General features: G+C 37.8%; 1 long non-coding RNA gene across 2 annotated transcripts; it reads right to left on the bottom strand.

The window, feature by feature from the left end:
- Positions 1 to 22,981: 22,981 nt before the first annotated feature.
- On the bottom strand, positions 22,982 to 52,409 carry LOC107316699 (uncharacterized). Of its 2 annotated transcripts, XR_014944528.1 has the most exons (5): positions 52,230 to 52,409; positions 51,003 to 51,160; positions 25,845 to 25,955; positions 24,463 to 25,050; positions 22,982 to 23,051 (listed from the first exon to the last, which is right to left on the bottom strand). It is a non-coding gene; the product is annotated as an uncharacterized LOC107316699 (long non-coding RNA). The 2 variants fall into 2 exon arrangements; XR_014944527.1 differs by lacking the exon at positions 22,982 to 23,051 and having other exon boundaries at positions 23,126 to 25,050.
- Between the last annotated feature and the right edge of the window lie 19,680 nt (positions 52,410 to 72,089).

Raw genomic sequence — 72,089 nt, forward strand, 5'->3', positions numbered from 1 at the left:
TGTGATTTTCTACTATACAATCAAAGTAAAGGGGAAAACCAGAGTGTTCAAAATCAACCAAATCAAGAAACTCAAATGTAATTGCTGAAGATTGGTCTATACAATTCCAAAAACTTTCTACATCTCTTTTTAGTTGGCCTCCAAATAATCGTGCTTCAGATACACAGTTCTCTGCTCCTTGAACTCTGTACATCAGTACTACATGAGCAGACATGTCCTTTATGACTGTTCTTCTGACAAGTTCCACTTTATGGACGCTGATACTAAATACATGAGGAAGAGATCAGTGCCAGCAGATTCAGAAGTGAGTAAGCAACATATAGCTTCTGGGTGAGGCAACTGCAGCAAAGCATAACCAAAATGCAGAAATTAAAGTAGATTGAGGAGGAGTCAAGCAGTTCGGGAGCATCACATCCCCATGCAGGCTAAACACTAAAGCATGTCTACTCTGTTCTTTTTCAGGTTTCCTCAGGCTGCTGCATTTTTTTCTGTTCACTGTCTGCCCTGAGAACTATGCAGTTTCCCCATTCATATTCACTTGGCTGGTTTGATTGAAAGATAATAGCAGCGAGTGAAAGTAGGAATACATTTTATGCCTATATAAGAAATGAGACAATTGAGATACTAAAAGGCCAGGTCAATTATACAAGGTCATGTAAAAAAAGAAGTGACAGAAACATTAACAGAAGCTATATAGCTTGAGTCAGTGCTCGAACTACAGGAGAAAGGAGAACGTTCGTTTGTGAATGTTAAACATGTCTTGTACAAATAGGAGTAAAAGGAGAGAGATTAGAAGGGAATGAGGTATATCAAGTTGCATAAAGCATTCACATTCAAGGGACAACTCTGCAGGTCCAAATAAATCTCAATGAAGCACATAAGTTGAAGAGCTGGAGTAGTGACGCACACACTCTGGCACAAGAAAAAGTCCATTGAAAACAGCTGCTTCTGATGTTGCCTGATGAGACTGGGCAATCAGAGCTTCACTCAACACAATTAGAATAGCCACTAGACATTAATCATCACTTTCAAAATCCAGGCTCCAGGAAGGTGTGAAGAGAGTCTGCAGAAGGATATTATGTAGCTAAATAAATGTGGCCTGATTTGACATTAATCATCTACTGAATGTCATTTAAAAAATAAATAAATAAATAAAAAGGAAAAATAAAAAGAAGAAAGATAATAAAAAGAACAAAAAAAAAAAAAAGAAAAGGGCTTTGATTGGTTTGAGGATGTTCTTCCTTCTTTTCTGCTTTTATGGATTAAGTTTTATCAGAACAATAGATTTTTTACATTTTGCTTTCAAATCAGTGGAAAATAGGTTTTTCTTTTCAGTCATAATAATCTTGATCCTCCTGAGAAAAACACAGAAATGAAACAAAATTGCAGTCTGAAGAGAAGCACTATAAAAATCCTCATTCACTCTGCCATATTCACCCAAATTATATAAAACATGAGCTGGATATTATTTGTTTATGGCCAAACTAGATTGCCAGCAATAAGGCTAATGCTTGGAAAACTACTTTAAAATGAATTCTAATAGTTATTTCTTTCAGAAACAAAAGGTACTGATCCACCTACCTATAAAATCTAATATTAGGAAATGCTCAGAGACTGAAAAGCCATCTCTTTGTCCTGAAATGGCTCAGCAAGTCAGAAAATTTAAAACATTTCTTCAGAACAAAACCCAAGACTTTAAAACTTCTCACAGAAACTTAGAACAGCTCATAATGGAATAAACCCAGGTGGTTAGGACATTTGTCTAGATGGCAAGTTCTCCCACTTGAGGTTAAAGCAGGAATGTCATTAAAAAAGTGACTGTTCCACAATATTTTGGTGTGTCTCCTTTTTTCCAGAATTGGGAGAAATATATATTTGCATATATATATGCATATATATATATGCTGTGAAATAAATTATTTAAGCTTTCTAGAATCTCTAGAATGGTTTCCTTAGATTCCTCTAAAACAGAGAACTGCTTCAATCATTGGTTATCTGTTTGTTCAACAGATCAACGAAAAAGAGAGGCAGCAGGGGGGAAAAATAGTGAAAAACAGTAGAAATTTTATTATCAATTTCAAGTCATTCTATCATATACTTCACTGTTTTTTGTCAGTGAAAAAAAAAAAAGAAGGGCAGGGAAGGGAGGGGAAGGGAAGGGAAGGGAAGGGAAGGGAAGGGAAGGGAAGGGAAGGGAAGGGAAGGGAAGGGAAGGGAAGGGAAGGGAAGGGAAGGGAAGGGAAGGGAAGGGAAGGGAAGGGAAGGGAAGGGAAGGGAAGGGAAGGGAAGGGAAGGGAAGGGAAGGGAAGGGAAGGGAAGGGAAGGGAAGGGAAGGGAAGGGAAGGGAAGGGAAGGGAAGGAAGAAGGAAGAAGGAAGAAGGAAGAAGGGAAAGGAAAAAGGATAAAAGGAAAAAGGAAAAGGAAAAAGGATAAAAGGAAAAAAGGAAAAAAGGAAAAAAGGAAAAAAAAGGAAGAAAGGAAAATGAAAATGAAACATCAACCTCACTTCAGAAACCTCAGTGCAGTGACAGAAGGTAGTGGTACAGTTTCTAATGAAAGTGAGTATTATGAGTGTTGCGGTATGAGTGGTTTCACCATTACATTTCATGGAAAATTGTATGGTAAAACCTTGACTTTCACTCAAAACCTTAATTACTGCACAACACCATACCTATAATCATTTCTATTGGCCAGTTTATGCTTTGCAAAGCATTTAGCACTAATAAATTGCATGGATGTTTCTCAGGACATGAAAACAAATTTGGGATGTTGAACTACTTTTGGATTTACATGTTAGAAAATGTTCAGAGGTTTATTTTTGTTAAAATACAAATTTCTGTAAGTGTTGCAGCATTCAACCATTTTTTTCCTTCCTCAGCTACTATAAATAAGCTTAATGAAATACATGGTATATTCAGAAGTATTGCTCTGTTCAAAATTATAATCTTATATTCAACACTCTCTTTTTTTAGAGAATCTCCAACTCCTTTACAAACCTGATCCATTGCTGTGTGAGCTAAACACTGGGTCAGTTCAGTCCTGCACACTCACTAAATGCATAAGAAATTAAAAGTGACAGTCATTTAACAGCAGAAGGTAAATCCAGTAAACTGAAATTAATCTTGTTTAGACTTTGGTAATAACATCGTAGAAGATATGACCATTCTTTTGAAATGCTCTGGAGCTTTTCTCACATTCAGGTCTGGGTTTTACTGCACCTGAAGCCTAGTGAAGAGGCAGGCAAAGCACTGAACTGAATTTTGAGACCTCTCACCAGAGTAGCTCACTAATCTCAGGTCATCCCAAACTAGATATCTGGGTTCAATCATGCTGTCCAAGAACAGATGACTACCACCTCCTGAGATGCCTTAGAGCATTCTGAGACCTCCAGGTGGGGTATGCAGAGGTGTCACAGTGGCAATGTGAGATCCAGGCTCTCCTGGAGGAATAGAGAGCATTTATGATACTCCTGGGAGCTTATGTTGGCACCAGTGCCTGTGCATGAAACAAGGTGTGTGCCCCGGTGGCGCAGTGGTAGGAATGCCGCGTTGCAACACTGGGGTACGGGTTCAAATCCCCTGTGGCGCAAGTGGTAGAAGTGCCGCTCTGCAGCACAGAGGCTCGAATCCCGGGGGTTGGACTCGATGATCTCTAAGGTCCCTTCCAACCCACACGAGACTGTGATATTATGAAGGTTCTAATCAACTGGTTAGCTCTCTAGGCCTCTTGATAGCGCTACTAGACCTACTGACTAAACTTTCATATTAAGATACCCAAATTTGTTAGAATCAAACTAAACACATCCTCTCATCCATGTGAAAGATTTGGAACAGTGGTTTCCTGCCTGTCTCATTGTGCCTGTCTCAGTTGTCTCATACATACATCATTTACAGAATTACACCAGCTTTTTAGGTTTCCTGATGTCATTTGGGACAGTGCTTTTGCCAGAAAGAGAAACAAATATGGCAAAAATCAGGTCATATTTCCTAAAATTCAGTACTAGGAAAAGTGTTAGTTAGCCTTCATTGAAACTGCAAATATTTGTGAGGTTAAAAGCAAGAACAGCACGCAGAGAATGAATTCAAGAAGCCATTTACTGTGAAGAGAAGCCAAAGTGAGTGCAGGGACATTAGTGTAAATCTAAAACCCAAAGAGCCCCTTCAGATCCACTTACAGACTTCCCAGTATAAGGTCGAACAAGAGGCTCAGATTAATCTAGCAACACCATTTCCCCTTTAACAAAGTGCTTAAAATTGTATGGGTCTGAGTCAGGAAACAGGGGACCTGATATAGGCTGTGGAACACATTAAGCTCCCTAGAGACCTTCACAGAAAACACAGTTGATTAAGAAGGGCTGTCACAGGAGGCAGAGAGTTTGTCTCCTGGATCTCACAATCAGCAGGCGAGGAAATGGGAGAAAAAATTGCTGCTCCCTTTACAGACAGGATGTGCACTACACCAAGAGGCCAAGGAGGTGGTGTTTTCCTGAGCAACAGCTTTCTTAGGTGAGTTTTCTTAAGGAATGTGCCAAATTCTCACCTAATCCAGAGGTGTCAGACTGCAACTACAGGCAAACAGCGCATTGCTGAAAGATCTGAGGAAAGCAAGGAGAGCCTTTCTGAATGCCTTCTTACTTACTAATTTAAGCCAGAAGGGAATACAGAAGGGAATACTGATTATTAAATCTGTGATGTGTTGATAACACTGAATAAATATGTTGAAACCTCTTCCGTAAAACCATTTGCAGAATTAAGGGACAGAAGCCAGGTTATACTCACCTGGCTTCACATTGAAAATACAGGAACTATTGGACTGTCCATACTCCTTATATGTGCTGAAAATTTTTCCCTTTCAAAAAAAGGTGCATGCATTTTCATAGGCTGAGGAATTCTAAGGATCTGTTAGAAAAGAAAGGAACAGTAAATTCTTACGAGTTCTTATCTCTTCCTAATATCCAGGAAGGGGCTGTAGGCAAGCACTATATTGATTTAATGCAATTTTTGTGCATATTACTGAGCTTTAGTTTTCATTACAACCATCAACACTGAGCAGAATGAAGATACCATTCATCAGAAAATGTTGTTATTCTTATGATGTGCACTCACGGAACCAGAGCACAACCATTAAGTCTTCTGCTGAATGCACAGTGGATCAAGCTTTCCTAACCACAGCAGGGGATCAATTTGTGCCTTTAAAACACAAATTACCTTCCTTATCTTAGCTTGAATACCTTGCAGCATTATGAATGATCTTCATTACACAGCCCTCTTTACACAGAGGTTCATGAATATAAAACACTCTGATTAAAGTAACACTGCAGTTCTGTTTTCAGGGAATTCTATACACATTTATCTCTGGAGGTAGCTCCATTCACCCGATGGACTTGCAACAGGGATCATTTCTACCTGCTGTGCTGAAGTCCTATCTCAAATAATGCATACAATCCACAATTAGATGATGAAGTAGCATGGTAAAAAGGAGATTTAGCTTTCTGGGGTGAAACAGGGTGAGCATCATGTCACGACTACAAAAAGTCATATATGAGTTGGCTTGAGGGAAAGTACTTAGGCTGAAACAAAATAGCCCAGCTTTCAGAAAGGCTGAAACTTCAGCTATTTTATGTTTCCTCCTTAACCCACTTGGTAATTACTGTGCACATCTAGCCAAAGTCAGCCATGACATTCCCAGTCACAGAACTAAGCATGCCAAGCCCCCATCCAAAGCAGCATGAGGACTCTTCTGTGCAGTGAGTCATAGCCTGCTGCTGGCTACATCTGCTGCTTCAGTTGTCCCAGAACAACCCTTCTGGCTGCTGGGATCTGATGATCCCATGGGCCCTGGCCAGTGTTGAAGCAAGTAGGAAGGAACAGAGTGGATATCATAGAGCACAACCTTTGGTCAAAAGGTAATGCTTTCAAGAGAAAGGGGAATCATTCCTTAATAGGTGACAAGGATGAGAAGGATGTTTCCACCAGCAAGCTTCCAGGGAGCTGCTGTGGTGCAGCAGAGCAGGATTTGAAGTGAGCTAGAGAGAACTAAGGGATTCACGTGAAAAATGAACATGAAAGCCCAGGCTGCCTCTTTTGGTAGAGGCATTTTCATAGCGACCAAGGTTACTAGTCCCACCAAATCTCAGGCAGGACTTTAAAAATGTTACAGTTTAGTATGGAGAGATGCAAGCCAGCTAGCAATACAATATTCTTTTAGTGAGTAACAGTGAGAGTGAAGGCAGATGTCCGAAGATCAAGCATTAGATCTTCCAGCAAACCTGGCATGTTTGCTAAGTAGACTGTTATGACTTTTGATTTTGGCAGCCAAATTTATCTGATGGTTACAGTAAACCAGGGACCTCCCAAGTGCAAGAGCTGAGCAAGAGATCAGATATGAACTGTATTTTCTCCTAACATAAGCTTCAACACCAATCAGTTTTGTATGTTCTACTTCCAACTGCCAAAAATTGTTAACAAACCAGCAAATCAGAGCTCCAACAGCAAGCTCAGCTCTGTATACTAACACAGAGTTTCTAATGTGAAAAATAATTAAGCTATCAGAAGTAATCTCTAAAAAGCTACCTGTTGTAGGTATTCCTAAACTCAAGTGCACTCTTCTGCTGTTCCAATGACCATATCTCCCAAGCTGGTCTCCCTTCTTCTCATTCTCTTCTGGACCATCCTGCATGAGAAGCGCAAGTCCTGGCCACATTTAGGCTCCAGTAGGTGTCAGGAAGACAACTGGGCAGGCTGTGCCCAGCAACAGTTAACACTGGTCAGCTGAGGGACTAAGTGCCAGCACGGAGGTGCTTGCTTAAAATAGGCAGTCAGAAGGATGATGCTAGCACCATCTGGTTCTATAGCACAAAAGTTAGAGGAGAACAAGAAATGCTGTAAGTGGCTTATGAAACCTTGAAAACTATGGACTAGGGAGCTGTCATATTAAGACTAAAATTCCTAGATGTCGTTTCTGTTGAAGAATTATGCTATAGTAGTCTTAATTTATGTTATCGATAACACCAACTTAACACTGTCATAATAAAAAATAAGTTGACTTATGATAATATGTCTTAAAGAAGAAATAGACAAAAACCTGTCACATTTCACTTTTTTGTCATGTACCTGAGTATCAGCTGGTTTGAAATACAAGAATCTTGCATTTTGTAGTGTGTGTTTTGCTCTTAATCTCTTGATAAGCGATAAACCATGTCTGAAAAAACAAATCCACAAAAAACTGTCATTAAAGGAGAAACTGAATTCTTAGTAAGAATCAATTATTAATCTCTTTCAAAGAGAAGCAAATGGTTAATAATTATCTTTCAGCCATCCTCTAGAATACAGCATCACAGAAATTGTGTATTAAATCAACCAAAAGTTTTATCTGTTTGGAGGAAGAAGAAGAAATATAATATTATGCATGCCTAAAAAATCTGAAGCTGCCATGTGTAATAAATCACAGCATTTCTGAAATCAACTACTATTGTTTCAAACATACCACCACTCTCCTTTCTATGATGAGAAAGATACTTGTACTTTGTATTTTCATAGCTGAATGAGTGTCCTGGGGGCATGTACAACTTTCCTATTTATTTATTTATGTTTTAACAACAAAAAAAAATTCATAATCTTACAGAACAATGACCTGTCACAACATTACTGGGAAAGGCTTGGCTTTAGGTCTTTGTGGAGGGATTACATTTTTACTGGCTTCAAAATCAACTGTTTGCTTACAAAGAGAAAAAAGAAAAGGAAGACATAAAGCAAATACAACCTGCTTCCAAAAGTTAAAATACTCAAGCAAAACAAAATCAAATTAGATAGAACAGGAACATGCTTAGAGCACCCAGAATTCCCTGACATCCTTCTGGTGCTCTGAGCACTGCTGTTTTGACAGTCAGGATGGAGAAAGCTACATTTACATTTTACTACCAGCAACAGGGCTGGACACTGTGCGGCACTGATCATGTATACTGATCCAAGAAGCAGCTTCCCATTGACTCGAGAAAGTCCAGAATCTTTTTTTTCTTTGGTTAAAGCCTTAAATAGTACATCCTAGAAGAGCATACATCTGCCACCAGGGCAAGTAGGCATGTAAGAAAGACAAAGAAACTGCAAATAAAGCAAACACAGTGTTTGGATGCAAGTCCAAAATGTGTTCAGAACTGACAGTGGGATGGGATCTACAGCTTGTTCTCCTTCCCACAGAAAGTGAATAAATCAGCTCCAGTACTCAGGCAATTCATCCTTTTTCCTCCCAGGAACCCTTTCACAGTATTCACACTTCCATGGTCACTGTGCATCATTAGCTTTTCTTTCCTTCTCTCTCATTTCATCTAGTGCCAGATTCTTTCCTCCATATCTTCTGGTGTAACTGGGTAGCTTGCATCCATCTTCTGACTTATCTTTTGGCTACTGCATGTCTCATCGCTCTGTGCAGAGCCCTAGACAACCCTGGCAACTTGACGCAGAAACTTGAGCTCTGTGGAGGTCTGTTTGTTTTGGCTGTTGCTGTAGTTTTTATTAATAAATGCCTCCTGGTAGACTAGACTCTATTTATCATGACATATGTTATCTAGCTTATGTTCTTATACAGTATTTATTATAAAGTTTAGGGTGTACATAAAAGTATTTCTCCCTCTCTTCCCAGGCAGTGAGGAGGGTGGTTATGTTATTCTAATGAGTATGATGGTCTTATGTTATGATTGGGAAGTTGTTTTTTTTGTATTTTGCAAATGTGAAATCTGTGGTTGCTGTGGTCCATTCCCATTGGGGAGAGATTTCTAATCCATCTGTGCATTAATAATTCTCCAAGTTCTTTTTTGCTCAGCTCTCCCAGTTGTGTATTTTTCCCAGGCTTCTTCAGCTACTTCTCTCTCCAGTGCTGGCTATCTGGTTGGTTTAATGCTCACTTTCACACACCAAATACTGTAACCAAGAAGGATACTGGACTAACCCAGCCAAAAAAAGGAAATTTCCATTTCCACTTTTTTTTTTCTCCCATATTGTTACTGAATGCTAACTCCTGAAAATATTCTGGTTAGGTTTGCAATGAAATTGGGGGAGAAAATATGAACATAATCTGATTGGAGGTCACTAAAAATTCAAATCAGCATCAGAAAGGGGAGCCAAATACTGTGGTAGTTTTCAAATAAAGCTTCTGTTTCTAAGAACAAAGGTCCTTTGTACCTCAAGAGAGTACACCTCTTAGATGAGGTCTGGTCTCTTGGAAAAGCATGCACAGTTCTGGGACACTGAAGTCAGGCTGTGTCAAGCAGACACCTGAGCCGGTCAATGTAAAGCCTGACTTCCCGCACAACTTTGTCTCTACTGGTTAAAATGGGTGAAAAGAACAAACACATCTAATGATTGTCTAATGATAGTATCCTAACAAAAATGGAACAAGAATGAACTTATAGTCTTATAAAGATCTCCCTTTGGAGAACTACAAGGCCTAGATTTGTTTAGAATGGACAAAGTTTGTAGGCATTGCATATAGACCATATTATTTCTTTTCTTAACATGACATTGTACATCTTATTTTCCTTTCTTAAGAGAGCATTAAAGTATTGTGCAAAATATTGTCCTGAGGAAGGTCAGAGCTATTATGCTGAGCCAGCTTGATAATTTTAGTGTTTGCTGAATTGCTTCACAGGTCCTTACATTCACAGTGATTTATACGAAGTGTTCTGTTTTGTATCTCCCACAAACTGTTTTAACACTGCACTAGGTAAACAGAATGTCATCAGATTTCCAGTCCTTCCTGGGTAATTTTTCCCAGTTATGTAAATGTTTATCTTAATTCTACTTCTTCCTTTGCACTTTTGCAAAATGTTTTTGCTTCTTCTCTGAGCTGAGCCAGTGTGATAATCGCTATGCAGAACTGAGACGAAAGAATACCAGGGCTGGATGCCAAGGAGCAAGACTGCAAGCACCCAGCCAACAACCTTGTCTTTGAATACCGGTTATCCAAGAAGGCATAAAGCAGTGAGGAGAGTCTGTTTAGCATTATCACCCAAGAGCTCCAAATACACCTCATGGATCCTCTTCAGTGAAGTAATTCAGCAGTCTAGCTCCTTGTGTTTAAACAGAAAAACTAGCTGCTCCTGTAAATTTATTCGCATGTATGCCAATGCCAGACACGTACATAGGAACAGAAGTTTAGATTAACAGTTGATTCCCCCTGGTTATTTTTCCCACCATCTAACCTGTGTTGTATTTGGCATGCAAGCTTCTAAGGAAAGAGAACAGCATGCTAAGTGCTGGCAACAGCATTCTGTTTGATATGCTTAAATTAATTAATAGAAAACAGCTTGCATCAACAATGTTTACATTTCTCGTGCTTTCACTCATTAACCACTTGAATTAACTATATTAAAATGCTTTAAAATCTTCTGTGTGTATAAAAATTCAGTACCCTTCCAAATACATAAGTTGTCATTGTAAAAAGTTGTTGATAGACTGGAAATCATTTCCATATCCAAAGAGCAAATCTAACTCAGAAGAAGACATTGAAAATTCAGTGTAAGCTCCCTTCCAGACAAGTCCTGCCAGACAAACATACAAAAAATGGGACCAGATAACTACAGAAATCCACAGATTTCAGTGGGTGGAATTCTGAAGATAACCATCTTATTTCAGCAGACTTTGAAAAATCTCTAAATAAACAATTCAGCCTGTAAGAAGTTGATACATTAATCCTTCTGCTGGAGAAAAAAGAATCTGCTTGCTCCCACTATGAGCAATCCTTTTGTTTGGACATCAATCTATTACCAGTTTCAAACTTGGTTAGCTACATGCACTTAGCTAAACGGATTTGTATTTTAGAAGCACAGGTAAGTTCCTCCTCAATTGTTCAAACATTCTATGCTAGGTCTCTAAAATCTGGATATGAGAGCCAGAGTTTACTTTGATTTGATAGGATTTCGTGATCTGCTTCTTCAAACATTCATACTAAGAGTGAACTTATCTCTCGCCAATGACTATATAAGGAGCAAAAAGAAAAAGGAACCAATTACTAAGCCAAGGTGCTACAGTTAAGTTGTTTTGATTTAACTTAGTTAATGCCCAAGCCCACTTAATCATCCAAAAGGCCACAGCACTCAATACTAGCTCATCAGTCAGTAGCTATGAGAGACAATACAGTACTGTATTTATGATGTGGGTTTGGAATCAGGGCTTTCTGTCTATGATTTAAGTTAATGTAAAGCAAATGAACTGCTGGATGAATTTAACATCCCTGTGATTTAGTTTACACAGAGATAAACCAGAAATAACACAACTGAAGCAAACCCAATTCAGACTGCATGGCTTTATGTGCCAGCACAATAGGCAGAAAACCCCAGCCAAGAGGCAACACATATTGTCACAGCCCTCACCTAGAACAACACTGCAGAAGGACTCACCAACACTGCTCTATGGCAAGGGCTCCTTGCCAGTACAGTCATACATAAAGAGAAGCAATTGTAAACCACAATTAGAGAGGACACTTCCATCTGTAGCTTCCCTGCACTTCCTGGCACTCCAGAGCATTTTTGCAATCCCACTGTGTTTACTGCTTTGTTTTCCTCTTTTACTAGCAAATAAAAACAGAGAAAAAGGTAAATAAAGTATGCAGTTCATCTTCCCAGGTAGAACAATTGGTTGAAGAAGGAACTAAATGTTATTCATCATAACCTTCATAAAGACAAGAATAGGTTTTCCTAAAATGCAGGACTGAAGTTAATCTGTATCTTTCCTCCTGCAGATGCAAGCGGCTGCCTTGCTTTTATTGTAATTCAGGCTTTGGCTAGAGAAGAAATGGCAAGAAGAACTGGCAAGGACAAGGACAGAGACAAAGAAGGAAACAGATTTAATTTCACACCAGATCAATTCCGCGAAGTGTAGAAACAGTAAAGAAAACATGAACAGTGTTTCCACTGAGCATGATATGGAATTTTTTGGTCTGTTTCTTAGAGAAGAAAATATCCAAATTGTTTTTAGGGATGAGCAGAACAAGTTCACTGAAAGTTGATGGGACTAGTTTTCCTAAACTCCCTGGGCACTTGAGAAAAATTCTTACAGTCTGCACATTTTCTATTTGTTGACAAAATAAAACAGCTGCTTCTAGATGATAAGAATACACACACACACACAAAAAAGGTAACTGAGTTTTCAATCTCATTCTGCTTCACTTACATCTTGCATGGTCACAGACTTCCCAAAAAAGGTGGTTAATCTTACTGCTCTGTCCAATACCACTCTGATGTCTAGTATTCACGGGCACAAGGTAAACTGGAAGTGCTTGAAAATGATGGATCTGTGAGCTAGGTCTGCTGGCAGAACTTGCTTTTCTTTTCTCTCACAGAAGCACTTAGGGCTCTCTGGCTTGTACAAGGATAGGCTCTTATGCACCTTATGTAGTCTGCAGATTCTGTACCTAAATCACTCACACCTCCATGCCATAATGGACCTATGAAGAGTGTGTCTGAAGCCCTCAATGAAAAGGAGACATCACAGCTAGTAGAGAGCCTCTCCGGCTATGGTCAGTAAAGGCAGAATGGTGATGACTCAGCCACGCAGCAGTGAAATATCTTCCGGAGGTCAAGAGAAGGAAAGCAGATATGAAAAATACCATATCAGAGGGTTGAATTTGAAAAAAAAGAAATTCTGCACATACGAAAGTATTCTATTCAACCTTCTGATTCAAGTTAAGCCTCCTGATCTAGGTTAGAAGGCTACTGTCTCTTCAAAGGGAAGTAGTTTTTCAGTGTTTTTCACATGAAATTGGTGAATTTCACCAAGGTTTACATGCACAAAAAGAGTGAAGGTAGTGCAATTTTTGCTGAGTAGTCCCATATCTACCCTAGGTTATGTCAAAGCAAAAGGCCATGAAGACCTTTTCTCTCATCATTCCTACAGTAGAGGGTATCAACAGTGTTTGAGGAAATACTTGTTCATGGAATAGTCAAAAACAGGATAAAACCCAAGAGCATCACCTCCAACTGTCATCTACTTCAACCATTCCATTTGTAACAATTCCAGAGGAGGGTCTTTAACAAACCAGAATAACATTCAGAAGGAAGGAATTTGACCACCAAAGTTGCTTCACATTAAATTGCTTTTCACTGCATTTTCCCCTATCAAAATTAGAAGGATTAACAACACTACACCTTTCTCACAAAATCAGCAGCCTAAAATCAGTGCAATGCAGAAACAGTCCAGCCTAGTTTAGGGTTTAAAAGGATGGGACAGAGAGTAGAAATGCTCACCTGGAACTCTCTGTCACCTCATCTTCCACTCTTACTCAAGCGGTTGAGACTTAAAACTCGTTTAAAGTCTGAGTTGTTTATTCCTTAAATTGATGAGCTGATATGTTTGTGGAATGGATGCTTTCATTGCAATTGCTTGTTTATTGAGATTATTGTTCCTAGGTACATATAAAAGGTAAGCAATACAAACAAAGAGAAAGTAAAGCAAGACACCTTAACATAAATAAGTGTTGTATTTCATTTCAGTATATCAGGTTTTAGAACTGAAGCAGATTAAATCATTAACTATTGTCTTACATTATCTGGTTTTGTACTCTGTTTTTTTAAATAAATCACATGCTTCCTTTCATTAAACAGCCTAATCAATCAATATTCAAAATATTCACTGTAAGGAGGTCAGATTTACCTTCAGTTTTAGTTGGGAAAAGTGAGTCCTAAATGGATTTTTACCAAATTGTAGCAGGAATGAAAAATTAGCCAGATTTCATGCAAATGTAAAAGAAAGATACACACCAAAGCCATATTTTGTTACCAGCTTCCAGCCTAAAATGAGCCTCTTGCCCCTGAACTTCTTGCTCTCCCATTTCCTGATATGGGCAGCCTACTGAAAAGCAGCTACTCATCATGTCATTTCTACACTAATTCTGGCAGTGTAAATCACCCATGCACACAGGTTCACCAGCAGCTGACTTCCCCAGGCAGCAAGGTGTCTCTGCAATAGCCTGGTACCTTTTTTCCTTTGGTTCCCTGTCTGAAAGAGATCAAGGGGATGTGATCAGAGCACTGCTCTACTGCAGATATTCTTGGTCAACATATTGGCCTCTCAGGGCCATAGGAAGTGTAATATAATGCGGTTCTAAATGTATATCCATGTCTGGACATAGGAGAAGTTTTTATACCTGCTGTTGTGCTTTCAGCTCTGTTTCCTGGTGCAGGAGAAAGAGAAGGGGGAGGGAGAAATAGTGACTAGGAAGCTAATTTGATTTAACCTGGAGCAGATGGAAAGCATGGATCTCCCATTGGAATGTTTAAAGACTGATTTTTAACAGCATCCCATTGTTTCAAATGGGAGTTTCAGAGGAGCCTCTGTAATCCATCTCTACAAGCCACTTCTCTCCCATTTTACTAATTCTGTTTCAAAATTAATTTACATATAAGAAACAAGAGGAGACACAACTCCAGAAATTCAAAGAAGGTGAGGTAGTCGTACAATCGCTCAATCACAGAGTGGCTTGGGTTTGGTTGGAAAGGACCTTAAAGCTCATTCAGTTTTAAACCCCTGCGGTGGGTAAGGCTGTCACCCACCAGCTCAGACTGCCCAGGGCCCCATCAAGCTTGGCCTTGAACACCTTCAGGAATAGGGCATTCACAGCTTCCCTGGGCAGCAGTGCAAGTGCCTCAACACCCTCTGAGGGAAAAATTTCTCCTTAACATCTCATCTAAATCTTTCCTCTTTTAATTTAAGCCATTCTCACCTGTTCTATTACTGTCTGCCTGCGTACAGTGACACCAGCCAAATGAAACTGTCTGTGTTCAACAAGAACAAAAATACATGATTCAGTTTATCTACCCACAGTTCTAAGTACAGAAACTTTAAATTCAAGATGAAGAAACTATCTGTCAATGTCATGCTACCTGAGAGTGTTAATTGTAAGACAACATTATTTATGACTAATAGGCACATGTTCTCTCAATACTTATGCTGCTTAAGTCAACAGGAATAGGTTAAAGATAAGATGGGATTTGTAGAATCCCCAAAGAGAGACAGCTACATGCTAAGAATTTCCATCAAATTGTTCCCGACCAGGCTCTGGAACTCAAACATTCATAACTTAATATGACAAGGTGGTATGTGCCAGGCTTTCTACAGCGCTAGACAGAATCTAGAGACATTTGGTTAACAACGTAATGAAGTTTGAAATTTATTGTGACTTTAATATTGAAGGACTTAAAAAGCAATTAAACTGCTTTAAAATAGCAGAGAGTTTATGGGAATGCAATATGGATTGGAACAAACAGGCCTAAATCAACACTGGTTTGGAAGTCTAGTAAGGACTAGAACTATGGGAGGTAATTCAGGAACAGATGCATCAAATTAATTCCAGTAATACTGGAGTGTTAAAAATGGCAACAGAAGCCAGCTTTGTTCAATAGAATGGAAAACTAATCATCCATTCTCTCTCCTTCTGCCCCCGAGGGGCTGGATTTTCCCGTCACAGCCATTCATTGGTGGCAGCAGATGCACCAAAACGTCTGGCACGAAGAAACTGAAGATAAATATAAAACATACGGGGGGAAAAAAAGAAGAAGAAAAAGAGACCCCAAGCGTATGTAATGCAGAAACAAAGCTGTTTCATGTTTTACACTGAGATCTTGAAACAGGTAATACACTTGAAATACCAAAGAAATGGTAAATGCCTTACAAGTAAAACATGTAGCGATCACAAAAAAAAAAAAAAAAAGGAGCACTTCTGAAACTAGCATTGATTTAACTTAATTAAGCACACTGTATTTTAGATACTGTGCACTCCCCATCCCCAAAACTAATTCTGCAGATGTGAGACCTACCTCAGCTTTAATCTCCATGTCTTGCTCAGCTCTCACAGGCTGTGCAATAGTACAGCCATGGACACCTCCTATGGGCACTTGATATGAGTAAAGTTATGATTTGGGTAGTGTAGAGATGGAGACTGCTAATGACTGGAGTCTTCAACACTAGTTTTCATCTAAAGGTCTTCAGATCCTTCTTACGCCTACTTGCAAGCTACACTGATACTGCTTCCCTGGTTATTTATTAGCCCCACAGCAGCTAGTGTGTGGAGCCTCACAGCAGAACTACAACACAGTTTAGGAAAAAATGAAAAAGGGCTGTCTCGGGTGCTGTGCAGAAAGCACTCCAGTTGCTCATAGCAATTTCTGGTCACAACTGGAAGTGGATGAGCAAGTCACAATTTGTTCAGCAAATTTATCACTTTTCTCAAGAATTGTCTGTGAACAGACTGTGACTTTTATTAATTTGTCTTCAGTTGGCAAGGGTGCACCAAATATTTTATGTGAATGAATCCTGGCCAATGGATTGCTCACAGGCTTATGTCTGTTCTAATTGCTTCAATATTCCCACTTTGACATTCAAGCTGAGGAGGCTTAGATCAAGCCCTGCTTACAACAGATACGGTTTCATTCCTAAAGTAATGAGAAATTTACCTTTTAGACAGTAGATAGCCATAGAAATCTTCCCCTCATTCAAAACAAAGCATAGCAAATCAGAAACAGATCTCTGGCACTGAGAGAAAGGCAAGGAGGAAATAGAGAAAATATTGATTAATGAGATTTATTTGTGCTGCGGATGGTGATCAAAGGGGAGCAAATTTAATGCATAGCGCTCACCATTGCTTTTAAAACCAAAATTCCTTTGATGTGCAGCACAGTATCCGGCCATTATGGGAATTAAAAGAAAAGGCCATGCAAACGTTATTAACAACAGTTTAAATTGAGCAGCTTCAGGCACCAAGCACATAGTACCAATGTTCTGGCTTTCAAATGACCAGCTGGTGAATAATTATTATAAATTACATATGCTTAATCAGTATTTACTAGATTTTAGTATACAAAACCTCCTGATGCTAACAGTACTATAGTTTCCATACAGAGCAGCTTGCACACTTGTGGATTTGTTAAGTGGCTAAGCACAAGGAAAAAAAACCTCAAGAGCAAAGCAAAGGCTATGGAAGAGCAGAGTGGGTGTGGAGACTATCCCCAGGAGTGCCAGCAATGCTCCAGCACAATCAGCAAAGCAGCAGAAACATCACACAGCTGTGCACACATGAAGCATTTACAAGCTTGCACCCTTGTCTCCAGATCCCTCCTCACATATCTCAGCTGACTGCTTCTTTTCCCATTTGGTCTGACTGGAGGTCAGCTACCCAAGGAAGGCTGCTCAGCCTCCAGCAGCAAACCGCAGCCTCACTGACAACACCCAAGGTACCCAGATGCAGCTAGTGCTGATGAGAACCCTGCCCCTCAGCTCAAGGAGTAGTGGCCAAGTTTGCCACTCTTTGAGGCTCTTTTAAAGTTTTCTTTGCAGGTACAGTCAACTGGAAGCTTCTTATCAGCTCAGACAGAATGGAATTCTGATGAGGCTTGTCCAGGGCAAGATCATTCCTTGCCATGGGAAGGCACAGAGAAGCCAAAGTATGATTCCAGTGGGTCAGGCTGGCAGAGGTTACTACCACCCAGGAAAGCAGGATGAGGTAGCAGCTTTGGCAGGGAGCTCCCATCCATCCTCTACCAGTCTCTCCTTACACCAGCAGAGGAACTCTGACAGCCTCACACAACCTTCAGCCAACCCCACCTGCAGCCCCTGTTCAAAAGCTGAATGTTCATCCTCCAGTTCTACAAGACCTTGCATGCACAGGAGTTTGTCACTGCAGCAGTATCATTCATAAGGCTTCGTAAACATTCTGCCAGTTATTAAAGGATATTATTCATACATAATATAAATTTATATAAATATATAAAAAATATAAATATATATAAAATATAAAATTATAAAAAATAATTACTTTGGAAGATGCTGTGGATCAGTATAATCTCCTTTTTCTCTTCTTCTTCTTCTTTTTTGTTTTAAGCTGCCTGACAAGCGTCCAAAAATGCGTGTCTGACAAGTTCGATAACTTTCAGAAAGAGAAATTTTTGAGTAATGTGAAACTGAATTTTAAATCCTACATATTTTAACAGACTTATATCTTGAAAACACAGTGCATAATGCCAGAACAAACAAACAAAAAAGAACTGTTTTCAAGATCTACAGGTGTATTTTCCTGCCTTAAATATTACTAATTCCTCCTTTAGTTTTGCCTCAATTACTGTAAATCACAAATAATTATTTACCTACAGGAATAAAGAAGATCCTCATATGCTACATATTTGTTCACATGAAAAACTAAACTTCATCTTTCATAAAAACCTGAAGGGGTCTGAAGAGCACTCATCCTGATGGTCTGATAGTATTTCATTTTTGCAGCCCTTAATGTATCTTTGCACAAAATAAAACAACAGCCAAAAGAGAAAAAGAAAAAAGGAAAACAAGTAACCAAACCATGCGGACTCTTGTAAGCCAAATCCTAACCTCCTTTTATTATTATTTTTAAATAAAAGATCCCACAGATTTGTTCAGTATAGAACAAACAGTGCACTGTGTTAGCAACAATGCTAAGCTTAAGCACTGAGATTAGAAAGATCATCAATAGAAGTGATCTGATAATGAACTAAATAAAATGCATTTAAAATGCATTACAAGGAAGTGCACTGTGCAGGAGAATGTAGAAAGAAAATCCAAAGGCCACAGAAACAGTTCATTGACTAAATAAGATTAAACAAGATAAATTGTTGGTTTTACCAAAATAAATAACTTGAATATATTAAACAGGAGTACACAGAGACGATTTGGTGAAGCATTTGAATTTTAAAAAAGCTCATTTGAAAAAAGTACTCATGATAAAACTGTATAAAAAGCTTAGAAGAATGCCCTAATGAAAATAAAAAAATAAAAAATTAAAAAAAAAAATAAATAAAAAGAGAGAGAGAGAGAGAAAAGAAAGAAACATCTTGAATATGTCAAATTAAAAATTCCCTACATTTGAATGAGAAACCTGTACTTTTAGGACCCAGGCAAAGCAAATTAAGGGTTACTTTTGAACAACATGTGGAAAGATGGGAACACTCTTGGCTTGAACCCTTCAGCAGTATGTTTGCTGCTCCCCATGGAGCTGCTGCTGTTTGTTGAGCACAGAGGTCAGGAACAGCTTTATATCATTCCCTTGGTCACCATCATCCAGTTATATATCCATTGATTCCTGGTTAAAAATACATTTTCTAGCACTAAATGTCTTCCCCCAAATCAGCTCTGTGCCACTACTCTAACATACCTTCACAGGATACTCAAAATTTGAGCAACATACTTCACCCTGCCCCCAGAAATCTGATTTAATGAGCCCAGATGAATGTTTCTTGTACATATCTCTTATTGCTCAGGAATTTCATTTTACTTTAACACAAAATATAATAGATATATCTCTATATAAAAATATTTTAAAATATTTTTTTAAATAGGCAAAAAAAAAGGTGGCATTTTTCCACTTATTTCTGAGCCTCAACTCAGTCTTCACTACATGGATCACTCCATTTCAGATTTTTACAGCATTTTGTAAGTACAAGTATCTGAATATCTGGCAATTTCAAATTCATCACCAGCATTCAAAGAGGTCAAACGTAATAGCATAGTATAATTGCTGTGACATTAGAAATGTGATTTCTTGACTAAATCAAATGGAACCACTTTCTCTGTATGCTTGCAACTTATGATATCAAAGACCATCAGTACTTATTTCAGCTTCTTCCTTCACCTTTGAATCAGTCACTCCTAGACTGAAAGCAGTAATAATATGGTCATTACTACTACAGACATCAAATGAAAAATACAAACTATAGTTTCTTTGAAGCAATATGAAGTTTTAGTTTGCTTATGTAGCTATATGAGATGATTAGTATGCTCCTCATAATGTGCTAGAAAAAAAAGTAATCAAGAGTTAAAAAAGAGCTACATCACAGAAATAAATTACTCCAGTGATCACTGAATGTTAAATTAAACAATTTTTTTTTTTTTCACTTTACTAGGCACATTTGGTCTGCCTCATAAATATATCATTTAAATAATAGACCAGTTCTAACATGACTTTAAAAAAAAAACCAAAACTTTCTTTTTGAAACAAAGTTATTCCATAAAAGATGCTAATGCTACTCTTTTTAAATGCTTGTACTCACTCATCCTGCATTGATTTTTTCACATTCCTTACTGTACAGAAATAATTACCTGCTTACCCAGCATAAGCATTGTAGTTTTGTTTGAACCACAGGAAAAGGGAACAGACCTTTCACAACTCATTGCATTTCTAAGTTAGCTGTCTTAACTCAGTACCGATCACCTTTGCAGTACAAGTTGTATAAAAGAAATTTAGGAAATGCCAGTAAGCATAAGTTTTATGCACAGTCAGTTGAACCTGAATAGCTGATTTCATCTTCTATCACATAACACTGTTACATTTGGATAACCAGAAAAATACAGCTATCAAGCGCACTGGAGGTACTTTCTAATTAAAAATACTAGTTTGTTCAAATGTCACTGTTTCAAGGCATTTTTCAACTTTTTAATCTGAAAGTTACATTTTGTTCAAAGTTCCATTATTTCAGTTTTATACATTTACACATTTATTTAAACCAGCCACTAGTAACATCAATAAGAAACAACCATTCTAATTATGAAGAGAGTAAAGTGCCAACTTATCTACCAACTACAAGATTGCACATTTCCTAGCTAACATTACTGAGGTTCTGCTAGGGCAGCCAATACCCATTGCCAACACTGGAGAAAAAGCTAATGAAATGTGTTAGGGTTTTGGAGAGGAGAGGAGGAGACCTCCCTCTTTATCATTCAGGGGGAGTCCTAACTCTAAATTCTAAATTCTGACACCTCTCAGCCACAATAAGGAGGTGTGAGTATGTGATTTCCTGGTTCCATTACCTGCCTCAGCTGAGTTTCACAGCTACCCAGTTTGATCCCAAAGAAGGAACACCAGCCAAAAAGGTGTTGTGGGTAGATGAAGGCACAGGGAGAAGCAGTGATGTAATTCATCCTGTGGGCAATCAGTTGCTACAATTTTAAGGTACCAAGGTTGGCATAAATCTTAGAGGGAAAGTGACATCCCAAACAGCATTTGCCTACTTCACTTGTTTCAGAAAACACCATTCAGTAAGCAAATCAAGCCCTAAATGAATACACCATGTCAAGTTTGCTTTTAAAAATATTATAAACTACAATAAAAGTCAAAATCAATTTGCATTTTAAATTTCATTCGGGATCAGGCCAGTTTGTAAATGAGAATTGAATACACACATAATTTCCTTTTTCCTCTTCTTCTTTTTCTTTTCTTTTATTTTTTTTTTTTTTTTCTATTATCTTCCCCAACCCAATCACAAGAATTTCATGCACATTCAAGCTGTCCTTTTGTTCTGCTACAACAAAGTGCCCAACTAATTGCTAGGTCAAATGCATTCAGTCTTCTTCCTATTAGCATAACAGCTGGTGTTTGCCTCTTAAAATTCCTTTTCTGTCAACTGCTTGCATGCCTTTCCATTTGAAGAACTTCTAGTGAGGCTTTCCACTCCAGTCCTTTACAGTTCTCTTATCATTACTTTAAAGCCTGGATTAGCCTCCACTAAAGACACAGATTAGAGTGTCTTCAGATTGTGATCAAATTAGGAAACAAACATCATTAGAGTCCTTTCCCCAGTGAAATAAAAGCATAAATCTGAGCAGAATCAACCAAAACAAAGCAAAAATCGCAGCCTATGACGATAGAAGTACATTTCTTCAGCATATTCAAGAATCAGGAAAGCATTTCAACTCATGCAAATCTACCAGTGGGCAACTAATAGTACCTGATACTTTTTCTTTTTATTACATAGAATTATAGATTCACTCATGTCATGACTTTTGATTATGCTCTACACACCTCTATAATATTACTTTCTATTCTGAAGTATCGCAGCTATTTCAGCAGATACCCAGCATCTGTGGGCTTGATGGGGTGCTAATCCTATTACAAGGTGATGATTGGAAGCCTATAGCTTATACTTCCAGCTGCTTTTAGGATACAGAGACCACATATGCTCCAAGAGGGGAGAAGGAATGTTGGGAGAGCTGTTTGGGTGTGAGAGTTTCATATGGTATTTGCAGAGTTTCAAGTGTTTCCGGATAACTAAGGACCACAAACCATACATACATTAAACAGTAGAGATTCATGGCACTTTTGAAAGTTTGGAGGACTTTACCCAGTAATATGCAAGCCTGTTAATACTCCCACTGGAATGTGTCGGAGATCCCAGTAACTCTTGGCACAGTAAACCTGGCAATCAGCCACTCAAACTTCTTTGCTTTCAGGAAAGTATGGAGACCTTGTGCACAATTTCCCAGTCTTTCTTTAGGGCAAGAGGTTCAGGTGACTTCACTTATTCCATTCTGGCCCAACTTCTGGCACTGTAGATGTGGTGATCTATGGGTGCCACTGTAAGGAATTAACTAGTTTCCTGGTCCTGATTAACGGGAATATGTTGTTCACAGTCCACATCCACTTCCGAAGATTGCACAAAAAGTGCCCCAAAAACCAGTCATAGAATCATATCATAGAATGGCTTGGACTGAAAGGGATCTCAAATATCATCTATTTCCAACCCCCCTACCACAGGTAGAGCTGCTAACCACTTAATCAGACACTCGGACAGGTGGCCCAGGGCCCCATCCAATCAGTCCTAAGGAAAGAGAAACAACTGTTGATCACCATTTCTATGCATTACTGTGGAGCCTCAAAAGATTTGGTAAATATCTAAGCTCCAGCTGCTGAAATTGATGCGAGTCTTAGCTTTACTTACAGTAAATGCTAGCCTCGGGGAGCAAGGGAAGGGTGTGAATTGGAAGGCTGAAATAGATTCCAATTTTAACAATCCCAAATGCAAACATTTTCAAACAATGGTTATTTGTAGCATAGATTACAATAAGAATCTTGTTTGCACACACATGCTGAATCTTTTATAATTCTCAAACAAACAAGCTAGCAAAGTAAAACAAACAGTATTTCAGCAAGTTAACAGCCATGTAACTCTATAAGTCTCACACTTCTTTTGACTTACCAGTATTAATGACAGTGTAATTAGATGGTCAGTCAATATGCCCTCATCTGACACGACACGAAGAACTCCTCTGAAAATGGAAAAAAAGAGTGATTGGAGTGATTTTCAATAAAGCATCAATAAAATAGTAGGGGTTCAGTTCATGTTTATTGAGGCTACACATAAAAGCTTTGAAATCGAGTGTATAGAAGTAATAACTACAGAATGCTGTGAAATTCATTTTCCACCCCAGGTCTCCATTAATGATAAAGAAGCATCAGTGCTTTCCTTTTACTGTAGTATCAGTTATAACATATAAGCTCTACTGGCTGAACTGTAACCAACATTTTTTCAGAATATCTCCATAATAGTTCTCCATTCTATGTTGTCTGTTATCAAGTTGCAGAAATAATGTTTGTTCCTGAAGAAACAAAAAGACCTAAAAAATAGCCTAAAATAGTCTTTTGGTATCACCTCCATCATTGTTTTTAGAGATGTTGCAACATACATCAATTGGTGGAAATACCAGAAATACTTTTTTCGCCAACAATAGCATTTAGTATGTTACAGAATAATTATACATAAATATATGTAGAATACCATAATCAAGACTACATGGGAAACATCTCTGCTAACACTATCCCATGGATTTCGTATAGGAACTGATATGCAATTCATAGAATATCCCAAGTTGGAAGGAACCCATCAGGATCATCAAGTCCAACTCCTGGCTCCACCCAAAAATCAGATCGTATGTCTGAAAGCATTGTCCAGACGCTTCTTGAACTCAGGCAAGCACGTACCATGACTGAGCACTGTGGTGACTTCCCAAGGGGGCCTGTTTCAGTGCACAACCACCCTCTCAGTAGCAAATCTTTTCCTAATATCCTAATAAGCCGAACCTTCCCTATCATAGCTTCATGCCATTCCCTCATTGGTCACCTGAGAGAATAGATCAGTATAAACTTTCAGTCTGTTAATAAACAGTCTTAACAATAACTACCTGCTCCAAATTACTGCATGGCATGCTTGGTGTCTGGGGTATCATACTGACACTGGCTTCATCTGATAAGACCTCAATTTTATTAGCACGGGTCTTGGCCTTGCAACTAAATACATTAGTTTTGGTTCTTTATGCAGTATATTTAGCTTCAAGAGACATTCCATGGTTACAAATATATCTATGCCACTGATCTTGTTGCAGAATGAGGTTCTTTGGGAGCAGAATGAAAGGAATATCGTGCTTCTTACTGATGTATTGTGCCAGGAATCAGAGCTTTTGTCTTTAAATGTTGTAGTCTATAAACCAGCATTGTAAAACATCTCGATTTCCATTTTTGACAATCAAAGCTGTTTTAAGTTCCCATTACTGTTCACTATTTGCCAATTGTTTCAAGAGTGCTCAGAGCACAATTTTTTCTGCTGTCACCGATTTTTTACTTCAGTGATGCCAAGTCTATAAATACCTTTCATATTCATCAATATTTTAAGTATCAAAGTACCTACTAAAAGCTGTTTTCCATTTCATTGTCATACAAATTCATGATAAATCTGGCAGCTTCTGCAGAAGAGAGATCTGACTCCTCTGGATGAGAAAGAATATGTGAGCACCATATCTCACTAGACTTCTAGAGTATTACGTAGGACCAAATCTTCCTTTATAGAGGAATTATTTCAGCAGAGGTTGACAGATTCCAACAGACTGGCAAAGCGTGCAATTAAGATGAAGACAGGCTCTTTTCAGTGGTTTCCAGTAGCAGAACAAGAGGCAGTGGGCACAAATTGAGGTACAGGAGGTTTCCTCTAAACATCAAGAAGCTCTTTTGTGCTGTGCGGGTGGTGGAACACTGGCACAGGTTGTCCAGAGATTCTGTAGAGTCTCCTCCTTGGGGATCTTCAAAAGCCGCTTGGGCGTGAGCTGGGACTCCCTGCTTTGGGTGTCAGATTGACCAAGAGTATCCTTCCAGCTTTGTCCATTTAGTGAGTCTGAGAAAGGGGACTGTATAGGATTATTCCAGTCTAACGCAAAGGGAGTAACGTTCACTCCTTTTTCATCTCCATCTTACCGTCTCCACTGATGCCCAGTCTCTCTAGAAAGACATAACCGAAAGGTACAAGGCAATGAAAGAGGATTTACCTTTAGCTGAATGCTGTTCTTCTGATCAGATTTAATAGTCTCTTATGATGGGATTGGAAGTGTCAGACATTACCAGCAGCATGTTTGCCAAAACTAATGAAAAAGTCTGCTGAATGAATGCAAGTTTAGCAGGAAAACAATGAATGAACCAGGAAAGCACTATATTCCACCCACCAGAGTGATGTGAATCTCTCTAAATATATGGATTTTGGCGGTAGACTCTCGCCTGTTCTTTGCTGAAGGTATGTGCCAGTAGTAAAAGGGAGTGAAGTGGTATTTCTATTTAACTACAACATGGCAAAGCAGGCTAATTGCTTTCTCAGTTTGTAGTGGGGGAAACATGCAGAGGTGTGTCTTGTCAGACACTGTCTCCTGGACTCTAAGACTGTCATCGTAGCAAGCATACATAGAGAGGATTACATGGAACCTTTAGGCAAATCATCAACTTTCACTGCAGGAAAACTGTTTCCGCCTGCCTCAAGCAGCATTGTCCTGATTTGAAAGGAATGGCTCTGTCTGAGCATTTATGGCCAGGAAAAATACACAATGGAAAAATCTGCCTTGTTTTTAAGTCATAAGTACCCAGCTGTAGGCATGTTTATGAAGTGTACGTATAGCATGTGGACTGATGGATGGATACATTTATCATGGTAAGTCATAGCACTGGGGTATTTACCATCTAGCATATGGTGGAGCTCTGTACCTCTATTCTTTTCAAATGTTTAACAAAAGCAAAAACATCCATACCTGCATTTAGATATAGCAGAAGAGTTTCTTTTAAAGGATTCCTCATAAGCTTTAGTCCAATGGAAAGCAAATACTTCTGTAGTAATTGCCATTTTCTACAATGCTTTTGATCTAAAGAGGAAACAAAAACGCATGTCAGCCTAACTTTAACTGTAACTACAATGAAAGGTTATTATCAAATGCTGTAAGTAGGTACAGTAAAGTGCTGTTTGTGTGATTTCTAGCATTTGATTACACACATTTTATCTCCACGTAAATAGAGCTTAATGACTCCAGGAGATTTGCCAGTTACAAAACAGGATTACAGTCCTAGGAAAATGTCTGATTTTTTTTTTTTTTCACAGTATAGGTTATTTTCTTGTAAACATAGGTCAAAGAAAACCTTTAATATGCTTGTATCACCTCTGAAGCAATGAGATTCTGTAAACAGATTAAGCAAAGCATCCCTGAGGTATTCCCAGACAGAACAAATGCCACTGTTTCATAATTAAACAGTTGGTCTAAATCTTTCTCAGTAGACCAATACTTTCAAGCATTTAACAACTCGGAAAATACATATTTTGCAAAAATGTTATTCTAATTTCCCATAGGTACTTCAAATTAATTTGCATATACATCTGGAAAATAAAATCCAATTGCTGCATGGACACCACAGGAAGTATTATGGGCTACAATAGAGTCTTGCAAGCAGCAACTGAATTTACAACACATTTTTAAGAGCTATGCATTTCTGCAAGACAGACATGAAACTTAGATATCAGTTTCTTTAAATTCTTAAAGGAAAACATAGGGGAGGATATCAAAACTTCAGCAGAAGCAAGCACATTTGAAAAGCGTATAAAACTACAAGTTAGGGCCTACATTTATAAAACACTTCTGGCAGGCATCTTTGTTAGCATTTTTCCACATCACCTTGTACAGAAATATCTCACTGTAATCGGTGGCTTCATCATTGCAACTCATCACTATCTACAACTACTTGGCAAGAGATTGCAATGAGGAGACATTCCATCTCTTAGGTAACAAATGATAGGACACAAATAGATATTTCTAAGTTGAAGCACAGGAAGCTTAGATTGGACTTCAGAAAGAATTTCTTCATGGAAAGACTAGTTAAGCTTTAAAATGGGCTGCCCAAGAAAGTGGTGAAGTCCCCATCCCTGAAGGTATTTAAAAGACGTGTGGATATGGCACTGAGGGAACTGGTTCAGTGATAGACTTGGTTGGTCAGGTTGATGGTTGGACTTACTAAATCTTGAAGGTCATTTCTAGCCTAGATTATTCTATAGTTTTGTATATTACAACAGGATGGAAAGCAACAGGTATCTTTATTACACAACAGTACTTCATCTGAAAATACAGAGCTTACCAAATTTGCTGCTATCAATTATGAAATAAATTACGAGCTACTAAATAATTACAACAGTACATCTGCATGCAGATGTAGATATTCTGATACTAGTCTCCTGGAAAAGCAATTTATAAAGATCAAACCAAGTGGCTACGGGATATAAGTAACTTCAGGAAGAGATGGATTCTGAACTACTACCACAGTTTTCAGATGCAGCATTTTCATAAGATAGCTTGCTTTCTTGCAAATAAAACAAAAGGAAGAACTCACATGCAAAAACAAGAAAGATATTTTCCGTAAAAATTTCTGTTCTAAATTTGTTGTAGCATTTGTTTTTTCATTATCATCTTCATTGAACTAATATACAAGTCACATGTTCCTTTTTTTTTTTTCCTCAGATGAGCAGAATTGAATCAGCCTTCCAAAGCAAACAGTCATTATTATGAGCTTAAACTTTCCTTCCCACAAATATTCTCTTTAGTTCCTTTCAGTGACTGTTCCAGTCAATCCCTATAATTCTATTTACAATGTAAGTGAAGGAAATTTAATGAATATATGACTTGAATCACTCAATGGGAATCTCAGAGCTGGAATTAATTTTCTAGCTGCATAAGTCAAGTCTAGTAAGTTTTCTTGCCAGCTATGAGAACATGAACATCATAAAATCAGACATACAACAGTTGTTTCTAAAAAGTTACCTTTAACAACTGTTACCACAACACAGCATCCAAGATAACAAGGGTCTTCTCCATTTCTGATGGTGAAATGGGGAAAATCACGCAGGACAGAATTTTACTTCAAATTAGTTCCAAAAAATCATAATTTCTCTGTGCAAAATAGCCAATTTTCACAAATAATGTTTCTCCAGGATGTCACATCAGAAGTTTAATAGTTCCTCCTTTAAGGCAGATGTTAAATGTCTGAAACGTAATAAACTGGAGCTACAATCAACTTTTCTCTTTTTAATTGTAGTAAGATACCAACATCTTGATAATAGTAAAGTCTATTAAAATATGTTTCCTATAATCCGTGAATATAAATACTATAGGTAAAGTCTGCATGGAATGATTTTACTCCAGTGACTGTCACACACATTGGAACAAAACAAGCTTAAAGAAAATAGTTTGGGTTAGCTCTATACTACTTCAGATTAATGAGATTTAAAATATCAAACAGTAACAGATTGTTAAATATCACCTGTTTTAAGTAACAGTTTAGATGTCCTGAATACTAGCAGAAGCAAGGGAAAAGAGTAGGTTCTCATCACAAATGCTCTTTCACTCACTATTATGGCTTCTAAACCTGTACTGGTCCATGAACGTGTGCCAGGAACAAAATATTTCCAATATGGAGCTAAGGAGTAATTTGATATTTGCTCTGAAATTTTAAAGAAAACTCTAAATAAATACTTGGCATCAAATACTTTATTGCAAAAGTATAGAATTTCTCACCATTTAAGCGTTCTCTTAATCCTGGTAATTTTCTTCCTTCCTAAGACAAATTGACTGTTGTTTTCTGGCCAACATTCCTCTGAGGTTTGATCAATATATTGTGTTAAAAGACCTTGTGAAATTTGATGGTTTTCTAAACTATTTGTCGCTCTGCAGTACAAAACTGAGATTTTTCTACATCATTAGACACTGTTATTAGTGATCAAGATTTACTGATGCTTGTAGGTAGAGTCAGTGGTTACATAAAGACAGATCACTCTCTCAGAATTCATCTTGACATTTGGAGATGATGTCCACAACTATCTCTATTAAAGCTTGTTTTAGCCTGGGCAAGAGTCTTGGCTGAGAATATCCAGATCTGAATAAGTTTTGCTGTTAGACTTCTTTCCGATAAACAAGCCATTAAATAAGAAAATACTGCAAAAAGTTTTGAGAAACATTGGCAGGACAGTTTGGAAATATCTGGAAGACTGTACACCACTTACATATTAACTTTCAAAAATACAAATTTCACCAAATAAAGAGGAGTTGCAAGGCAAAAGACTACTAATGAAAAAACTATGATAGCAATGATACTGACAATGGTTCCTTATTATACACATAAGCCAGCACTGTGAAAGGATGTATGTTCTGAGCTGGAGCTGCTAGTACATCCTACCAACCACCACCTGTTTCAAACAAAAATACCGTGATGGAGTTCATATTTCAGGTCTGGCTCCCAGACATACCAATAACTCCAATGAGAAGTGCTTGTGCAACTTATAAAAAGCAAATGTGAACAGTAGTTTATTCTGGAGGTTACAGTGAGTCACCTGGAGCAACAGATAAAATGATGAAAACAAATCTCTCTGAATATGCGGTATGGCTATGGAGGAGTTCATTTCAGAGTCATATGAAAAGTCTTTCCTGATGGACCAATTTGGGGATGCCAAATGGTATAAATTAAAAGACTAGTTGTATTGATATGCCAAGTATACTCCTGAACACTTGCAGAGGCTCATACTGGGCTGCATAGACAAAGCAATCATATGACTGAACAGCTGGAAAAAATCCTTACAGTGGAATTGTATTTAACGGTCAAAAAAGCAGCACTGAAATAAACTAAAAGGGTTTTATGATATAGAAGGCAAAAGTACTCTAGGCTGTTTGGTAGCAATATAAAACTTTGTTGAGATCAATTCCAACCTTTCTGACTGTAGAAAATAAAAAAATAATAATAATATTAAAAAGAAAACACCAAAAATCTTATCTATTAAAAATATTTTAGGCTGGCATTTAAGATCAAATGTTTTTCCAGTCAGTTACAGTTATTTGTGATAATATTAGAAGCTTCAATTTATCATGTTTTAGACCTCCTAAATATCTAATTTTAGGCTTAGAAGCAACTTCTTTATCTACCTAAAATTCTACAGTGCCAGTCTCAGTATGTTACGCACACACACTGCAATAAGATGAACTCTGTCTCCTAAATGGATGTCTGAGCAGCTTGAAAATTCCATGTGTTGTATCATGACTTTTAGCTCATCAGTTCAATTCATACTAAAAATTGAAAGAGTTTAAAAAAGAAAAAGAAAAAAAATTTTAAAAAGAAAGAGAAAAAATGAGCAGCACCAGAAACTAAAAGAAGGTCGTAATGACTGACAGCTGTAATGACCCATGTTCTCCAGCTAAAATCTAAGACAAGCATGTATGTGAATGTTATTGCAAAATAATGATTCTAACTTGAGATCGCACATTAATTTATTTTTAAAATTGTTTTCCTCAAAACAAACCCTAATATTATATCCATCCGTATACTTTCCAACTGAGACCAAGCCAAGCCAGCTGCAAAACCAAAAAAGGGAATTCAGCCTCAAAAACCCTTTAAGCATCACTGCTAAAAATGCCAGCAATTGACCCAATTCTCTTCCTTCTCTTTACAGATTCTAATGGGTTACACATCAGCCCTTCTGCTCATTTCAAAGAACTAACTTCAGTTTCCACTGAGAATCCAAGGTATGACATAAATGGCAGCCTATCTGCATTTAAGACCCAAGCAAGGTAGAAAACCTCAGATCTCACAGGTGGGAAGTGGGAAAGGTACAGAACCTTCCCTGCGCTTCATGCCATCCATCAGTCTGCAAAGCTGGACACATATCTTTTCAGTAAAAACTACTCCACAGTAAGTTTATATCATACTTGTGGTTTTATTTATATATATTGATCAACACTTCTGGATGCCACATCAGGTTAGCATTCTTCTTTTGTGTACCTCTACACAGGTGTAGGGGAAACGATACTATTTTTAAAAGTACATGTTCACATAATTCACCACTCTTGGCAATTTTTATTCTATTTGCACTTAAGATCCTTGATGCAACACCTCGTTATCTGTGTAGCAAAAGATCCCTTTTCCTGGCAGCATTTTAGAAACATAAAGTTTAAAAAAAAAAAAAAAAAAACAAAGTAAAACATAAATAAAACAACAGCAGATCTCAGATAACTTCAGTGAGATGACATGTTCCCATGAATAATTCTCTCAATAGATCAGTCTAATGAATATGTACAAAGATTTGGCATATCTATTTTCTCCTTTTTAAGTCACATTGACCACAAGGCACCAATATGTTCAGCTGTAATTAGTAGAAATGCTGTGGTCCAATATCCATGACACATCCTAGAGCCACAGGAAGCTCATCTGTTCACTGCTTCACAAATTGCCAGAACATTTCACAATATAAGATCAAGCAGCACAGAGAAAGTTCATCCAAGAAAATGTCCTTGATGTGTCTTTGGTACTGTTTGCAGGATACTATTTATTCTCAGACTATTTGAACATTTCATGCAAACAAACTTTTTGCAATAGAAATTACTTTTAACTGCTAAATGCACATATTTAAACACAAACAGATTTACATTTAAAATCTAAAACTATAACCTATTGATCAAAGATGAAGAGGGAAAACTATGTCAATGAAATCACTGTGACATTGTTACAAGACTAGAATATCTTACTATCATTTAAACAAGTCATACAGACTCATGCTAACTTGAAATAAACCTTGCCTAGTGAAAATTCGGGCCATAGCAACACATGAACCAAATTAACTTCCCCAAATTCTTTAGTCTTTATTGTTATACTGCAAAATGTTACTATTGCAATAAATATATATATATATTAAAAAATAAATCCAAACATTAAGAAGACCCCATTAACAATACAGTGACTTAGAATTCAATCAAAACCATTGTAACATAACAACAAATCTTATCTCTTATTTTTACATATTTTATGTAAGCACTCATACGTGGTATGCAATTAGAACAGCTTACAGAAACACAACATACCTTCATTTTCCACAGAAGACAATTTTTATCAGCGATACCCATCTTTTCCCTCTTCCTACCCTCGAAGAAATTTGCTATAGTTAAATATATGTATTAGTGATTCTGTGTTCCAGTATCTGAATTCAACTGATAGAAATTACTGTTAGAAAGCAGCACGTGTCCAAACAACAAATATACTTAACTTCACCTTTAGCATCCTTATCTGTTAGCACAATTTAGGAGCATCAGTGGTTCTGCTTTTATGTAGATCTTGGATGCCGTGTTCAAATTTGTCATATATCAATAAGACAGTCCAAAGTCCACCTCACTCTATGCTAGTATTTCCCCTTTTTCTTCCTGAGTGTTCAGTAAATAAAAAGTTATCTACTCATTTCCCGATAACTTTTACTGACTTCACGAAGATGAGAACTCATGATTTCCCTACACTGATTATCTCCTTTTATTTAATTTTTGACCATCAGTAAAATCGCTAATGCTAATATTTAAACCAGACATTTGTGTTAATTCCAGCTGTGATGATTTATTCTTTTCCAGACCAACTGTTACTATCTTACATTTCAGCAGACATTACCACTTTCTTTGTGTTCATTTTTTTTCACCCAAGTTTTTCTCCCAGCCAAATCACTAAAGATTTTAAAGCAGGTAGAAAATAGTGGAAAATGGGAAACAATAATCTAGAAAGAAAAATGACAATTCATATAAGACATCAGATCCTGCTAACATCAAACACTTTTGATTTTCAAATTAAAATCCCAAATTCCATTCACATCTGTTTAATTTCCTTTTCCCTCTCAAATAAACTTGTAGACAATAGACAATTGGGAAATGGCCTGCCATATCCATCAACCTCAGGACTGTTTCAGGAACAGACCAGGAGACAACATCCTGAGCTTCTCTCTTGCTGGTTCTGGAAAAATTCCCACTACTAGAATGTAGATTCTGAATCCTCAGTTTGAGTTCAGGTTTCACTCTGGATTCATTGCTCTCCGGACACAGGTCTGAACTAAACAAGCTTCTCTTTGCTTCTTTGCCATTTATTTCCTCTGAATCTGAAGTGACAGAGTCAGATTTAGGACATCATACCAATTTTCACAGCAAAAGCATGCAATGGTAAAAACATGAGCTTATAAATTTCAGTAGAGGGACAAAGAGAAGAAAGAGAATCCATAGTTGAAAACAACCCATATAAAAAGTTACGTCTGAACTCCTATCTTAAGAATATTTGAACTATAGATCTTTGCACCATCCATAAAGCTCACAAAGCTCTGGGGAAAAAAAAAAATATATATATATATATATATATATATATATATATATATATATATATATATATACACACACACATATTTATATATACATATTTATATATACATACATATATATTAGTTCAATACTACGTCTGTGTCATCACCTCGCTGCAAAAATTTTCCTTGAAGTCAAGCAACTGGCATGTATAATCCTCCAAAGATACAACATCAGTGACACAAAAAACAACCTGTATTTACTTCCTACCAGCCACAGTCAACAGATTTTCTTTTTTTTTTTTTTTTAAATCATCAGCAGATGTTCCAAAGCATGAGAGAATAGTCAACTTATTATTCAGACATCTTTAGCAGCCTTCCTGATCAGCTCCTGCCCCTGAAGTCTAAGAAAGTAGAGCATAAATGCACTCTGGGAAACTTTCCATGTTCCTAAAACAGTGAGTCATTCAAAAGCTGTTTTTAACAGGATCTGAAAGGGTGCCACCAGCAACACTAGGGTCATCTCCCAGCGCACACTAATGAACCACACAGAAAAGTGCAGAGGCATTTGCAGGAGGTTGTTTAATATTTCTTGACATCCCAGTACCTATATGGCCCTCACAACTTTAATATGAATGTCTGAAAAGCATTCATTAATGAATTTCACCCTCACATCATCCCTGAAAAGTGGAGTTATCTACATTTTGCAAATGGAGAAACTAAACTAAAGAGTAGGTTAAAAAAAGAAAACTTTAAAGCTACAGTAGTGATGCAATGAATTAAAAATGTAGTCACAAATATCTTTAATCATATCTTTTAAAATCTTATGAAAACTTGATAAAAAAGTGGATGTTTCTGTGAAAATATCCATCTTTCTGAAGGCAAAAAATGTCTATTCTGCTCATATTTTCATAAATATGAATTTATATTGATATCAGTGGCCTTTTTGTATTTAAAGCTCATTTTTGTATATAAAGCTCCTTATATTAAGGAAAAATTATTCATTGTCTAACTTTAAGCACAGTAGCCACTGTCCATTATTGGAAAGTATGCCAGGTATTCACGTAGTTTGCTATGCTTATTGACCCCTCTTATTGCAAGATCACAACATCCCAAGTCCTGTTGGGTTCAGGTCATGTTATCCAAATCTTCATTTAACAAAAAGGAAAAGACAGGTTGTGCCCAGGTAACTTACCATCATGAGAAGTGTAGAAGATACAGTCTGTCCTGCCCTCAGGCCATGGAACACATACACCATCTTCACAACTCCTATGCAATGTTTCTGAAACCTGAGCAAAGCCTCATAGCTTTGCTTCCTATTTCTCATCTTAAAAGTCTCCTGTGATTTTAAATCCCTGACACATTTTGCTCATAGTCTGCTAGCAAAATAAAAAGGAAAAGCAAAGAAAAAAAAAATCCAAAAGGTAGCAGTAGGTGTATTATTCATAATGTATGGTTTATTCCTGCATTGAGAACTATTCTGTTACATAAAAATCAAAACATAACTTATGTTTACATCATCCTACCTCCTGAATTCAGAAGGATTAACCTTTGTCCTGCTCATACAGCTTTACACTCTCACAGAGCAAACAGGGAAAAAATGGACTCAAGTATTCTGTCAAGGATGGGGTTGAGCACTGTGGCATATATACAACGGATCAGATATCTGAAGAAAATTAAACCTAAGTAAATGAGGTTTTCATGAAAGACGTTCCACCAAGAACTAGGCAGCCATTTCTTAAAACACATCACTACTACCTTTATCATGTGGACCAGTCATAGAGTCATTAATTTTGGAAAACATCTCTAAGATCATCTAGTCCAAACATCAGCCCATCCCCACCATGCTCACTAACCACATCCCTTGGTGCCACATCCACACAGTGTTTCTGAACACCTCCAAGGATGGTGACTCCACCATTTCCCTGGGCAGCCTGTTCCAATGCATCATCACTCTTTCTGAAAAGAAATTGTTCCTAACAACCAGTCTGAACCTCCCCTAGCACATCAGTAAACAATCCCAGTTCCCTCTGCTGCTCCCCATAAGACTTGTGTTCCATACCCTTCACATCTCTGTTGTCCTTTTCTGGACACTCTCCAGGGTCTCAATGTCAGTGTTGTAGAAGGAGCTCAGAACTGAACCCAATACTTGAGATGCAGCTTCACCAGTGCAGAGAACAGAGGGACGATCACCTCACTGGTCCTACTGACTGCACTCTTTCTGATACAAGCCAAGATGCCATTACTTGATGGACTGCAGCATTTAGACATTTAACCTGAGGGATTAATCTCTTCCCAAGGAAAAAGGGGCAATGACAGAAGCACAGCCTGATCTGGCTAACCTTTCTGATAGCTTCTTCCTTTATCCACAGTCATATGAAGACATACCTGATGTGCATCTTCTCATGAAAGAAGCCCAGAAGTGTAACTATTAAATATATATTATTATCCAGACTAGAAGTTAGAAAACGGCTGTCATGGCCAGTGGGCTGTAAAACAGCACCTTCAGCAAGTCACTAATGTTCGGCCAGTAAACTGAGAACAAACGCCACTTACAACTGGAAATCCAAAGATGCAGTTTCAGTTCACATTTAGCTTTACTAAGTTTGAATATTTTTCTGAGTTAAGAGAAAAAAACAAAACAAAACCCGCCCACCCGAAGCAGCTCGGTCCTGCCAGGCGCCAGCAGGAGCGGCGCGGGCCGGGCGCCCTCTCGCGGTTCCGCCCGGCAACAAGGCCTGAGGGGATCTGTTAAAAGACTGCGAGCAAAGCACGAAGAGTTGGTAACCTCAGAATCCCAAGGGGGCTGTGGATGCCCCATCTCTGGAAGCATTCAAAGCCAGGCTGGATGTGGCTCTGGGCAGCCTGGTCTGGTGTCTGGCGACCATGCACACAGCAGGGGGGTTGAAACTAGATGATCGCTGTGATCATTTTCAACCCAGGCCATTGTATGATTCTGTGATCCTAACTTTGCCTGCCACGAATTGCCTGTTGAGTTTAATTCCCTCAGCCACAGGGATAAGGGCACACGGACCAGTAGGATGCAGAATTGCAGGTTGCAAACATGCCTTAGCAATGCCAGAGATCACGCTTGGAGACCTCTCTTGGAACAGAAAGACTACTTCCAGCTGCCATTCCACACTGAGGATTCAGAGAATGGAACTTTGTAACATACAGAATTAACACACAGGCAACCACCAGTGTTAACTGCAGAACATGGAGCTTTAAGCAAAATGTTTCAAAAGACTGTGCCAGTGCACGTCTGTCCCAACCATACCATTGTTCCTCGAGAACTCAGTGTCTCAGCTCACGCCATCCAAAGCTTTTGTGTGTGCGTGTGCGTAGATGCAATTGTTAACTCACACAATTGCTTGACTCACAAAAGCAAACGGAAAGAATTGGAGCAGAAAAGCCCTCCTGAACAAGCTGAAGGTTTGATGAGAGTATATGATTCGTAAATACTATGCTAGCTTTCTGCTGTTTCTTTGAAGAACATAATGCTTCCATTTGATTTAATTACTCTGACATAAAATTGCTCACACTGAACCAGCAAATCAGAATGAGAACAGGATTTTTACTGTGCCTGACATCACATGTCATACTGTTGCAAAGGGTCCGCTCTGACAAAATCCCACTACTCCCATTCTCAAGGGTATGTGGGAAACACCTTGCCCCTGGCTCATTCACAAAAAATACATCTGGATTGTATGACTATCCACGTCCATGACAGATTCATGTCACTATGTAAACAGCTGGAGAACGATCTCTCTCTCCCTCCAAGCCTCTCTCAACATAGCACCACCCAATTAGAAGCTGCCTAGCATCAAACTGCCACATCATTTTTAGTAGCAATTTGTGCCACTTCTGCTATGAAGTTGTGAGGGATGGGACAGTAGAAATAGCACTCTGCAGAGCTGTAGGGGGAACAATGAAGAACTATCACATGTCTAGTCCTTCCATCAGGCCTTCTCAGACACTCTATAGATGACCCTTACCTAATAACAACCCATACTTAGATTTTTATTAACATGCAGACAGCCTTGCATGCCTATTTAACACAACAGTTTTCAATCTTTCCAGCCCTATCTTGCTAATTAATCAAATCCACAGAGCCATAGGAAAAGCAGTAGCAAGCATTTGCTCTAATGAAAACTGTAGTCTGCTACCTCCTTACGCTCTAGTCATCATATTTTCACTTTTCTCTGCAAGCACAGAGAAGTATCTGTCAAATCTCTCCTGCCTCCCTTTAAGAACGTCCTGCCAGTTTACTGGCATCACAGAGCTGTGGAGCAAGGTCTACACGTCTGCCTTGCATTAACCTAGTGCAGTAAAAAAATGCATTCTCAGGAGATATGGGTAATAGCTTGACATAGTGAATGATGTTTGACAACAGAAGATTATTTAATTGGGATTAGGTGGCTTGGACCAAGAGAGATCTCTGGAGAACATACTTTGATTTCCTGTTTGACACATCCCTGAGGGGAATGACTAGATTGAATAGACACTGCCTGGAGTTTCTAGCAGACGGAGGAAAGAGAATGGAGGGGGTTTAGGACTTGCAGTGGGAGTGCCTTCTGTCACTACTGCAGTATGCCTCAGGCTAGACAAACATTAGGTACATTTTTTAAGGAGCAGGCTGACTCCATGGAGTTTAAGTTGGCTGTCAGGAAGCATGAGACAGCATTGCACAGTGCACTCCTGATATTTTCTGTTGCTCATTCAGCAGTAAAATACATCTGTTCCTGTCATTATGGTATTAATTCACAGATTTAGTGCGTTGTCTAATTGTAAAATTAATTTTAATAAGTTAGAGTTGCTATCCATGCACACCACTGGATACGAATGCATGGGATTTTCTATTCTCTCTTCAAATGAAAGGTTTTGTAGATATTGTCTGAGGTTATTAGTGCCCGTATAAGCACAGACTTACATATTTGGATAATGTTAAATCCTCAATGTGTTCCACTATCAATCTGATCTCCTTATGTCCCTGTTTTATAAGAATTACATTTGGTTAGTGTGACCCTTCTGTTTCCTCCATGCTCCAGTTGCATGTTACTAGGACAGATGTTTAAGCAATTGGGGATGTTTATTGAAGGTTTTGTTTTTCTGTTTTATTTTGTTTTCTAAATATAAATTCTCAAGTCACAAGGGAACAGGACATTAAGAAGCTTATTCACTTACGTGAACATTTATAACTACAGAGATGGAAGTCAATGCAAAAATCAGAGCCAGAGCTGGCCATTTTAGCAAAAGTGTGAGAAGGGATATTAAAAAAAAAAAAAAAAAAAAAAAAGTGCATTGTTGCAGTCATTTAAAAAGTAAACTTTTAGTTTAAAAGTTTGCAATGTTTTTATTATAAAATAAAAAGAAGCTTATGTTTCAAAAGTATCTCCTCTCTCTTGAACAAATTGTAACAAAATTCTCAGTGTGGTAAATAAGAAATGAGCTTAGCTCCAATGCCAATTGATTAATACTAGAGTTCTATTATCCAGAACACTGGATTTCTGGAGATGAAAAATTTCCAGTTAATGGGTGAAGAAACCATATTTACATCCCTCCTTTCTTTGGCTCAAGGCACACTTGGTAGCCTCCAGATGTATCACTATAGTCTTCAAAGAAATTCCATTGACTGATTGTTAATTTAAAGGAAAAAATTCTACATTCAGTCTACTTGCACTGTCAAGACAAACATGATATCTCAGCACCTTTAAGTTGTAGTTTACAGACAAAAACATTACTCGGAGAAAGCAAAAGGATGATGAAAAGTGATCCTAAGGATTTCATCTTGGGGTGGAGATAAGAATGCCACTTACCTTAGATCTACATTGCATTTTTTGCAGTTATTAACTAAAGCCTCATTACCTGACAATCAGTGTTTTCGATGTCTTTCATTCAGGGACTGTTTCACCTACGGAATACAGGTGACTACAGATCCATAGGAGACAGTGAAAATGGTTTACACCAAGGGAGAGGCTGGCAGCCTTATCCCAGATCTCTTTGCCACTAATTTTCTCTTTTCTTCTATATTCCTCCCTTCTTCCCTCCCTCCCACTCATGTTTTCTTTGGAAAGTAAAGAAGGGAGAGAAGGATCTTCCTCTGACTCATTTGGTCATGCTGATATTAGTCAATTAGCCCTGTGCATAGAGTAGTCCACCCATGGAGCAACGCGGAAGATAGAAATGTAATAGTTGCTTCCAGTTTTTCCTAAAGGCCTGGAATCTGAAGGTTCATCTAAATACAAGAGAAATAATCACCAGCAAAACAAGTGTCACGTTTACTGCCTGTGGCTGTTACAACTCTTTGGAATGCTGCACTGTCACTATCCCATATTTGCCAGTTTTCATATTACCAATCAAACTCTTATGATGCCTTTTTTTTTTTTTTTTTTTTTTTTTCCCTTAGAGCCACAGTTCCTTGAAATAAGTGATTACTTAATGATCTTTTATTTCCTCAATGAAAGCTAGATTTCAAGTCCTTGTGGACTCAAGGGAATTATTAATGATTCATAAAATACACTCAGAACTCTTTTTTCCTTTTTTTCATTAAAATAAAATAAAATAAAAGCAGCACATAAGGAAGATTTTAATCAAATTAAGATTGTCTAGAATTATTTTTTCAATAGGAAGCTTTATGCCTTCCACAGTTACATTTTGTACAGGAAGCATCCTAATCCCCTACAAGGTGGCAATTACAAGTAACACTGCTGCACTTAAATCATATGAGCTGTGATCACATCTGCAATCTCCTTCCTCTATAAAATATTTTCTCTCTGAAGGACACGCAACATAAAGTTCTGGGTTGTTGTCATTCCATTTCCCATAGGAGAGGCTGGAAGTAGTCCGATTAGTGGAGACCAGAGCAATGAAAGAGGTCATAAAACACAAGCCTTAAGGAGTACTCTGAAACAATGCGACAACTTAGAACCATCAACAAGCTGACCTAAAATAAACCATGAATTTCAAGATGACTTGACAAAAAGAATTTTTTTTTCCTTTGGCAAAACTGATGCATTTCCACAGAAAATACCAATTTTGCTCTAACCACAAATGTCTGTCAAATCATTTCAACGGAAGAGTTTCCAACCAATGCTAATCATCAGTCACTTGGAAACGTACACCAAAATGTCCTTTGTTTCAGTGTACATCTGCAGTCAATCAACAGACTAATTTGGAACAAAAGAAGTCCATATACAGTTGGAAAAACAAAAACACCATCGAAACTGAATAGCTGCCAAGAACGTAGCCTTGAGAGAACATCTGAATGACACCAAGATCTGTTGTTCTACACGAATCTTGGGAGAATCTCTTTTAATTGTGAAGAATCTCTGTGCTGTATGGTACTTTTACCCTCTATCACTGTTTTGAAACTCTTAGAGCTACCTAAACCTATGTTTACTCTATTATATCTGTTTGTTCTTCTCAGTGACTTTATTCAAGTGAGACTCATTCCATGTATGCGGGAAGGGAAAGGATAAGGGGGAAAAGGGCAAGTGAGAAGCTCTCTGCTTCTCAGAGACAGCCTGGAAATGTTGCCACTGAAAAATACTCAGACATACCCTAATGCATCCTGCCTGATATTGCATTTAGAGGAATAGTTTATTTAGCAAAAACTTCCAAGACTTCACTGCCATCCAGTTGCAGGGCACGTAACATAGTACAGAAAGCAAGAAGATTTTTACCAGTCATTCAACACCTTTCACTCTACTACTTTTGTCCCAGAAATTCTTACTCATTTGCTATACTGTAGTGTTTATAAACACCACTGGAACGTGTAAAATATAATGATGAGAAAAAAAATAGTTTTTAACTACAGTGAAATTCCTCCACTTTGACTGTAGTTAAGGGAAAAAAATACGCCTTATCTGGAGATGTCCCATAAAACTTCTCAGCCTCACATTTCCTCATATGAATTGCAGTAATTTCATACATAACCTGCAGCATGAATAATTCAAAATCAAAAGAGACGGGGAAGTAGCACCTGACCTAGAAAGGAACCAGCTTTTTGTTTTCAACTAATTTCTAATGACGGTCTAAATATTTTTTAAGATGTGAAATAAAAATTGAACAGCACAATGGAGTAAAAGTTACATCCAGCATCCTAAAATGCTTGTTATGAAAATGTAAATGTCTTCCAAGAAAAAGAGACCATTGTTTGAAAAAATAACCAAACAACGTAAAACATCCCTCGTGGGAGTACAAAATTTCTTCCATGATCATGTAGTTCTAGCAAAACAGAGATCAGCTTAACTATTAAGCAAAATGATTGGCAGACTCTCTTCTTTGCCAAATATAACAAAGATACAAAAATAAATGGGAAAACTGCAACCAGCTTAGTTACAAGGGAAGAAGACCAGAGTATGTGAAGTAGTGATCTAGAAGCTGCAGCTGAATCACGGGCAAAAACTGCATCATGCATACATGAATACCGGTAACAATTTGTAAAATGACATGAACACCCATCTACAAGGGGATTGCACTGTTGTATCTATGTACTGAGAAAACAGAGAAGCGGATACTGTGAGAAATGGAGACTAAACATCGACATAAGTGTTACTTTCTAAAATACGACCATATTTCCAGCAGAGAAAACATCTCAGATATTACGCAGCTTCTAAAACACGTCCCATGAACTGCAAGAAGTTAATCAAAAGCCCAGCTCTTACTGAAATAGGAGTTTTGTATATACCAGTCTGGAAGTTCTGTGAATAATTTGGTAGTAGTATGTGGGAATTCATTTCCTGGGATGAGGAGGACACTTTACAGAAGCACTGAAAAAAATCATTTCCCAGATATTGTTGACATGTTCATTTTTAAAACTGATTTAAACTTGTCCTTCAGTTTGACAGCATTAGGGTGGTCAGTCATATGGATCACATGTCACAAGCTCTCATTATTCTAGGCCCTCTGAAGCTTTGCTGAAGTATCTGGAAGTATCAGAGAACACAGCTCTTTTTTAAATCTCCTCTTCCAAGAAGTGTCTTCTTGTATCTTCCCCTATGCTTTCCCCTCACCAAGTACTGTGATTCACCTCCTTTCAAGTGCTATGCAACCAGTCAGTGTTGGCTGGGACCTGGCAGAACTGACCAAATACTAAGTCTGCTTGGCAAGCCTACAACTAGTGAACAGGAATAACAAAAGGGAGCACAGGGATCTTATGAAGCTCTCTGCCCAACAACAGCACTTGAATCACAAACCAACTTTACATTCATTCTTTGCCTTTTACCAAGGTCTGTACCAGATTGGAAAGGGGGAAAGGAATTCTGAAATTTGCTCACATTTACAAGAACACCTTTGAAAAGAGCAGCTCTTAAATAACATTCTCCTTTATAGCCTGATTGAAATCATCATCACACAGTCAAGCAGTTTGCTGGTTACACTCAAAGCAAAACATGCTTCCAGCTGTGAGAGATAATTACAGTTTATTGATTGGCTTTTGAGGACTTTTATGTTATATTTAGTTGTAGGCTTGAGTTTGCATGGTTTTGATTTTGGTTTTTTTTTTTAAATTTATATCACAAGCATTGATGAAAAATGGCTGCTGCTTAGAGCAGTCAGCTGTCTTCAAATGATTAATCTCTTATTTATGTTCAGAATATGCTTCACCTGCAAATGTGCAGGGACTTCAAGATAACTTCCAGTCAAGCTGCCATGAGCGCTCTTCACATGCACTAGAAAGAACAGGTAATTATAAACATCTCACTACAGAGGAAATATTTTAGAAGTTGGGATATCAACTTGAACTGGTTTCCCATCTCTTTAAGTGTTCTTACTCTTAAAAGTAGCTTGTACAGGTGCTCCAGAGACAGATTCAGAAACCAGAAAATAAGCACAGCAGAGTTCATAACCCTTTAATCTGCAGTAGTTAGGTTAGAGTGCATACTAACTCCAGGAATTTTTATAACTGTTCCAGGACTTCTTTGTTTTGGGGGTCGGGGGGGTTATTTGTTTGCTTGATTAAGCATAATTTCTAATAGCCTTTACCTTTATTTCATTTATACTGTAGATGACATACTCAAAGCCTGGAGAGGCTGCCTCAAGTGTGACTCAGGGTCTGTGAGGGCACTCATGGAAACTCTGACTGTTCAGGCTTTTTTCAGTGTAGTCTTCCACTCTGATGCAACTGAAACAATGCAAAAATGCAGTAGTAGACAGGAAAGGTCAGACTATAGATTTACTGCCACCACTATGGCAGTTTCAGACACAAAAGAGGGAAAAGCACAAAGAAGGATCAAGATAACTGAAAAGTATTTTTACTATATTCTTCTTAAAGCAAGATTGTTTCATTTGAACTGGGACTGAAGTTTAAATTGCCTAAAACTGAAATGCTCCATTTTGAAGCAAACCATACCACAAATGAAGCACTAAAAACTTCTTTTTCATATTTTGCTTTGTTTCATTGAATTGTTCCAAAATTGTTTGCCAATAAATTAAAAACAGTCCTCATCTAATCAAACCTGTTTAATTTATTTGTTAGGGTGCCAAATGAAGTCATCACAACATGCACATTTCAAAACTAATTCCCTGTCTATACAGAAAAGTTGACTGTGTTTCTACACAGCTCCATGAAGAACATGCGAGTCCTGAAGAACTGAAATTGTCAAAAAGCAGTAATAGACAATGCAATAATAAGGTTGACTATTTATAAAAGATATCAGATCACAGGGTTCTAAAGATGAGGGACAAAACAAAGATAGCCTGTGATTCTGAATATTAGTGGAACATGAAGGAATAGTCAGAACTGATTTGATACTCCTTGTGATTAAATGGTTCAGAGTCAGACAATATATTGTAGAAATACATCTTTAGGGTAATATAGCTATTAATAGGGTAATCAATCACACAGCAATTTGCCATATATTCTACAGAAGGGAAACAATCGTATTTCCATCCCTGTACACAGCCAGAAAAAAGAGAAAGAAAATCAATAAGGAGTCAAGACTACTGTGAGGGGAAGAAGAAATATGGAGTATTACCGGAGTTCTTACATATGCTGTTCTGAAAGTAATGCTTCCTGTTTTATGATGTAGGACCACAATGTTGGTGGCAGATACTGGTGCTATGGGGTTGAAACTTCCCACCAATATTGTGTTGCTTTTTTTTTTTGCCATGTGACATGGCAGCAGAGGGGCAGTCTGACACAATGTCATCTGACATGAAAGCGGGTATGAAGCAAAGATGCGTCATAGAATTCCTACATGCAGAAAAAAATGGAAACTATTGATATTCATAGACATTTGCTGAATGTTTATGGAAACTGCACAGTGGATGTGATCACAGTGAGGTGATGGATGAAGCATTTCAGCAGTGGCAATTGTGAAAGTGGGTCACCTCTGCTTGTGCTGATTTTTACGAGCATGGCATGCAAGCTCTTGTTCAGTGCTGGTGAAAATGCATAGCTAATGGTGGTGACTTTCTGAAACAGTGTTTTGTAGCTGAGAATTTTCTCCGTCAAATAGTTTTACTGTGTTCTCTGTATCTGTTGCAGTTTCCATGGAATTAAACAGGAGGCATTACTTTCAAAGCAGCCTATTTATCTTTGTTGAATGCAAACATTAGCAGCAAACAGAATAGTTCCACGCTAGCTTTCTGGCTCTTAGAAGTGACAAATTATTTCTTTTGTTTAGTACATTGTTTGAAGTATCAGACAGATGGACCTAAACTTCCTTTACTGTTAAGATTTGGATCAACTGTTTTTACATTTGCTTTAGACAGAGAAATACGTTATCAACCTAAAATCTCTATTGTAATTGCTGTTTGAGGGGTCAAGCAATGTACCGGGTACCATCTTCAAAAGGATTAAAGTTGACAACTTAACGGAAACTTTACTGTCAACTTCAGTGGGAGAAGAATTAGATCAATGAGTGCTTCCGAAAAGCATATCCTAAGTAAGGTCAAGGTTAAAAGATCAACACTGAAAAATTACATATTAGTAAAGTTACTGAAGTGAACAACTCCATTTTCCAGTGGATATGTAAAGTAATGGAAGGATGAAATATAAACACATAAGATTAAGGAGAATGAGCAGACATTAGTAATTTTAAAATACCAGATGCCATGTAAATATATACCTGAATTCAACTATGCTTGAATCCCTGTCAGTAGAATAAATAAGATAGAACTTGAAGTCAATGGATAGTCATGGTTTTTAGGAAAACAATGTATACAACTCTTCAACAGGACTGCTAACAGCAGAAAGAGGCAATAGCTTCAAGCTAGATTGTTTAAGAATCTCCATAAAGATTAATTCCTGCCAGTCTCATCCCTCATTAGCACATGCAAAAATAGGAATTAAAAAAAAAAGTCTGTCAGTAGTGGTTTTTCCGCCCTTCAGTGTCATAACACTATTTATTGTTAGTTTTCTAACCACACATGGAAGTATCAAAGAAATATTGTCTTCTTATCTGTGTAATGACAGAAAATATCAGGTAGACTACTGACACTTTTTCACATTGTATGGCCAAACATGATGTACTCTTCACCATTTGAACTTCTCCCATCTTGCTGACAGCCTTCCATTTTTGCAGATGGTATTCCCTAGGTTCACGTCATCTTTTATTGTTTGTTTCTGAGATCACTTAGCTTTCTATCTATGGAAGTCCTAGAATGGGTTGAGAGCATAGCTAACCTTTAAGAAGCATTTATTCCTTTATGCCAAATGAAGTCAAAGCAAAGAGAAAGCTCTCACATCCCTGTTACTGAGGTTTACTATAAAAGGTTTTCCCTTCTTTGTTGAGGCACTGTCCTGATTACATTCTCATTAAAATCACATTCAAAGATCCTTGATGGGAGGAGGAAGAGTATCAGTAGTAATCAGTAATTAAAACAAGTACTTACATTACTGAGGGCAGAGAGAAAAGGCTTTCATCCTTTGCATACATAAAGCAGCTAGCTCGTGTGGGGGCTTCACACTCTTCAGAAGATATATCCATAAATTTGTGGTATCTTGTATTTGTAATAACAGCACATCAGTAGTTACTTGTGTTGTGTACTAGAAAATGTGCAATATGCACTTCAGTGCTGTTAATACAATGCTGCATTATAACAAACCCATTCCACTTGTTTGCTCATTTTCAGTCATAGTCTCTGTTTTGCTCCCCGCTTTTAAAATCTACATGACAGTTACTTAATAGAGGATAATTTAAGCATTATGGATGCCACAGAACGCAACTGCCTTAAATGCTAATCAACATGTTCTAAATGCATACGTTACACTCTGGTGCTTATTTAATGAACCTTGTTAGAAGAATTCACGATATAAGTTCAGCTCACACTAGGAATGTGCCCACAGCAACAGTGGCAACCTGTTCTCAGATCATCAAGGAATGAAAAAGCCTGGAGAATAACCCACTTTCACAATTGGAGAGCAAAGCTGGAATTGCATATGAGAGTGCGTGTGCCTGAAGAGGAGCACTCAGAGAAGGGAGAGTTGGCTTTATTGCTTGTTCATGTTGTATCTTGCTTTTTAATAAATTGCCTGATCTAATTCCCACTGAAGTAAACTAAACAACTCCCATTGTCTCAAGTAATGAATCTAGTCCAGGAAAAATTTCAGAACTTTTCAGCACCATTAAATTAATTCAAAAAGATGAAGAAAGAAAAGAAATTACCCAAGAAAAATATTAGAGCTAAATTCCATCTTCTGGTTTTAATATGAGCAGCTATGATGCTAGCCTGTGACTTTGAAACACTGGTTTCAATTCTCTGTACTATTTAACACTAAAAGAAAACTTCTAAAGGAGGAACGTAAAATCAAGTATCTGTCTTCAATACATCAACCATTCTCTGATAGTCAAGGCACTTTTTCAGGAATTAGCACATCTAGAGCATGTGGATTATAATCCCACATACTGTAGGGAAGGGACTGCATCACACCGCTCTCAGATGCTGTAACCACGAGGCTGTTGTGTAAGCTGGACTACCATCACCATCTAGACTTTCTCCAGATGTTTTTCTCATGAGCTTGGAGGCTGCCACTCACTCCAGGTGGAGACTATTCTAAGAGATATGCTTTCACTGTGCTTATAAGAGCCAGACCATGGGGAGAATGCATAACCAAGGTTCAGATTCTGCCTGGATTCACACAGAAGTCCTCCAAATCGCTCAACCACAACAAAACAGAAGTTATTTGGGCACGCATTGCTTGATATGAACTAAAAAGTTCTCTAACTAAACCATAGGCATCTATGAGACTAGTTGTGGAGGTAAGGCAGTCTTAGATTGAGATACTCAAATCACCCCTCTGCCCTAAACATTTTTGCTTGTACCAGCCCAGTGCTCAGCTTTCCTGACTGGGAATGAAGACAGTACAATTTTCAAACTAATGAAGTTTAGAAAAAAATCTGAAGTCCTGAAATATAAACAGGTGTTATATTTGTATCAGGGAGAGAAATAAATTTAGAAAGTGAACATCTCTGTTTCTTTGTGAACCTCCATGAACTTCCCCCTTGGATTACGCCTTTCTTGCTGTGTTTACAGGAAACTGAAAAATGATTGAATGAAAGAATACTACTTCTCAAAGGCTTCATTTTGCAGATACTGTAATGGATAGTAGAATAGATATTTTAATGTCTTTCTGACTAATGCTGTATTTCCTAGTAAATGTATAAATATATCAGTGTTAAATAAACAGTCCTAACTTTTTATAATTACATACAGCTGCAAAAACCTGTTTGCCGAAATTTCAGGAAGCAATGAAGAACTTTTTGCCTTTCCAGATTTTCCCATTTCCCTAAGCAATTTATCCTAAAGCATGAGCTGGTATATATACGTGTTTGGGTTTTTTCTTCATAGTTAGAAAGGTATTTCTTTGTTTCAACTTTTTTGTACATTGATTACAATTGATACTTAAACAATACATATTAACTAGAAACAGCTCTTGAAAAGATAACAATTTAAGCAGAGAAAGTTGGAGGTCAAGGTTGACTATCACAGGTATCAGCTGCACATGATATCCAGAAGTTCATTAACTGCAGAAAGCATTGCTAGTTTGCCAAACTAAATCAAAGTGCTGCAGATGATGGTTGAAATGTATCAAGTTTCAAACAAAACAAATAGAACCCAAGCAAAGCAGCAACAAAACAATAGAGAACAAAAAAACCCCCACATGTACTATCATAAACCCACAGAAGCCATTTAGGATGAAAAGTGACCCTGAACAGAAGCCTTGATCTAGACTGCTGATGAAATTCAGTTCCAGATCATTCATAAATGCATGATTAGTCATGCAAATATTAAACAAAGGTAAAATATTTTAACACATAACTTCTTGATTGGCTTCTTTCCTTTTAACACATGAAACCAAAATCCCATATCCAAACTCTATCTAAAATCTGGGAAACTTTTTTATCCAGCTCCAGACTCGGGCAGTTCATTTTATGTGACTTCATTGCCAAATAAAGAGTAAGACTGTTATTTACAAAGCAGCCCAAGATTTAGATGCCCGGTTCTGAACAGAAAATTCCTTAAACTCCTTTCAATAAAGTAGAGGAAGAGTTGCTGCTTATCCGTTCATTAAATACCACACAATTTCAGACATGTCTTTCTTACTATTGTGCAATAGAGAAGTCACTATTAAAAGTGTTTTAACTTCATCAAACATAGATGATGGTAAATTTGTATACCATACAAGTAGATCTGTTTTGAGGCAGAAATTTTAAGAATAATGCTAATGAATTCCAACTATAAGGAGAAGGTCTCGCTGTTTCTAGTGGTGATCGTCTTGGGCCAAAAGACAGATACGTAAATATTTAAGTGGAGTTTTAACTTCATCTGGTCAGGACAGCTGCATGAATTTTGTTTCTAAAGATCCTCACCTTTTAATTGCAATATCCTACTGTTGCCTATCCCCAGAGTCTCAACTCTGCCTCAGAGAGACAGGTTGGAGATTGGAGTGTTGGCACTGAAGAACGGAAAACAGAACAGGAAGAAAAGTATGTGGGACTGCTTAAGGCTTTAATCCTAGAGCATCCTCCTTCAATAGCTCTAAAAGTTCATGCATAGTACTCCCATTGCACAGCCCAAGAGGATATAGCTGCCAAATTCCAGATGCAATTAAAATCTTTGGAAAGCAGCTTGAAAGAGCAAATCCTTCCATGAACTCTGATTCTTGACCTCTCTCTTCCCTTTGGAAAGCTGAGCAAAGCTGAGCAATCACAGCTAACACCTAACAAAAATTAGGATTCGTTCTCTTGGTGTGAGTAGAGTAACACAAAAACTGTTGTTGTTTCCAGCAAAAACAAAATACATTTTGATCACAGGATTTTAATAGATAGGCCAGGCACTGTTTTTACCAGGTGCACAGGGAACACAGTGGCTGAAACAAACTCCAGCTTCTTTTATCCACTAATGTATTTTAACAAAATTCTTTCCTTACTTTGTATTTTTGTTTTCAAGAAAAAGCTAAACAGGGTCTTTGTAGTAATATACAGATTGTCAAGTAGAGTTTTAAATAGATGCAGAGTTGCTTTGAGCTGGATTCTAGAGCAGATGGGAGTCAACATAATTGTTGGAAAAAGAGGTTGACATTCATGTCTCCTGACATATATATATGAGGGCAGACTGCAGCATTCTGCTTCCCAGTGAAGAGCTGGGATTTGGGCCAGGTAGCTACAACAGTCAGGTTGAACAGACATAAAGGAGAAATGGAGATAAGTCAAAATGATGCCATGCACTGAGAATATTGCCTTGCACAATCTAGTTCAAGCACAGGAACAATACTACTTCATTGCTATAATTTACCATAAAAAGAATTGCTATATTTTTCTCTGTGCTTATCATAGCTTCAGGGACCCAGGACTGCCTACATCTAGTGAAAGTTCCGCTATTTGCAACACAGCAGTAAAAGGATTTTCTTTAAATCTCACTTATTTAAACAAATTGTTAAAATACGTAACATTTTAAGAATAAATTTCAAATTGTTTTCCTTCCTTCACTTTTTAAAATCACAATTTCTTTCTCAAACAATTAAGAGACCAGGCTAATTTTTTTCTGTTCCATTACCAGTGTTTTCCAGTGTTTTGGTACAGACTATCACTTGCAGAAACAAAAAAAACACAAGAACTATGATGTCCCTCTGTGGATACCCAAGAGCTACCTCAACAAGGCAGGAAAAAAAGTACATCAAAAGTCTGTTTCATTCAAATACAATTTACCTCAGGAAACAGTTTATTGGGCAGAAGCTTCCTCCAGCTCAGATAGACAACATTTTTCAGAAACTAACTCTTACACATTTCTCTTAATCAGAGACTCCCAGAGGAACTTTTCTACCCTCACGCTTTTCACCATCTGCCTAGCAGTCACACGAACAATGAATTCTTCCCATCAACCAAAATCCCTCTTTGTGCTCACAGCCTTTATGAGGACCAGATGTTCTTGGGTCTCACTAGACCTAAACCATACAGATACAGCTGGCAATAATCTAATTAGGCATAAACAGGTCTCATCTCCCCTTAAACAGCCATTTATCTTATGACCAACTGGTATGTTCAGATACCTTAAAATTTTCAACTGGATGGTTAGCTTGTTTCTTTAGCGTCAAGGAGAAGGAGTTGTGTATGTATAGGCTTGTATAAAGTCTCTCCCTTCTGTAAATGTCTGGCCTTTAGGACACATGCCAAGACCACAAACATATACCACACTCAGAGGCCTACATTTTTCTCATTTAAAGCAGCATACATTTACATTGGCTCCTCCAACTTCAGAGAGATCTAGGAATTAGATTACCTTGTTAAAAGTTTATCTCAGCATTATATTAATATGAATGTTAGAAATACATGACTGTACTTACAGTTTTCCAGTTGCTCCATTTTGGGTGGCAGTTGTCTTTCTTCTTTGTTCCTTGCATGTTTCTTCTCTCAGTCTTCTTTTCACTCTACAGATACTTACATCTGTTCATCTACACTCTTCTCACCAGTTTGCTTGATCCCTGGTTGACTGCAGAAAGAACTGTAAGAAAAGACAGGTAATCTCAGCTATAATGTAGCTGTTGGTCTGTTGGTTTCAACACTTCTGATGTTTTATTTTCTTAATCAAACCACAAAATTCTGTGACTACTTAACTCCAGTACAAAAATGTTCAAAGCCCTTTGTTGTCACATGGAAAATGCTTTTTGCTGTGGAAAAAGGCAGAGTAACTTTGACCTGTGGTAACTTACATTTTCAGCCATGATAATAGTAGAGCTGATAAGTTGGACCATGGGATGTAGAATGTGGGCACCCACCCTGCCCCACTCATGACTTGCCAGTTGCTGGGAATTTTTTGCCTTTCAATCTACACAGATCTTCACCAAGCAAACACTGTGCGCGCCAATCGTGTTCACCAGTCAGAGTAAATATAACAATCCTATTGGGAAGTTGTGATGTGAAAGTAGGACATTATTAAAAAAAAAAAAAAACAACCCTCTTCTGTAGGGGAGACTGAGGTGTGACTCTGAACTCAAAAAATGCTTGCAAAGCTGGAAAAACTTCTACTGTGCTAATTCAGACATTTACAGGGAATCACAGGCAACCTGAATTTCATTTCAAGGTTAGAGGAGTTTGCATAAATGATTCTCATTTGTGAGGGATCATAATAAACATCATTTAGAAAAGTATTTATGACTGGGAACAAGCGTGTTTGTTAACTGTTAACTGATGAACCAAATCCTATGTAAGGTCACATTTTGAAATAGGATATGGAAAAGCAGTAAAGCAGATTTAAGAGTCTTAGGAATAAACTTCTAAAACATCAAAACAAAAAGGAGACAGAGGTGGAAGTGACTTAGGTCAGAGTTAGTGCTTGATGAGGACAAGTGAAATATAGGAAATAGTTTGTATATTAGATCTTTCTTTCCTGTTAAAATAATCATTACCGATTAGCTTATTTGATGGGCTGCTAATGTCGGGTATGCCCATATCATAAAACCGTAGCTGGAAAATAATTCTTCCTTCTCCTGAAACTTTTGTAAAGTCGCATAAGCATTAATTTACATGAATGAGTTGTTGACAGGGAATGCTGGGTAAGGAGAGGCACTTACCTCAAATACATCCTAGGAGAAAAGAAAGTATCCCCAAACAAACAGAAAATCCAAGCAAAGATTCTGTTGAAGATGTTGAAGAGCCCTTATAAGATGTCCTTATCTCTCCCTGATGTTGACTTTGCCAACAGAGATAACAGGGATTATGCCTCCTCTGCAAGACAAAGTACAAATATGAAATTGTACCAGTAGGGCACCTTGTCGAAAGAGAAAATAAGAAAACAAAGGAACTGAGATCTTATAAATAACATAACTAAGTTTGGTCCTTTTAATGGCAAAAAGACTTTTTAAGCAAAAAGACTTCGTGAAACATCTCTATGGTTAATGTTACCACTCCAAATCAGGAGCAGAAGGCTGAAAGCATGTTCCAATTCTACATGTTACTGGGAAGAAAATAGTGAAAAGGATTCATTCTTAAGTTAAAGAAGAGGAACACATACATTTTCTGTTTTACTTTGTGTAGACTCAGTTTCTGACTTTACCATGTGCATTTCACCTTCCCCAGCTAAAAACTGATTTGTATCTATGTGCACAAAAGGCCCCAGGGAGGATGCACTTTTATATTTCATGTTCCTGTGCAAGGGTTCAGCCTGATTTATAACACACTTGGGAGGCAGCCTAAATATTTTGATTCTGACTATTTTTGCTATTGCTAACCACCTGAAAGCTAATAATTACAATGACAGACATCTGCCCAAATCAGATGTTATTTCCTTTTTGCAAATTATCCTACCATCTCAGGGAATACATCAAAATAAAAAACCATCCCCATAGAGTTCTGCATAATTACTAACAAGACCAAACTTCCACATTCTTTTTCCCATCTCAAATCTATGGATTGCTGTAGTAGGAAAGAGGATTTGTGTTTAAGCTTGTGATTCTTTCCCACTTTTTCTAGAGCATTGTCATCTCTTTCAGGAAAACTCATCAGGGAGACTGGATCATGCTTGCCTAGGAAGAGAGGAAATTTTATTGCATCTAATCTACTTGTGCAGTGACTGGATCAGAGATTCAGTGCTTCAGATATTCAGGTATAAAACATCTGTCTGGCTCTCTGGCAAACCAACTCTGAGATGTGAAGACAACACAATGCAGAGCACTGACACATAAGATGGGTTAGTACGAGCTAATGGGGAACCTTGCATCTCAGCATGACATTGCTACATAACATTCACTTGAGCTGGTATTGCTAATTCAGTGTTTCTATGTTGTACTCCCTTGCTTAGTATAGACATGATAAAAGAGAAACAACTTTCCTTCAAATGCCTTCTTACCAGAGCGTGTTCAAATGGAAGTCCCACTCTCCACATTATCTGAGTCGAGATTTCAATGAAGGAGGAGAATATGACCTTGAAGAGGATACACCAGGACTTCACCTGAAATCCTGACTCTCCTGCCCTTAGAAAGCCCTCTCACATGGTATCATCTCACAGGTGGGAAGCACTGGCAGCCGGTGATGAATAAATCATAGCCTATAATCTCTTTAATACAACTCTCGCTTCTAACTCCTAATAAATGAAAACACTATGTTTCCTTTAATAAGAAATGCATGAAAGTGTGCCATTCATAAAAAGATGCAATTAAATATATGAAGCATATCCTGATGTGACCCATATTTCAGTAACAGTGTGATCTTCTTTCTTGTGTGGCAGAGGGACTTGTCAAGGCAACTTTATTTTCAACATTCAAGCCTTCTCATTGAGAAAAACTGATCAAATTATTAGGACTAATTCTACAAATATAATATAATTATCCAGTGCAAAAGTACTAAATATAAATACCTATTAGAATATAGGTTGTCAAATCATTATTGCTTTCTTTGCAAATAAATAAATAAATAAATATCTCTTTTATTCCTCTTAATGAAAAATAAGAGGAGCTTTATAAGAGGAGCTTTGCTTCAGGCAAATTAGATCAGAAAAAGCAGTGGAGGAATTGCTTACAAGAGAAGCATCCTCCTTCCCCAAGGTTTTTTCTCCTTAATAATTGTATTGTATTCAGGTCCAAATGTAAGAACCTAAAATGTTATTTGAAGAGTTGATTTTACAGAAATCTTTTAAAAGTTTGTCATCTTTGACTTAAGCAGTCAGCTGCAGAAAAGTGAGCAAATGAAGGAAACATGCTCACAAAAATGGAGTCCAGCATTACTGAGCTGAGTCCACTAATATCCTTCATTACCTTCAGAATGATCTTTTCACTATTTTAAGTCTCAGTAGTTATCTCCTTGTCATGGAAAAGCCTTATTCTAAGTAAATATATTTCACTGAAATACTTTGAACTAATACTGATCATTCCTCTTCCTACTGTCTTTTCTGAAGTACAGGACTATTTAATTAGGCAATTAAAGTGAGCCCTGGCTCAATGAAGTCAATGAGAATCTGTTATTCACTCCACTGCTGCCAGGATTTAATCTTCAAATTTTGAAAGAACTGATTGTCTAGTTAAACTTAAGAAAGTATTTATGCATACTGCTGCACTAGGTGATAAATCTCTCTGGTTTCTTTATAAATTTCCATTTAAAAATACGTGAAAAAAATACCACTGAAATTCTAGATATGGAAAACTGCTCTGTGTGCAATTCTCCATTGAATGCTAGTGCCCTGCTGTCGATTCTGCAAAGAAACTGTAAGTGACATTGTTTTGTTTGATATTTACCATCTCTAACCAGCCAAAAGATTTATCCCATTTCCATGAAAGATTCCACAATCAACTGACATGAACCAGCTACACGAGTAGAGCTTACCCAGTCAGAGTAAACTCCTAATAAATTCCAATAATGAGGATGCTGCAGTATATCTTCTCTTTAATTCACATTATCAGGATCATCTCCAACTTACTCTTCTTGTTGCCACATATGGCTTCCTGCAGAAAACAGCTGATGCCAGGTCTCAGTTCTGATCTGCCCAACAGGCAGTAGCCCTCAGATACCAAAGGTAAAAATGTTCACGCCGTCCCCCAGAACTGCAGGATGAAAACCACATTGTCAACATCAGCTTTGCATCAGCATAGGATAACTTTATTTATGTAAAAAGTGGAGCTCAGCTGTGCAAAATATTGAGTTCTCCTGAAGAACAGCCCAAAGCTCTTGCAAAAGCTAAGGTAAATCTTGCCTCATCCCAGTCTGCATGCAAAGCTCACTTATTTAAGCTTTCCCTTTTCTCTTTCTGCCACAAACATACAGCTGTGGGTTGTTTTGAAACAAAACCCATACAAAATGGCGCAGACAACAGCACACACATTTATCCTCCAGAGAAAAAGCTGACAGACTGGGCAACATGCAACAGACATTAGCTGCATCACTTTTTACAGCCTGCAACATGCTGGGATGCTGTTATGAAAGCCATGGAAATGCACAGCAGCCTGTGCCATGAACAGCCTGTTCAGCCCACATTAAAAGTATTGACTTGGAACCAGCCCACCTAGTTCATAACTGGGATCAGTACTGAAAGTGATCAAAAATTGAGGTTATGCAAAGAAGTCGCATCACATTTACAGACACACAACTCTACACAGCAGTTGCCCCACTTCAGAGATGCGTCCACCCCTCCCCTCCAAAATGCTAAGGGTGACTAGTATTTAAACCCCATTGATTATGGCATACAAGTGACCAAAGCATCCCCTGCACGTCTCATGGGCAAGTTCCAGCAGACCTTTCTGTCAAAGCCAAAGTGTTCTGGGAACTTGGTGACTGCTTGCATGCTTCTAATTTAGGTGCAGCTCAGCAGGTTCACCGAGTGCCCTGAAATCCCTCATTTTAGCATACCTTTTTAAACACTTTATTGCAAGCATCGTAGACTGTTGTCCTTGCACAGCAAGTTTAGCATAAACAAATGGTATCTGAGGAAAACAGTTTATGATTTAAGCAGAACAAGACCTTGATACAAAAGGGCATATGATTACTGCATACATCTAATCAAAAAGTAATCATTTACAAAATTGAAGAACAGCTAATACGAAATATATGTTAGTATAAGGCCAGGTACTACCAACGATGAATGTATTTTAAATTCTAGCAAAAAATCAAACTGTAATTCCAATGCACATATCTTAAAACTCAATATAACAGAAGGTGAATGATAGTTCAGACAAAAATCATTCATGTAAATACCTTATTTTTTACAACAAATATAGGCAAATCTCAATATCATCTCTTTGGATGCTTTGCATGGTTTGGCTGTGAATTAGATAATAAATGAAAAGGTTACTACAAGATGACAAAGAAAGGACCTTTTACATAACTCCTCAGTTGAACTAAGGCAGATGAGGAGATTTCTGAAGATTATAAAATAAATGAGCATTTATAAATGTAGACGGCAAGGTCTTGGGAAAAATACAATTTATTGCCCTCAGAGTTCTGGGAGAACCTGCTGGAGGAAGACTGTGCTCCCCAGAATTAGCCCTTGGCTTGCCACCTCCAAGAACATACCACCAAGTAATCATCTGCTGTTTGTACGAGTTACTCAGCATGTGCACTACTATGCTGAGGTCACGGACTGCTCCCAGCAGAAGAGGACAGCCTGCCACATGGACTCCCCTAGTGCCTGGCACAGTGTCTGGAATGGAGACAAAGCCAGTTTGCATGCAAACAGAAAGCCAGCCTGAGAGACTGCCAGCCAGCCGTGGCTGTTTTAACACCCTAGTTGAACATAGCAAAATTTGATTTACTAAATTTCTCTTCCCAAAACCAAATTACTTCAGTTTTTACAGAATGGAAGAAATAATTGAGTTTATTTTTGTTTACTTCTCTGGTAAGCTAACATTCATGTTAAATTATATGAACCCAATCATTCTGAATTTAGCACCTTTCATACCATTTTGATCATCGTTTTAAAACTTCCAGGCACTCACCAACAGCCAGTTACTGCTATATGTATAATTGCCGTTCTACTCTTTCTTATACAGTATTTTAAGGTCATATGCAACATTAATCCTGCTTCATATTTTATTAAACTACCATTCTCTTCCACCAAAAATGTTATGTTGATCTCCCCCGGCTTCAGCTGTAATTCTCTTCCATGGTGGATTTACTTTGTTGCTTATCATTACAGCACTAAGTACACTTGCTTTTCATAAAAGCAGGAATAAATTAGACTTTAGTTAGCAATTGTACCAAAGAGCAAGGTATTTAATAGCTAAACAGACATGACCATTCATGTAAAATGAATAGCGTGGGCTACCTGCTTGAAATCCTTATCAAACCTTTACTTGTGTTATTCTCAAACTAACTAGAACAAGTCAAGGTAGTCAACTAAAACTGCTTTGATTGGAATGACTTTTACAACAGCCTTTTAAAGCATTTATTTAGCAATTCAAGATGAAGACACAACAATTCAATCTTCAGAAACAAGAAATCTGATTTGACTTATTTGGGTCAGAGTTTCACCTTTTGTCCAGACAAATCATATTACTACTGTGGTCTGCAACATTATAGTCCTTGGCCATGTACACAGTGCTATCAGTTTAGCACTTTGAAGATGGGCTATAAACAGATCCTGCCCCCAGTGCACATACCAGTACCAGATGAGGCAGGATGAACAAAGTGCTTGCTGCCACACCTGCACTCCTTATTGCTTACTTATAAGCTCCAAGACACTACCCTTGACTCAGGAGCTATGCCTTGTATTCTGTCTTATAAGGCCACTACTGCCACTGAGAGAAGATACAGGATCTGGCCCAGATATGCCATATTTATTCAACATGAAGCTTCACTGGCAACCTCATAACATAGAAGAAACCTTGAGATTTACAGATATATATGCTAGTTTTACATTTAATTATCATGGGGCAACAAGAGCTCTGAGTAAGTATCTAGGGAACAGATCTACTACAGAAAGATGCAATCTCCAGGGCCTCTACCACTTAATCAAGAGCAATCTTTCTGCTGATTCAAATTTAGTACTCTTGTATTGGGATTTTACTCAGTCACATTGTCTGTACCTCCCAGACCTGACATAAAGGTGGAAGAACACGAAAGCAGAAGTACAACAAAGTCTGTATTACAAATTCTGGTTGATTACAAGAAGCTATTGCCCCCTACTCCTAGTCAAGATCAAGCATGCAATAGTAAGGAATCCCACATTGCAAAGACTGATTATTAGCAATGAAGAAATTGCAGAATCACTTAAAAACTACAAGGGACAAAAGACAGCAAACTGAACCAGGAATACCCCTTAAACATCCATAGAATTTACCCCTAGAGGACAGAGCTGTGAACATACTTGCAGCTATATTTCAAACATCACAGAAGCAAGTGCTGCTATGCTTCAAACTCGTGTTTGCTTTATTTTGGAATCAGAAAGCTAGGCTGAGAGCAAAAAAGAAGATGCTGCTGCCTTTGAATGAAGGAACACACCAGAAGTTGAGCAACTCCATAAAAACCACACCCTCAAATGATAGGCCTCCAAGTCAGGATGAAGAGGGAGGAAAGACTCCGGCAAAAACTTTCCAGAGCACAGCAGTCTGACGGTGGGCTACAAGATGGTCCCTCCAGCTTTGTCTCAGAATCCAAGGGCATCAATTCACTGAACTCCTTGTGAGCTTGGAACCTCCCACATCTAACAACAAGATTATGTCTACACCACCTGCAGATCTATGATGACCACAGCCTGAGGACTGACTCCTACAAAATTGATAGGAATCTTTTTTTAATGTTGACTTTTGGATAGACGTGTCTAATGGCAGGCACATAAGAAAACAACAGCAGATAGAAGGATGGACTCTGAACTGACCGTTACCACTAAGGAGTGAGACAGATTGAAGCACGCAGTTCTGTAAACACTTTTCTTTTTAACATTTAATTAATTTTTAAATATTGATTTGTGTTTGGTAGTCATCAGAAAAAGCAAATGCTGTAAGGATGGCAGGAAGCTGATACAAAATAAATGTAATGTATGGTTCTGAATGCAGTGAATGGATCAGACCTATGGAAATCTGTGCCAAAAGAAACTGTGATGGGAAGAAACTTGTAAAAATTCAAAAGCAAACAAATGTATGTAGAAATGAACTGCAGATTACAAAGCAGATTAGGCATAGGCATATTCAGGGACATCTCTGAGAATATAGTCAGAGCCTGAAAATGACTAGGATGGAAGTAGCACATATATTTGACCTGTCCTCGCTCTTCCTCAGTCATCTCTTTGTTTATATTTTGGGCTTTACAGACAATTTCTATAAACAGTTACAAATGCTCTAATGTCCCAGCAGGCTTGGAACATTATTCTAAATTCCACATGCCTTGCTGAACCATCTTAAATATTTTCTGGAGACTTACTTTTCTTCCAAACCTGAAGAATAAGAAAAAATCTTTAGCCTGGCTTACCTTTACACTCCATATTTTAGATTTCTTAAAGCCTGTAAGAATCTATACACTTTCTGTGCTGAACTGTCAGTTCCACACTTCCCAAAGATCATTGTAACACTTAGGTATTTGAGTAAGAATGGCTCTGCAAAGACTGCGACATTTGAAGAATACTACCTGAATGGCCAAGACCTATCATAGCTCAACAATTTCTATTTTTTTTTCTTCTTCTTCTAAAAAAAATTGCTTTGTAAATCTGTTTTTAGATACATACTTTTATTTACAAGGAACTGCTGAGTTTATTTTTAAACAGAAAAGCTCATCAGGAGAGCATTTAAATAACAGGCTAAAGAGCCTCAAAAATTAAAACCAGCCCAGAATGATTTAGATCTGGATCCCACCCATCCTTTCTTACTTATTTTAGCTTTTATTTCATGATCAGCTGCACTTGTCCAATATTCCCTCAGAAGCCCACCTCATGCCCTTGTGTTTACTCTATGTACATATTTCTCTTGTGCTCAGTCAAAAAAGATTAAACAAATTTTATTAAGAATGAAAAGCTTTACTTAACAAATAGAAGGCACCAATAAAATCTTTCTCAGTCTGTGTGTTTAATGACAGCAATTTCATCTTCCAGAACTATTTTTTATTCATCCGGCACAAGGCAGAGTTCCTGGTTTGTACATAAGCATGGATCCACAGTCTTCAAAACTAGAAGTAGTCCTATCATCTGAATTAAGTGGAAAAAAATGTTTAGGAAACCTACAGATCCTTTTGTAAATAACTGCAGTTCCTGAATGAATTTTTTTCACCTGTATCTAGGTGTTAGTGGTTTCCATGACAATATTCTGTCAGTTTTCTACTATTTCCAGTGGTTTTCTGCATTAAAGTAACATATTACTATTCAAAGATTAGCTTTGGATTTTGCAGAACCCGAAATCCTTGTTAAAGGCTGCTATACCAACATTGTTTAAAAAGTGTTGAGAGTCAATTTTAATAAAAATATCTCATCCCTTTTGATAAAAGCATAGATAAAGAAACAGCAATGACCTCATGTCAGCATACTTGTAACCTCAGACACCTACTCATAATCTAGCCTGCTGTAATACAAACATGTCAATAAGAGAACTACTTTGAAGAAAATCAAGCAAGCAAGAAAGACAACTGATGACAATCTGAGCCACAACAATCACAGCTGCACCTGCAGCAGTTTCTCTTCCTCATAGCCAAAAGACCCTCTAAGTTTCATGAGGCCTCCCTCCAGCACTAAAATCAGCCACAATTCTGCCAAGTTCATAATGGTGTTGGTTCACAAAAGAGCTCAATTTTCAAATAACAATAAATAAACAAATAGATAATACAGAAAACACTTCATAGGAGAAAAAACTTAGACTACACTATCTTATGTTTGGTTCTAGATTTCTCTCAGGAAACATAATAATCCATGAACTGGAGGAAAGAATAAAAGCACATTTGGGAAAGCCACAGATAGAGCCCAGCAACACTTATCTGTGAGTATGCATACAGCTATGTGGTGTGTCATACAGCCAAACCTCCTTTCAAAACTTTTCGAGCATGAAGACCAAACAAGACAAACTGAGAGCTTCAAACATCATAAAGGCCTGAAACAACAATTCCAAAGCTCTTCTAATGCTATGTTCTGCAGAGAACAGCAACAAAGGAAGATCTCCCTTGTTCTTCTGAACTTATCTGCAGAGTTCCCTCTCAGTAACAGCCTGTCTGTGAATATCTAATTTACTTCTGAAGCAAATAAAAGGCCGCTGTAATAATCCATTGCTGATTTTGGTATAAATACACTGATTTTAACTACCATGCAGTAAACTACTGATTAGCTACCAAATTCCCCTCTGTGCTGTACACATCAATGAAATATGTTCCTTTCTGTTAAAGGGATTTACTTTAAAAGTCTGTTTCATTTCATTATCCAACATGACATATTTACTGCACTTTGAGATTTTCAGGCCAGGTGTCTTGATCTGGAAAAGCAACTAACTTGAAGACAGATCCAATGGCAGGCTGCAACCTCATTAGCATAACATTAGGAAAGTTTGCTTCTCAGCCGGGTTTTAACACAACTCTTCTTCCTCATTATTCTCCACATTCTCTTCCACTGATGGGCGTGTAGTTGGAGATGAACCTTAATTTGCAAAAGCTTTTAGCTTTCTCCCCTGTACTATGACAGGATGTCATCTCTTGGCTCCTCTATTTATTCACAACTAAACTCCCACCTGCATACAGCAGTAAAAAATTACTAAGGGAGAAAACCAAAAGACAAGGAAAAAGAGGAAATTATTCCCAAAGCCTTCTCAGCCTTGACATCTAGAAGCCACTTGATCTAAGCTGTGTTTCAGCTCCCCTGCAGAACAGGGATCTGGCTTTAAGCACTTTTGAATAGATCACCTCTTCCTTGAAGAATGCTGCAAGTACATTAGTCAAATATCTTCTGCTAAAACATTTTTCAACTGAAATTTAGGTATTTTATGGGATGAGTAGGAAAGAGATAGAGTAGGCCTTCCACAGAACATGTCTATTACATCTCAAATCTAAAATATCTCTCAGTAAGATGTTGCAGCTCAGGAACTGGATTTCTCTGGCAGATTGTAATACTTACCTGGCTATTCTGTCACCTCTTACTATTGGAGCTATATACAGAGTATTTCCTTTTAGACTACAGATACAACTATCTGTAATTTCAATCACCTTCATCAGCATTTACCAGTATAATTATTGGGTGAAAGGGAAAAACTTTACTGACTTTTAAGTCTTCCCCCCCATACACACACACACACATACCCCTACAACAAGGCTGTCTATAAATGATTATGACTTTCTATATTAAAAATAATAATATTAAAAAAAAAAGTAGGGACTTACAGGTCAACTGATACAACAGATACTCACATGAAATTCATGCTTTACAATTAGCAAAATATATCAGGATTTTTAAAAGTAGAAGGAATATTTTGAAGGGTGATCAGTCCCAACGTTATCAGTCATGATAATAACATGACTTAAGCTAGTTTAACCTGGCTTCAAAGGCTCAGGCTACTTACCAAGATGAAGATACTATCACAATTACTATTCAAAAATATATCAGGTGTTTGGTATTATACTTCTGAGATCACTGTAAGAACAAACAAAGACAGTAAAGGATCTCATACATGAAGATTACAGGAGATATTTTCTTTTTGACCTCATAAATATCTAGTGAGATGTTAAGATATTTCAAGAGCAGTATTTGAACAATGGCAAAAAAATTCTATGGGAATTTAAGACTGCATAAAAATTTATGCCATAATGCAATGCATTAGAAGTCCTTACTATTGAGTTCCAATATAATCATTTCATTTGATAAATATGGACCTGTATAGTTGGAATAATATAAGTGCATAGTTATAATTGCAGAGTAAAAGAATAGCCAGAAGATAACTAAGGAAAGACTCACCAGTGCTGAGACTTTCAGTCAAGATGGATGCTCACTAATGCTGGGGCTGTCCACAAAAACTCCACAAAGGACCAATCTCCAAAAAGAAATGCTACCTTAGTGATGATCAGCTCTTAAATGTGATCTAGAAGAGGTAGAGTTGAATTACTTTCACCTGTATTCTTGCAACCAACTTGTTGCTTGCCTCAGCTGGTTAATCAGAGGTTCAGGCTGTGATCAACAGTTTTCCTTACAGGACCAAATACCTTCATGTCTCCAAATATGAATCAAGTCCAAATATATAAGTATATAAATTTTTTGCATACTGCATTAAAAAGAATGACCTTGAATAATAAATAAATAAATAAATAAATAAAATCACCTTTGATCTTGGATATGAAACAAAACAAAACAGAACCTTGGGTTGTGGTATGTAACCTCTTTTGCAGAACCATACTTGGAGTTCACATAGTGGAAATATTCCTAGGTAGATTTGCTTTCACAAGCTGTAGATACATACTGCAATTTGCAGAATTAACGTGTGTAAGGTCTCAGACGATATTACCACATATTCTAAATATAATCGGTAATTAAAATGATGTCATTTGAAACTAATTCTGGCCCCTTCACAGCAAGCCCACATTTTGAACTCACATCATACTGGCCGTGTGCATTCCAATCTGTCCTTATGTCCTGTCTCCTTCTTCAAAGCCATACAGGTGCCTCAGCATCACCTTCCATGCTGCCCCTTCTGCACAGGATGTGCTGTCCAAGAACACATGCCAAGGTACCTTCCTTGTCAGCGCTTGCTTTTCATGCTGACTGTAGGAGTGAAGATGGTTAAAATATGATGTCAAATCCACATTAGAAACATGCACCTCCCTGAGCTGACTATGAGATCTTTCTTCTATGACCCTCGTTATTCCTGTCTGCTTTGTACTGTTCTTGTTTGTGCTTTTTTTTATTCCTTTATACATTCTTTTAAATTACTATTTAGTTTGTGTTTGTTTTTCTATTATTTATCTTTTATCATAGCAGGCATATTAGGGTCATAATATACAGACTGAATTCTTGGCATGCTTCTGACCACATACGCAAATACTCAGGACAAAACAAACTTAAGGAGTGTGGAACCACTTTAGCAGTTTTCTTTGCTGCTGATTCTGCTCCTGTTAACAGCTGATAAGCACTGGAGATTTTTGATATAGCTATCTTCCTTATTCAGTTACTAAACACTGAGTGAGGAGCCTATCTTCAGGCACATTTGTTTTAAGCCTCAACCTTTCACCAGTTGCTTCAGTTTTTTCAAGATAAATAAATGAACTTCAATTATTATCCCACCGTCAATATCTGCACCACTAAAGACAGCTTCCACTGATGAGTGGTGCTTGGGTTTCCCTTCCTTCCCTAAATATGCAATTGAAAAGAATAGCACTATAATCTTCCCTCCATGTCACAGATAATTAGCTCTGGGCATCTTATTTAGTACGGCTTTGAGCCTTTTCTGTAGGTGCCACCTCAAATCAATGAAAATGTGCTTTTCATTCAAGAATCACAGCAAGCAAACATGACAAGCAATAACAAACATCATGACAGCCCCACATCTCTTAAGTATCCCAAGCATAACTGCAGGTTGATATTGATTTAAAACAAACTCTGTGTTACTCAGTCAAAGCTTACACAAAGCTTCTGTCAATGGCTAAACAAAATATGTAGTTTTACTATATGATCAAAAGCAAACTGTACTGATGCTTTAGGACCTTTGTGTCCCATTCTGAAAATGCTCTGGGAACCTCAGAGTATGCAGGTTAAAAAAAAAAAAAATTAAATTAAAAGGAAAAAAAGAGAGAGAGAGAGAGAGAGAGCAAATTAGAGCATTTTTACTTTACTTGTAGAATAGCACCTTTTCAGAGACAATATTCACACCAAGACAAAGGCTTTCACCCACACAGGTTACTCTGAAGTTAAATGAGACAAAGTTTCTGAGAAAGAAATGTGATGATGATTTTACAGGCGAGCAAAGTGACACATGATCACCAGTTAAGGTGAGTAATTTCAAGCATGGAAGGTTAGCCACTCTATTATATATATGGACACTAATTCAATCCATGGGAGTGCCTGTTACCTTTTTGGAAAATCCATCACCTATGTGCCTGAAAAAAGAATTAAGTCAGTGACTTCCTCAGCATGGTAGATGTCATCCATGACTGACAAAAGGGTGCTGGCCAGATTTTGTGGTTATGACATGCACAAAGTCATTTCTGCTCCCTAGCGTATATGCATTATGTTTATTTGTGCACAGACAAAAAGTCCTCATCCTTCTACTAACAGTTCCTCAAACCCTGCTGTCCTACTGTTCACAACTTCTATTTCAGCATGTGTTAATGGAAAAGATAAGGAATCCGATTTCAAGATGTTGGCAGAAAACAAATCCATATTTTGTTGCTCCAGTCTCTCCTGGAACAGATTGAAAACAACTATTTGAATCCTATCCTGAGGACTGTAACAGCAGCCAAAAATGCTTAAAAGAGGTTCCCTATCAAGATGCTGTTTTTCTTAGGCAGTGACTCATTATTATGAATCACAGTATGTTCATCATTATGAACACTTGAAGTCTGGTAATCTTTTTTTTTCATTTGATTTCAAATTATTAAAATCTTTAAAAGGAAGCACATATGCAACAAAAAGCACGCTAATGAGTAGCAGGCTTTGGCAAATATACTAAAGACAAGGTGATAACATTAATCATCATGCTACTATGAATGTAAATAACAGTAATTATTAATGTTATTCGTTAAGTATAGAAAGCGTGATTTGTAAGACACGTATCTGTACAGATTACTCTGTAAACTGAAACTGATTTCAGATATCACCAATGCTGTGAAGACTCACGTTGGCCCTAGCAGTCATGACTGCTCAAAGCACAGGTGGAAATCAAAGGTAGATTCACTATCCTTGGAAGCCCCCGAGAGAACAGAGATATGGCAGGTAGTTCTTCTGCTTAGTGCTGACTCTCTTCTCAGGAAGACAATGAATGTGGGCAGAATGATCATGGCTCAGGTGCCTAAAAATATCCAATTTGTAGAAGGGAATTGAATGACCTTATTGCTCTCTGTAACTACCCAAAGGGAGGTTGTTGTGAGCTGGGGGTCAGCCTCGTCTCTTCTGTAACTGGTAATAGGACTAGAGGGAATGGCTTCAAGCTGTGTCAGGGGAGGTTCAGGCTGGACGTTAGGAATTACTGCTTCTCTGAAAGAGTGGTCAGGCAGTGGAATGGGCTGCCCAGGGAGGTGGTGGAGTCACTGACCCTGGAGGTGTTTAAGGAATGTTTGGACGCTGTGTTAAGGGACATTTAGTGAGAGTTATTGGTGATGGGTGCATGGCTGGACTGGATGATCTTGTAGGTCTTTTCCAACCTCGGTGATTCTGGGATTCTGTGAAGTAGGGGCACTTAGGTTATAAATGTAGTCATCTGAAATAACAGCACTGTCACATGTGGGAATATAATTCCATGCATGGAGAGAACCTTGTCACTGCAAATGGAAACACATTTCAAAGTGATTGAAAACGGATGATGCATTTGATAGAAGAATATGGGTGAAGGTCAGAAAGTACAAGAAGAAGGGAAAGGTCCATATCTGTAGTATCCATTTCACCACAAAGAATTCTAAAGCCTAGAAAGCAGCAGAGAACATTATGCTCAGTAGAAAAGACCTCTGGGATTTCTAGAAAATATTGGTGAGTTTATCTAAAATGAGAAGAGTTGACAGGGAAGATACACCATTTATAACTGTACCAGACTGTACTGAGTCTACACAGTACCCAACAAAATGAATCAAAAGCGTTATCGTTCTATGACTACTTATAGCAGTACCTGAGAGAGTAACAGTGCACCCCAGGAAATGACTTGTTGATGGAAAACTGGTGAAAAAAACTTCTCTACTAGTCATAATTCCTCTAAAAAATATGTGTTCTTGTATGCAAACAAATTTCAAGCAAGACTGGCCTAAAAAAAATTTTTAAAAAAGGAGGGGGGGGGGGGGGGGGGGGGGAATAAAAATATATATAAAAAAAATATATATAAAAATATATTTAAGAAAGAAGACATCCAAGACAAAGCAAAAGCACATCCATTAAGAGACTGGGAGGAATTTTACAGAGTGTAAGTATTGCCAGTCTCTAAAACAAGTGAAATCATAAATAAATAAATAAATAAATAGAAGTGAAAAGGCAAGTGAAAGCAAATTAGAGTACAAAAAGAATATCCAGATCAGTTACCTCTATTATGTTACTCCTTATTTTATGGGGAAGCATAATGGAGAACTAGTAGAATATTCTTGTGGAAGGCTGTCAAAACTATTTTAGTAATAATATTTATTATGGTATGCCATTAGTTGTGAAGTCAAGGATGCAAACAATATACAGACACAAAACACAGCATAATGTCTCTAGAACAAACCATCAGATGGAGAGATTGGTAAAATTCAGGATTTGCTTTAAAGATTAATCTTGGCAGTCCAGAGTACAACTAACAGAGACAAGTATACAGTTGTAATAGGTTAGAGCCTTCTAACACCAGTGCTTGTGATGCATCAAAAGAGGCTTACAAGCATGTTAAGAGGAAAGGAAAAAGGAAAACTTCATTGCAGTTGAAGGATCTTTTAATAAAAGTCAGAAGGATGTGTAATGAAACAGGATGGTGTTACTACCAGTGAAATGAAAAAGAGCTGACAAACATCTGAGCCAGTGGCAGTAGTTTAGGGATAGCCAAAGGAATGGTTGCTTAAATTTGATATTAAGCTTGGAAGGAAATCCTGCAGTTTGTTGAGGCACTGTTGAGTCTGGCACAATCAAACATGGATCGATTTCCACAATTACTGAGCCTACAAAAGGCTCCTGTACAGCTCTGTAATAGCACTCCTTGCCTCAGCTTACCACTACAGCTCTCCAGACACGCAGCGCTCATTGAAAATCTTGGCAGAGTGCTTTTTTTGGGAGCCACAGAAGAGAACTTTAAACAGACCCAGAAGGTCCTTTTTTGTTGTTGCATTGGATTCAGGTTTAGCGGGAAGAGCAATTGGCAGAAAGCAAGTTTTAAGGAAGCAGCCTGAAATGAGGAGAAAATACAACACACGGCATCCAAAGAAACTGTATCAACAACATTTCCATTTCATATGTTTGGATGAATTTCACTGAGAGCTGGAGCAGAAAGACATTCTTCAAAAGCCTTTACCCAAATTTCTCCAAATTTGGTCAAAAGGGATCTTTAATCAAATCACATTAAAAGATAAAAATAAAAGAAAAAAAAAGAAAATAAAGAAACAGAAACTCAATTACTACTGAACATTTCAGAGCTGTATATCTAAGCCGCTTGCTTAGTTTCTCATTTTGCAGTGCGGTAGTGTTTACACTAATAAAGCCAGAATGAACAGTTGCTGTTTTTTTCCTTCTCTTCCTTCCTTGCCTAGAAAAAAAAGGACTGGTCAATGCTACACCAGCCAAAGTCTAAAATAATTTGCAAATCAATTCTCTGGAGGGCAGAAGAAAGGGATGAAGGGCACTGGAGAAAATAAAGCAATCATTTCACAATAAAACCAACAAGACAACACTGAAACGTGTCCAGAAGTGCCACATGCCACTGTAAACAGCATGAACAAGTCTATCAGTGTAGTCATGAGCAGAGGCTGCTGTCAGAGAGGAGGGCACAGATCGGGAAGGCCACAGAAGGTCCCGCTGCTCCCCGCGGGAGCAGTCAGTGCTGTAGATCTGATCCAGTTCAGTGCAGCAGGGTCATGTCACCATGGGACAAGGATTCAGAATACAGCAATGTTGTCTTATCTAGCAAGTTTTATTTCTGGCTGACAGAACTGGCCTTTTGGGTCTCCAAAGACGCAAATCCCAGGCTCCTTTGATTTGTGAAACTGGAAACACTTGCTGTAATCTCAGCTTGTTTAAAAAATAAGCATGTTTCTATCCCTGTTCTATCCTCTATCTTTCTAAATTATCTTGACAACATATACTGACTGACAGAGTTGAAAGCGCCGTAAGTATTTTCTTACAATCAGGTTATTTTCACAGTCAGGACAAACAAGTACCCGGAACTGACCTTAGAGATCTCTCTCAAGTCTTTTAAAGGATCACACTGTTCATTTCAGCTGTGAGGAACTGCACTGCTCTGACTACCGGGTCCAATTGCAATTGCTCACAGCTGTAATAACTCCAGTGTGCAAGCAGGGTGACGGCAAACCACTAATTCCAGGCCGGGGCTGTGGCCTGAGAGCTGGACATAGAGGGGACCTTACAGCAATCTCGTTCCTCTGAAGTACTAAAAACCTCACTGGGCCCAGAGGAGACAAAGAAAAGAAAGCACTGATCACAACCCACCATCCTCTTGAAGCTGCTTCATCCCCATATCCAAATCCTGACCGAACTCTCCAAGACTACAAACTACACAGTGCTCCTGTCTGGAGCCTGTGAGCAGGGCATCCCCGAGGAGTCCACATGCCCACCTTCACTGACCGACAGTCAGAAATAACTCCTGCTAAAAATGTGGGTAATGGAGGGTAGAAAGAAGAGAGAATTAAAACTTTCTTTGCTGAAAAATCCTTTCTCTCACCAGCTCTGACGCTGAGCACTCAAATACTAGCACTGCTGCTTTTCAGAAACCCAGTCCTACTCCTCTGCAGCCACAACTACTATGAGAATCAGTGGGTGAAAGCCTTAACTCTAAGGCTACTAACAAAAAAAGTGAGATAAAATGCTCTCAAAACCTGAAGAGTAAAGCATAAACAGAGTTGCCTGTAGAGGAAATTATTTGGATGCCCAGCAAGTGATTTTCTACTTTTCAAAGCTGAGCACACACAGCATGAGAGCTTTAAAAATTCACCCCAGTCCAGGCTTTCTGGATCTGCCTATATCCAGAAACAGTTTTTGAGAAGGAAGAGATCAAATGATACTGTCTCCTCCTTGATTCTGAATTCTAGGACTATCTACATTAGTAGTGTTAAGTTCAGTATGTTCGTTTTAATGCTTTTTTCCACTACCATTACATTACCCCTTGATTCTCTTATTTACACTGACATTGCCACAGCTCTTTTCTTCTATAGCTACTCTTATTTTATTTGTATTTTGGTGGCATGAATGAACTCCCATAGTAGGATTGTGTCATACCAGACAGTACAAAGAATTAAAAACACAGTTCAAGCCCCACAGATTTTCCAATTCTGAGTAATTTTCACAATTCTTTATTGCAATTTATTCAGTTACTGACCCATTACATGTACTTCATCCTTTCTACATGCCCAAATTTTCCTGTCTTCTGATAGACTCCTGCTCTTTTCAAGAAGCGTACCTTTTGTAAACTGACCACCCCTTCCTACAAACCCTTTAGAACTGTATGTAGAAGGTTCTTTAATCCTGTGACTGATCAAGATGTGACTGGACACCCCTTAATGTCAGCAACACCTGACAACAACTTCAGGGAGTACCTCTTGAAATATAGAAATCCCTCACCAATTAGATCTCATTCACAACTTCACTGGATGTTTATTTCCAAAATATTGGATTATTTGGATATATAGTTACTACTAACCTAGTAGTATCTATCCAAACTCACACAGCCATCTTACTGTAGTTCTTCCTTCTTGGTACGTAATACATTATGTAATAATGCAGCACTTCATCAAATGCTTTTCCAAGAACAGAACTTTTTTTTCTTTGAATTCAACTATTACAAATACAAAAGATTGAAATCAAGTAATGATGGCATGTACAATCTTAATTCAATCTAGTTTGAATGTATCTTCATGTTCATGTGCATACTACCTCCTTAACCAGTTAACTAGAGGTGAAGGAGAGGTAAGAGCTTCTTACATTTCTCTTATGTTTTTTTCAGTAAGATGATTTGCACAGCCGTGGTAAGAAGAGGTTAAGATATTTTGCATGACATCATGAATTAGTAAACTTCACCAGAAAGGTCATTGGTTTTTTTTTAAGTACATTTCAGGATGATCAAAGAACTCATTACTCTCAAGGTTTGTAGAGAAAACTAATTTTAAAATGTTTAGGTGAAAGGAAGAATTTGGCTTTCGAAGAAAATTGCATTGAAATAGAATCAATTTAATTTCTTCTGAAACAGGTCTCCTGTTGTACTTTCAGCCGGGTGAAATCTAATTTCCTACAATAATAGATCAAAAGATTAGCGTACAGTTTTGACATTGTTCTGAGAAATAATATCTGGTAGATTACATGAAGTGGTCAATTAGTTTTCGATTGTCTGCAGAGCAAAAATGCAGAACTAGCTGTTCAGTAAAGCAATCTCAGCTTTGTTTTCTTAGGATTCCTAGAGTTAAATCTGTATGTCAGTTGTGGAGTTCAGAAGAGAAGGAAAATAGCTCACAATGTGTGGGGTTGCAACTCCTCTTGTTCAAACTGATATTGTTCTGGAGAATCCTCTTTTTTCAAGAGACCCGTGATGACAACGCCTTCAAGAGTCTCTGAAAAACTCCCACTAATGAACGTGCATAAGTAGTGAAATGCCCTAGGGCAGAATTCAAAAGTAAAAGATCTTGACAACCTGAGGAACTGTATTCTAAGATTGTACTAATTAATTTCTTGTGTTGTTATTGTGTTATCTGTCTACGTAACTAATTAATCTATGGGGAATGAAGAAAAAAACTTTGTATACCTATCTGTGCTCTGAGATGTACGTGGGTACAAACAAGCATCACAAGTGGACAAGAGTTTCTGAATTAGAAGGTAATTTGGGTGAGTCTTTCCTCTTCAGACCTGAGTCACTATAGTTTATTAACTGATTGCATCAGACCTGGAAATCACACACCTTGCATCTTTCAGATCCATAGACCATAACAATATGAAAAGTAGGAATATGGCTGAAGCCAACATTCAAAAACTGAAATGGGAAATGGTGTCTAACGCCAGAAATATGTGCCTCCACAACCTTTGCTTCTTTGAAATTTGGCAACTCAGTCACCAGGTCCAAACATGGACAGCAACTGAATTTCTACCATGAAAAGAAAAAAATCCTTTTAGAAAGTAGAGAGAATGACCAAAGGAATTGCAAGGAGACTAAGCCGTGTTGTTGTAACTGACAGAATAT

The sequence above is a fragment of the Coturnix japonica genome, chromosome 1 (genome assembly GCF_054131305.1).
Source record: "Coturnix japonica strain WE chromosome 1, WE-NBRP24, whole genome shotgun sequence".
Taxonomy (NCBI): Eukaryota; Metazoa; Chordata; class Aves; order Galliformes; family Phasianidae; genus Coturnix; species Coturnix japonica.